Source organism: Odocoileus virginianus, chromosome 6, assembly GCF_023699985.2.
Source record: "Odocoileus virginianus isolate 20LAN1187 ecotype Illinois chromosome 6, Ovbor_1.2, whole genome shotgun sequence".
Lineage (NCBI taxonomy): Eukaryota > Metazoa > Chordata > Mammalia > Artiodactyla > Cervidae > Odocoileus > Odocoileus virginianus.
The window spans coordinates 23,340,231-23,412,319 of NC_069679.1; the positions used below are offsets into that span (position 1 = coordinate 23,340,231).

The 72,089-nt window shown below is 39.6% G+C and overlaps 1 protein-coding gene and 1 non-coding gene across 9 annotated transcripts; both read left to right on the forward strand.

Moving 5' to 3' along the window:
* The first annotated feature begins 16,565 nt into the window (after positions 1–16,565).
* TMCO5A (transmembrane and coiled-coil domains 5A) lies at positions 16,566–36,114 on the forward strand. 8 transcript variants are annotated; one of them, XM_020891439.2, is made up of 12 exons: positions 16,566–16,698; positions 17,191–17,236; positions 18,239–18,388; positions 18,778–18,901; positions 19,583–19,633; positions 20,352–20,423; positions 21,807–21,863; positions 22,279–22,338; positions 22,768–22,832; positions 24,258–24,315; positions 26,300–26,340; positions 35,875–36,114. In XM_020891439.2, the coding sequence occupies exons 2-12, from the start codon at positions 17,202–17,204 to the stop codon at positions 35,954–35,956; spliced, it is 795 nt and encodes a 264-aa protein (XP_020747098.1). In that variant the 5' UTR covers positions 16,566–16,698; positions 17,191–17,201; the 3' UTR covers positions 35,957–36,114. The 8 variants fall into 8 exon arrangements, 7 of the variants coding, with proteins under 7 accessions (XP_020747098.1, XP_020747095.1, XP_020747093.1 ...); XR_011488221.1 differs by lacking the exon at positions 35,875–36,114 and adding an exon at positions 23,830–23,973 and having other exon boundaries at positions 16,580–16,698; positions 26,300–26,329; XM_020891436.2 differs by lacking the exon at positions 35,875–36,114 and adding an exon at positions 29,887–30,274 and having other exon boundaries at positions 16,581–16,698; positions 18,232–18,388.
* Positions 26,682–26,786, forward strand: LOC139035803 (small nucleolar RNA U13). Its single transcript, XR_011488513.1, has one exon. It is a non-coding gene; the product is annotated as a small nucleolar RNA U13 (small nucleolar RNA).
* Positions 36,115–72,089: the final 35,975 nt, after the last annotated feature.

Below are 72,089 nucleotides of genomic sequence, written 5' to 3' on the forward strand. Positions count from 1 at the left end.
AACTTTACTTCTTCTCTTCCTCTCCCTCACCCCACTGTGACCCGAAGAAGTGAGTGGGACAAGATGGAATATACAAAGCAAAAATACAGCATATATCCTCTTCCCAGTGCAGGTTTCTAAGCCTGTTTCAGGCTGGGAGTTATGGGGTAGAGATGAGGAGAGGATCTTTAAACTGAATTAGAGATTGAATATTTGACATTCCAAATCCTGAGCTTCCCAGATGAGTATTCTTTCTGTGCATCAAGCTGTTTACTCATGGCAACTTCCTGTCTTCATATATCCATTGTTCCAAGTTCAAAAACTACTAACATTTATTTAATGTTTCATATGGAAATGCCAAGTTTAATATCTAAAAATACTAAATAAAGCAGCACTCAAAAAGAAAAATTTTAGTTATCAGCATTTATAACTCAACACACATGATTTTTACACTATCATGGAATGTTGGCTCAAGTTATCACCCAAAAATCATGCCTAGCTGAACCACACCTAGCCAAATACCTAAGCAGCATGTCCCTTTTGGTAGTAAGTTATTGCCACTTACATCTGCATCTGTGACTTTCAGCCTCACTGCACCTAAAATTCACCTGGGGAACTTAAAGTTTTCTGATGACTAAAAGTGAAAGTGTCAGTTGCTCAGTTGTGTCTGATTCTTTGCAACTCATGGACTGTAGCCCACCAGGCTCCTCTGTCCATGGAGTTCTCCAGGCAAGAATACTGGAGTGGGTTGCCATTTCCTTCTCCAGGGTATCTTCCCAACCCAGGGATCAAACCCTGGTCTCCTGCACTGCAGGCAAATTCTTTACTGTCTGAACCACAAGGGAAGCCCCTTTGATGACCAAATGCCACCCTAAATCGTTTCAGCCAGAATGTTTGCATGTGGGTTCTCTGGGTATCAGTGTTAATTTCCTTATTTCACCATATGTATGCTACAGTAGCTATGGAGAATCAAAACCAAACACAAATGCTATACAGGTGATTTTAAGCCAGGATTGAAAACCATTGCTCTATTCTAAATGAGTGTGAACTCCAGAAGGCATAGGTTAGTAAAATCAACCTCTCTCTCAATATTTTGAGAGTCCCCAACTTAACCCTGTTCTACTCCATGGAATCATTTTGTTCCAACATGAATATGAACCAAAATATGTACATTATATTAATTCTACCTGTATATAGACAGTCAAGTGATTTCAATGCTGGAAGGAAAAGTTCAGCTCTTGCTACCTTGGAAAATGCCCAACAATCTGTCCTACAAAAAGGGTGAAATGTCAAATGACGTTGCTTCCTACAAAACTGAATTAGAGCGTGACCTCAAATGTTAATATATTCAGATCTTTCCTCTGCCCTTAGAAGGTCAAATATTCACAACAGTCATAAAATCTACACTGCCCTATCCTCCCATGATTTTTGAAGCTGCAGTAACACATAAAATAAAGAAAAAGAAATCCCCTATTAAAGGAAAGTTATAACCTAAGAAAAAGTACAACTTCATGAAGTTGCAGCTAAACAGAGAAATGTATCATCAATTCCATGTTAATACTTAAGCCATGTTATACAACTTTCAAAACTCTTTTGTATCTGTCAATTGATTTGATCCTCATAACAGTTGTATTTATTGACCATTACTCATGTTTCTATTTTATATAAAATAGAAATTACAAGCAATTAAGTGACCTGTATGAAGTTAACAGCACAGACTAAATTTAGGTCTTATTCAGGAAACCTTGAGTCCTTTCAACTGTCTTTCTCTATATATGGGAATGTGTCAACATTTCTTAAACCCATTTTCCTGTTACACATGACCCAAAATAAAAACTTCCTTCCCAGAACAAGTAAATGCATAATCTGTTTTAAATTTTATTAATATATTATACCACTCAGCAGTCAGAAAGGATAAAATCATTCATTAAAATAGTATTTTTCATCAAAGATTACTGGAAATTTTTCAATTTCATATTCTCATTAACAATGATTTAAAACCAACAGTTTCATCATAGGGCCATTTTGGGGCAGAGTCCCTAAGTGCTAGATAGAAGACTTTTTCAAAACTATTTTTTTTTTCAGTATTTAACTCTCATGTAAGTTATATAAATTATAATAATTATGAAAAACCTAGCCAAACAGACATGAATGCAATTATCCCTAGGAGACAATTCTGAGTCAAATGAAAAGGCACAAGAGTTAAAGAAGAAAGAGCCCTCTACCATTTCACCTAAAAATCTGATCTGACAAATAATGCAGTAACGGTAACCCACATAAAAGACAGTACTGTGAGTCACAGTGATGAATTTGAAATCCAGTCAAGGCTCCATTTTAAATAACGTCTGTGGATCTTTGTAACCAATAATAGTAAAATGATTCTCTTTAGTTTGTGTTCTTATGTAAAGGTTTGGGGGGAAATAGTCCTCAGAGTAACAAGATGGCAGGGACACTCTCGCCTTTCATGTTATTCCCCCAAATACCAGCCAATCATTACAGAATCAAACAGCCAAATGAAGACTGGACAGAATAAGAAACCAAGGGCAAGAGAAAAACAGATGCTTTGGAGAGAAGGCAGACTATAAATGCTGGTTTCCCAGGATTTTGATAGCAGGAGTGTTTATCTTATTGAAAGCAGAGTCTAATTGAATAAAAGAGTTTTTAAAACACTGAGCCATTAATTAGGCGGCATGGGGTAAGGCCCAGATTCAGTAACGTATGAGGCTCCTGGGAGGCTTCAGGCTGCACTCATGGGTTCTGTCAGGGCGCCAGAGAAACAAGAGAGCCGAGTGTTTTGCCTCTCCTGGAAACCTACCTGATACATTTGGAAGTGGCTTCCCCATGCACTGCCTCTGCTCAAATCATCCCATAATTACCCTGGCACTGTACACTGCGAACTTGGCGGGCTCTGAGAGATATCAGATGTTTTTCTCATGCTTGCTGAACCTCTCTTAGACAAATTTTGCATTGTTTTTTGTGTCAGTTTTATCGTGAAACATCGTGTTGCCATCTGGGAAGAAAAACAACATGGTAGAGGAGCAGCTGGTGAATGGCAATGGCCAAATAAACATTGGCAGGCACCCGCCATTAGGTGAGATAAGAGGGATGGGCGGCTGCCAACACCGACGATCCCTCACCGCTGGAGCATCTTTCACACTCCCCTTCTCTCTTATCTTCACTCAAATTCATGGCAGTTTTTCATTCAGAGACTCAAGCTCTCCAAGAGTCAGCTGTTGGGTTTACCCTGCTCTGTCCTGGAGGAACTAGATAGATCTATAAGGTGCCCCACCAATTGAATATCTCTTCTGGGCAGGACAACAGACTTCTTGAAGCAATGGGTAAGTTTCTGATACCTTAACAGGAAGCCTCCCCTAAAGAATGAGAGGATACCAAGACCCTTACCAAGCTTTTCAACCAGTTTGATGGCCCTTATTTTGGCCATCACCCAAACAATGTCAGAATTTGTGGCTCTCAAACCCTTAAATAATTTAAAGGCCATATGTATGATAGTTCAGTTCAGTAGCTTAGTCATGTCCAACTCTTTGCAACCCCATGGACTGCGGTAGGCCAGGCTTCCCTGTCTATCACCAACTCTCGGAGCTTACTCAAATTCATGTCCATTGAGTCAGTGATGCCATCCAACCATCTCATCCTCTGTTGTCCCCTTCTCCTCCCACCTTCAATCTTTCCCAGCATCAGGGTCTTTTCCAATGAGTTAGTTCTTTGCATCAGGTGGCCAAAGTATTGGAGTTTCAGCTTTATGTATGACAAACCAACATAAATAATACCATCATGCCTTTGGAAGCAGGGAAGTGAGGGGAAGTAAGTTACACCTGATTTAAAAAGTTGTACCCTATACTTTCTGGTTTATAAGATAAAAATTTTCCATTGCAACACTTCTAAAACTGAGATTCATAAAATAGATTCTAAAAAAGTATCTGACAATCTCCAGGCAGCAGAATAAATTGTGAAGTGCCAATAGTCATCACTGCCTGCACATGTGCAAACTGGTGAATATTTGAAAGTAAACATTTATCCAATAACCTCAGTTGTGTTATTTCTACTGTAGCAGCCAACATGGCTGAATTTTTAACTGAAATTTGGATTCTGAGTTTTGGCTTAAAATACCCTCAAACTATTACATTGTAATGTAGCACTTTTTTCTTTGTTCAGTTTGCAAAAAACTCGTTTCACAGAGACAGTGTGATCAGAGGCAATAGAAATTGCTGAACCACTCAAAATAACTCAAAATTTTTTAAGCTAATAGAGGTTGGAATGATCAGCACATGTGTCATGGAGATTGATACTCAAGCTGGTACATCTACCTGGCAAAGCCCTCCAACTAACTTTCAATATACAATTCAATTATATATAGTCATTAAATATTATATTCACTAAATTATATATTCAATATATTATGTTCAATATATATTATAATCAATATATTATATATTCAACATGTTACATTAAGTATATATTCAATATATTTTACACTCAACATATAATTCAGTAAGGGAAATGTATGTATTAAAATATAATTGACATACATATAAAATTTCCCTTAATTGAATTATATATTTAATATAATCTATATTGAACATATATTACATATAATTTTTTCATATGTATGAATTTAACCAAAAATGAAATGGAAATACAAACTAAACCCTGGAACTCTTGACAAGATTTTGCTCTAGGCTCTAAAATGGATGAGGTTACAAGAAAAAAGCAGCACACCATGCCATGCTATTTACAAAGGCCAATGGCTAACTCCAAACTTTGAATGCTGGACTATAAAAGGCTTAAATACAAATATCACTTGTGAAAGTTATGAAAATGGCCTGAAATTTTATGCATCATGGATTATTAAAAAATCAAACATAAAACTTATGCACAGTTAATATATTGATAAATTAAATAAAAAAACAAAATTTAACATGATATAGGAAATATGCTAACTTTCAGAATCAACTAATTCATCCCTTTGTTTTAAAAAATAAAATCCTAAGGTCCCGCAGCTCACTTGCAACAGAATTCAAAATAAAATTGTGAACTAAGCAGGCAGACGTGAAAGAGAGAACAGGAGAGCATGAAACAACAGGCTTTGACCTAAAGGACACGTCAAATTAGGACCTGCCAGGAATTCTCCTTAAACAACCTTAGAACAAGTTCTCTGGAAAAATTCCTGCTCTTAGATCAATGGTCACTTATACAACTATGACTGAACACAATCAACAAGATTGCAGGGAAAATCTAAGAGAAACTAAAGCATAAGAAAAACTTCCTAAAAGTGTGTTTAGATTCATTTCAATATTATTCATGAAAACAGTCAGTCACTCTGAATGTTTCAATAATTTATGTGTAGCTACATTGTTTTGTCAATGTGCTATTCATTCTTTTGATATCTGTCGGGTAAGTATATGACAATTGCTGCTACCCTCATTTGAGCTCCAATGAAATTAACTGCATGAGTCTCTCATTATACTGTTAATTCAGAAATTTTGAAGCTGTAATTCATTAGCCCATAATCCTTAATCCATAAACTCAATAAAATTTTGCCTACAGACCACTCAATCAACATTTATAAGGAACTTGATCCTAAAATAGCAAGGAAATACTTTCTAAAATAAACCCATCATTGGAAAAAAAGAAACTGCAAATACTTTCTCCTCCTTTCTTAAGCATCTACTGTGAAACACTAGATGGACCCTGTAGCAATGTCAAGAAAGGTCATTCTTGGCCCCATTTCACAGATGAAGAAACAGAAGGCTACAAATGGTAAATAACTTAAATAACTTGCCCAAGTTAAAGCAGCTTGAAAATCCAGAAAATCTGCCTCTAAGGCCTGTAACAGTAACTGCTATGTTATGATGCATGGTGTTCAATAATTAAATACTAAACTAGGAGTGTATAACTGATACTGTGACTTTGAAGTAAGCTAAAGTAGTTCAGATGGCTGCAAAATAAATAGGGTCTTGAAGGATAAATAAGCTTGGTAAAGGTAGGTTTTGTCAGAATCAGCAAATAAACAAATACAACTGAAGAGCAACTACTGGACATGAAAGGGAAACTCCAAAGGGCATAGTTGGAATCTTGGAGAAGGCCTGCAGGAGAAGAAATTGAAATTGGAATTACACGTTGGCCAAGACAGGGCAAATCAATCTGTAAACGATGGATGTCCCTTTGGAAGGCTTCCAGGGAGACACAGCAGTATGGACAGGAAGTAGCCCCCTTGATGAGTAAGTCAGTGCCTTCCTGAGAAGGGTAATAGCCTCACCTTTCAGAGGGGCCCAGATGACAGAATGCAAGACGACGACAGAGCTAATATGATCACTGCATTATAAATTAAAGCATTTAACCACATGGATATTTTTCACCCCAGAAGACAGGATCTTGTCACTTAACAGGATCAATGAAGAAAGAAGCATGTTCCTGGCCACAGAGACGCACCCATAGCTGCTGTATCTCTGCCTTGTTGAGAGTAAGATGGTTTGGCACAGCTACAAGCTCATCTTCTGACCTACCAGAAGATCTTTGTTAACAAGAAAATTTCTTCTAGAAATAGAATAAAATGTAATCATTAAGTAAACCAAACTCTGAAATGCAACAATAAGGATATGTAAGTAAAAGCCCAGGGTTTGAAGAGCACAAATTTGTGATATCCAAGGTAGAAAAATCTTGTAACACTAACATTAGCCAAAGGGGCACACAGAGTTTTAAAAACTAAATAAAGTATCCTGTCACAAACAGAAAGCAAAAAATAAAACCCTCTAATACAGCACACTTAGAGATATTAGACAAAGCAAAGCCAGGCGTGGGGTGAGGGATGAGGTAAGTGTTGGGAGGAGAGGGGGAAGTCCTTGCCACAAAGTGGGCATAGGTGTAATCCTAAAACCTACAGAATCTGTTTAAATATGGAAGGCAATTTATTCTGACCTCTAAATGGACCACTTGGAACAACGTCAAGTACTTCAGGTTCTCAGAGTGGGAGCCTGAACTTTCGGGAAGTGAATGCCAAGAACTCAGAACTATTGGACCTGACAATGAGCTCCTTAAAGAAGGGGATATTATTTTATTTACATTAGAATTTCCAGTGCAAAGCACAATGCCTAGAAAATACTAAGAGTTTAACAAACATTTGATGGCTAAACAGAGGTATGATATCCCTCCTAAGATTCTGTGAACTGTAGATGATACAAAATAAGCCTCACCCTGGGATAAAATGGGTTATCTGAGAAGAGCAGAGGGCCCCTTCTTTCACTGAACATCTCCAACAGCCTTCATGGCAGGCTTAAATGTGACCATTAGAGGGGCAATTCTCAGTTAGACATTGCCCTCTCCCTTAGAAGAATGACCCTGGGAGCATCAAGCTCATGAAGAACAGTACTAACATCTAACTGATCTTGATCTCTGATGCACAGGCAGTATCAACAGCCTGACTGGGAGATACCAAAACCATGTCAAAAGACAGCTTTAGAATGTGTGGGAAAGAGAATTTTCCTCCACTGAGGTGACTGAAAGGACTGAAGCTCTGCAAGTTCACTTCATCACCAAGAGAAAACCAATCTGAATTAAGTCAACCCAGGGGAAATGTGAGCTGAGAGATGCAGAGGTTCTGAGTCTGGATGATGCTATTAAGTCCCTGGACTGAGCTCTACCCACAGGAAGTTCTCTGGAGCCTTCAGTAAGCCAGTACATTCCCATTTTTGCTAGGCTAATTTTACGTGGCTTTCTGTCTCTGGATTAAAGCAGGATATCAAGTGGAAATTTTCAATTTCCTCAGTATTACATGGAGATCAAAGCTGAAAACTAAGGTTTGCTAAGATCCTCATACTCTAGTATATGGGAATTTACTAACGGACTTCCTTGGTGGCTCAGATGGTAAAGAATCTGCCTGCAATTCAGGAGATGGTTCAGTTCGATCCCTGGGTCAGAAAGATCCCCTGGAGGAGAGCATGGCAACCCACTCTAGTATTCTTGCCTGGAGAATTCCATGGACAGAGGAGCCCAGTGGGCTATGGTCCATGGGGCCACAAAGAGTTGGACATGACTGAGAGAATTTCAGGCATCAGTTTAGAACAAGGCTTACTACCAATCATTACCATCTCTCCCTGGGCAATATAATAACTTAGAGGGCAGTGAGGAAGGGAGCGGTTTTAAGTGACACTATTCCATGAAGGAGAAAGAAAATGGGTTATCTTGCTACCAAAAATTAAGGGAAGAGGGTTCAAAGGGAATTCATGTTGAGAACAGGGAGTGATTACATGAAAGGAATATGGGCAGTTCATTTTCCAATTGTGGCAATCTGGCCAACACACCTCAGTTACCTAAGCCAAGGAAAAGAGAATTAAAGAACAAGGTAAGGCTGAGCAAAGAGGTAGCCAAGAAGCTATCTACTCCATTATTTGATATGTTATGGGTGGATGAATTTCCTGAGGGTTAATAAATGAGGAGACAATTTGCTGAATTCTGTCTTCCCAGACTTCACCAAGAGGACTAATCACTAGGAAAAGGGATCTCAGTTTTGGGGTGGGCGCCTTTTGGAGGGACTAAGGGAGTGGAAAATGTTAAGTCAGGAAATATGCATTAGGAAGGGAAGGACTTTGGGGATACTCAACAGAACTCACAGGTGACAGGACCAGCAACTACATCCCTGCCACACACAAGATATTAATGATTACTTTGAGCCAAACCAATGAGAACAGCTAGCCAAACAGAGAACTCAACCTCACCACAGGCAGTTAAATAAGGTGTTTGCTCCATCCCTCTTCTTCTATGTTGCATGAACATGATAAAAGATAGAGGAGGGAGGAGGGAGTCGGTTTTTTGTAGAATGAAGAGAGGGAAAGAACGTGAGTTTAATTTAAAACTTAAAACAACAACATAAGACTATTCTAATAATTAAAAATGAACAGAACATTCTGAAATCTAGCCAACACATAATTAAGGTACCTTTTATTAACTGCCTGCCTACAATGAGGTAGTATGGTACTTAACTGTGAAAGTGAAAGTGAAGTCCCTCAGTTGTGTCCTACTCTTTGCAACCCCATGGACTGCAGTCCACCAGGCTCCTCCATCTGTGGGATTTTCCAGGCAAAAGTACTGGAGTGGGGTGCCGTTTCCTTCTCCAGGGGATCTTCCTGACCCAGGGATCGAACCCAGGTCTCCTGTATTGTAGGCAGATGCTTTTACCATCTGAGCCACCAGGGAAGTCCAACTTAACTATACCATAGTTCAAAAAAAAAGAAAAAAGAGAGCAGTAATTGGAAGCTTAAACAACTCAAGGGAACTGAAACTCTTCAGCAAATGTATTTAGTTATATCGTTCCACACTCTCATGCTCCTTTAGAAAGAGGACAGCAGATTGCCATTTGCTATTCTCTCCATTTTGCTCTCTTGCCGGGATGACATTCTGGCTTGACATTTAGGATACTTATTCCTTTTGGTATCTCCTGTGTGTGTGCTCAGTTATGCCCGTCTCTCTGCGACCCCATGTACTGTAGCTCACCAGGCTCCTCTGTCTGTGGATTTCCCAGGCAAGAATATCGGAGTGGGTTGCCATTTCCTTCTCCATTTGGTATCTCTTACAAAGAGCAACAACAATGACTCAAAAAAAAAAATCTAAAATGAGAGTTCTCAAAGGGTCTCTATTCTACCGGTTCAATGCAAGAGTTCAAGTGGACTATGCCAGATGATCACAGAGCCTTTGTCAACGAGAAATGACCACATGGAGTGAAGGTGGTCACGTAAACCTTCTGCCAAAGGGCCTTGGAATTCCATGGCTGTGTGAAATATGGAGGAAATTAATCTCAATAAGAGATTCAAGATGCCTGTTTCTGTAGAGGACCAGTGGTTAGTTTTACAGGTCACCACAAGCAACATTATTTGTACTATCTCCCAACTCCACTCCCATAATAACTCACACCAGATTCCACTAGAAGAGGTGATGAAGTCAAAGGGGTGGGGAGGGGAACTAGTAAAGTAAAATGAATTATAATCAACAAGCATGTAAAGGAAATTAAACTCAAAATCAGATTATGGTACAAAAATGTCATAGTTGGCATCAACAGAATAACACTTACAGCCCAATAGGGTAACATGAATTTCAACAGTTGTGCCACCATAAGGCCATGACAAATCCTGTGGCCTGCATGAAAGTTCACCCACCTCACCAGGAATGCCAGCCTAAAAAAGAGAGCTAGAAGGAAAGAGCACAGATTGGCATCAAAAACATGTCTAATAAATAGTTACTAACATGAGAATAAATGATGAAATACAAGGACCTAGAGAATATGAACTACTTTGAAGATTCTGCCAATAAAAGGGATTTCGCAGATTATACTGATAAGGATTTGAAAAAAAAAAAAAGGGTACTTCCAAAATACTTCCCTTTAATCCCTACTAATCTTATCATTTTGCTTATATTGAATCCCCAGGCTAACTGTGATCTGGAAAATTTAAGAACCTAAAATGAAGATAAGTATCAATGGTTAAAAACTTAGCATTTGTATTTTAAGTGGGCCTTTCAATATCTTAGACCAAAGTCATATGCAACACGGAAATGTCAGGTAGCACTATAGGGAGAAGAGGACTCTTCTGAGGATAGACTTCAAATTTATAAAATTCCTAACAATACTGGCAGCCTGTAGCTATACCTTGATGTGCTAGTCTACAAAGCTGATGTTTCTGACCAATGTTATCAGGGAAATGTTTTGGCATTTTTCCTGTTTTTTAATAGTAACTGATGATGAACTTGAGCTGATCTAATACATGGATCAAACCTCCTTGTGACCATTGAGTCAAGGAAACTGTATCCTCATGATACTCATATTGTTCTGCTTCTTTTTTTGTACTACATGAAATTTCCTATAGCCAATGAATAAAACAAATTGGCAAGTGCTGTTTCTGACTAGACCAGCTAAATATTTCATATCCAACTATTTGTTATGAAGCCCTGAAGTGACAATGGAAACCTAAAATGATTACTTCTCCACTTTGAATGTTTTGCTTGGGGACAAAAGGAAAGTGCATCTGCTACTATAGGAGTAATAAGAAGTTGAAACTTACAGCATTCAAAACTCAGCATTACTTATTAGTTGAGAATTCAAAATATCTGAGTCATGGTATTTTTGGAAATTGAAGAAGCAATTGGACAGGGATGCCATATCTAGCTTGACTAGAAACAGCACAACTGCAAAGCAAATAATGCGCACTTTCACCCCCAATGACCTGGAAATAAGCACAAACAAAATATTCAAGGGCTTAAATTTTTGCTGTGGGAAACTTACTGCAGCTAAATAGAGAAGAAAATAGCTGATCCCAGGGGAAGCAAGTAGATGGCAATGTAGGATGTAATTAAGAGCAGTGACAAAGTCATTCACCATTACTATTTGCTTAATCCAGTCACTCTGAGCAAAGGTAGCCACAATGAGGAACTGTACTCTCTACTCAGTATCTGGGGAATCTAGAGGTTTCCAGCACAAAGACCCATCAGTTGAAGGGCGATGTGACAGAGGATTCAGGGAGATTGGTTGGCTAATGGACAGGGGAATAAATTCTCCCAGAACGCTCCATGTTCAAACAATTGGAAATGGAGTCACCCTTCAGATCATCTGTATGCCTGTTTCTTTTTTCCATTTTCAATTTATAATAACAATAACGACCTAGACATAGGACATTTCCTGGGCTTTAATGACTGTCTGAGGTTAATGGCCCTCAACTACACCTCAGGCCATCAACCCCTCCCAGTTGGTCATTAATCTCCAGGAAATATCCTGTTCCAGGGTCATTATTGTTTCAATATCAACTATACCTTAAAAGCTTTATGGATTCTGCAAATATACATCACTTGCCAATAGAGGTTATAAAACCTGTTTAGAATTCTGAAATTATCTGGAGTTTGACCTCTCAGAGATGTTTTGTTCAAAACTAAAATTGGCTTAAGAAAACATTCAACTTCAGACTGTGTTTCCAGTCTAAGACAGAAAGAACACAAAGTTAGAAGAATTAAGAAGGGATTATAAAACTACTCTTGCCTGAAAAATTCCATGGACAGAGGAGCCTGGCGGGCTGTCCACGAGGTCTCAAAGAGTCAGACATGACTGAGCCACTGAACATGCGCACACATGTAAATCTACATCAGGGAATTCTCCGGCCGTCCAATGGTTCCCTGGACTCTGTGCTTCCACTGCAAGGAGCGTGCGTCTGATCCCTGGTTGGGGAACTAAATCTGACAAGATGAGTGGCGTGGCTTAAAAAACAAAACAAAACAAAAAAACTACAACAAATTCCAGTGTAAATTTTTTATGAAAGTTTGAATGCTAGTTACCCTTTTTAGGAATCCTCCACTTAATGATCACTTTCTAATTGTAAACTTTTAATTAAAGCTAGAGAAGCAAATTTAAAATAAAATGCAGGGTGATCAGAGACCAAGCGTTGGTTACCTTAAAAGAAATGACTGCACTGAAAACAAAAATGATGTCACTAAGACATGGGTTACACTGGATCAATACTCCGTAACACCAGTTCCATAGTATAGCTGAGGAAATACTCTTCCTACTGTCCTTTCCCAGGCTCACTGCAGAATGAACCAGAAAATGCTGAGGGATGTGGGCACAGATATGCGAGGGTTTTTTTAATCTTTTAATCCCAGCAAGGTGTTTAATCCCTCTTGTCCTTGTCTTCTCATCTGTAGAATATAAAGCAGTTAACTCATATGCTAACAAATAGGAATTCAAAAAATGGTACAAAATAGAAGTATATATTTTTAATATTTTGCTTAGACCTGAAAAATATAATAACTACACAAATGTTCTTTGAATTGCTTTTTTATTGAAGGTGAGAAACAATCCGAATGTTTCATAAATTTGGTTACAAGTAAACATTTATTAAGTATCTCATACAAATTGTGTTCCCCCAAAACTCACATGTGGAAACCCTAATTCCTAGTATCTGAGAATGTGGTTTTGTTTACAGATAGGATCTTTAAAGAAGTAATTCATTTAAACTGAGGTCATTAGGGTGGGCCACAGTCCTCTATGAGTTGTGTCCTTATAAGAGGCAGTGAGGACACTGGCCCACAGAAGAATGACCATGTGAGGACACAGACAGCACAGCCTTCTGTAAGCCAAGGAAAGAGGCCTCAGGAGCAATCAGCTCTGCCGATACCTTGATCAGGACACAGCCTCCAGAACTGTGAGAGAATAAATTTCTCTTGTTTAAGCCACCCAGTCTGTACTACTTTGTTATATGGAAACCCTAGAAAATACAGGGGAAATACAGGCATTCTCCTGGCCCTCGAGAGAAGACAAATAAATAGCTTAGTGAAAAGGGTACAGTGAAGTAAATTTTGCATCTTTATCAACTCAGCAGAATTTTATGCAGTGATTGAAATGATAATTACAGAGAGTATGTAACAACCTGGGAAAATGTCTATAAAAAATATTAAATGAAAAGGCAAAACACCGCAATACAGCTATTCTATGATTACTATAAAAGATGGTTTACTAATAGACAAAAAAATAGAAGAAAACTTGGAAAACCAGAGTTTTTGTTGATGTGAAACCTTGATGAACTTTTCATTTTTTATTTCTATATTGCTGTTATAATAGCAATGATGCAATAGATTTTAAATATTTAATTTTAATGGTACATTCTCTGTCCTTTTTTTTTTCTTTGCCTTCACATTTGAGTTCAAGTTTCCACTTTTGAGAAAGTTATTCTGAAAGAAAATTCAAAAATATTTTAGGAACCTAAAGATTATACAGAACACAGAGTTGTATATATCTTTTTGAGTTCATATTTTTGTTTCCTTCAGATAAATATCCAGAAGTGGAATTGCTAGATCATATGATAGTTCTATTACGTTTCTGAGGAATCTCCATGCCATTTTCCATAGTGGCTGCACCAATTTACATTCTCACCAACAGTGCACTAGGGTTCCCTTTTCTCTACATCCTCACCGACACTTGTTACTTCTTGTCTTTTTGTTACTAGCCATCCTAACAGGTGTGAGATGGTATCTCATTATGGTTTTGATTTGCATTTCCCTGATGATTAATGATGTTGAGCATCTTTCCATGTGACTGTTGGGCATCTGTATGCCTCCTTCTTTGGAAAAAATGTTTATTCAGGTTATTCAGACCTTCTGCCCATTTTTTAATTGGATTGTTTGGGAAGGGGGTTGATACTGAGTTGTATAAGTTCTTTGTATATTTTGGATATTAGCCCTGTTAGTGGAAATAGCCACTAAAAGTAAGTAAGGACTTAAGGAAAATAGCATACTTGATTCTGTATTCAAAAAATAATGAATGATCTGAATGGGATTCTAGAGCCTTGTCTTGAGCTTCAAAACCAAGCTCATTTATAAAAAATATCCAAAGATTTTGCCACAGTAAAAGTGAAGACAAGTGAGGTGAACAGAAGGAAAAGCTCCCCATCCTCGTGAGGCAGCAGGAAGGGCCAGGGAGAGCCCGGGCAGCTCCATCCAGGACTGTCAGGCAGCAGGTCAGACTTCCTGTGGCAGAAGGCTGAGACCCAGCACACAGAGCCTGAGTGCCCAGCATGGAAAAGAGCACATGTTTTCACAACCGACTTCCACACAAAGGCCACTGCATTTCTGACAGCAATGCAGCAAACCTGACGTCTCTCAGCAGCTCTCCGCATGGGGCAGGGCACAGCACAGAAACGTTAGCAAGGTGATAACTGCTGCCCTAAAGCTGCACGAGGCATTAATCAAGCCACCTCCTGAAGAGCAAGAAGGATTATATCAAGGACCTTAATTTGCCCCCAAGGCCCTGTTTTTACCTTGATTTAGCAGTTCTCCCTATAGCAATCTGTTGTCCTCATCCCACACAGGCCCCAAGCTTGGGGTTCTGTTGCTCCTACAGGCTTGCCTTTGGTAACCCCTCAAGGAGAAAAGCTCCCCAAGAAAGAGATAGAGCTTTATTTTTATCTCAGTCAAAGTCCCTATCCAATCCATTAATAGTTACAATAACCTTGGTCCAGGGCATTTCCTGGAGAAGCCATAACTAGCTGGGGTTAATGAACTCTCTCTACCATTAATTCCTGGGAGAGGCCATTGGCCTGAATTGTTACTTAATTACTCTTCTGTGTACAGCTTCATAAAGCAAAGAAATGCCTTTTTTCAGGAAGAAGGGAGATGGTAATGGGGGTCATCAAAGGCCATTAATTTTACAAATAGTTTATTAGAAACTACAGTATGTTAAGAAGTCACTCTGGCCCACAAATCAACTCAATGCAGTCCTTATTAAGTCGAGATCCAAAACTTCCTAGGTTTCCATGATTCACACACACAAAGTCACAAATGGTGCAGAATCTGGTCAAAACGTACATACCTAGCTGTGCAGAAGTATATTCTTTATATTCTGCAAATGATCTTATCTTCCCCTTTAGCTCTGACTCCTTAAGTTGGCAGAAAGGATTCAATAGGACCAATTCAAGATACCATAGACTTTTCTTAGTTAAAAATCCTTCAGGTAATTTCTCAGTCTGGGGAGATTCTCCTTCTCTAGAGCTCTCCTCTTTCCCTGGAGAGTGGCAGGTGCAGGGGAAAGCTGTGTATTCTTGAGGTGGACTGAAGGAGGAGCTTTGGGTCTTCATACCTCTGCTTGTTGCTCCTAGGTCTGCTGGCCTTTCAGGATGCATGCTGGCCCATGCTCCGGATGACCATGACCTTTACTATTGCCCATGTGGGGTCTCTGGGTTCTGTGTCCACTCCAGCACAACCTCAGGTCTCCCATTCACTAGCCCTCTTAATGCAGCTACACCCACACCTCCAGGTTTGGAGGTGCTCAGCTGCACCACCCGGTTTCCAACTGTAACAGCTTCCCTCCCACACATATAAACACACTACATTTCGTCTCATCCCCGTCACCCATTTATGTTTCCTTCCAGCATTTTTCTCTTTTGTCATACCAAATAAAATTAATTTGCTCCTTTATTTTGTTGTTTGTGTTATTACTACCCCACACACACACCCCTCTTAGAACAGCAGTCCCCAAAACTTCTGACACCAGGAACCAGTTTCATGGAAGACAATTTTTCTATGGACAAGGGTGGGGCGAATGGTTTCAGGATGATTAAAGGCATTACATTTATTGTGCACTTTATTCCTATTATTATTACATCAGCTCTACCTCAGATCATCAGGCATTACATCCCAGAGGTTGGGGACCCCTGCCCTAGAATGTAAACTCCATGAGGGCAAGTGTCTTGACTATTTAGCATACTCTGTCTCTCTAATGCTTAGAACAGTGCTTGGACTACAAAGGGGTTCAGTTTGTCAAATGCATGAGCAGTTAGTTGGCTACATGATGGGATTAGACTGCTGGCCTTAGGACTCAGACTTTCTATATCAGCTACACTTGGGCAGTGAGAGAGCACAATCTGCCAGAGAAGTAAAAAACAGGGGCTGCCGCCTTCATACGGCCCAGAAATCAGATCCATTCAACTACTGCTGCCAAAGGGAAGACATGACCATGAAACACACACACCCAGCTAGGTTCTGCAGTCTCCAGAGGTGGTGAGAAACCGTTGCCACCCAACCCACTGTGACATGCTGCTCCGCCCTCCCCATGTCAACAGCAGAGTCATGAAGGTTCTGAGAATCTATTGCACAGTTCCACTGGGGAAAGATTTGACGCTTCAGCAGCTAACTGCCTAGGGCAGAATCAGGAAGACCATACACATCAGAAGGGAGGTGGGGTTTATGGAAGAAATGGAGATAAAGGGGAAATCAAGGAGGCACAGCAAGCCAAATTATTTACTTCTGCTTGGTTTTTCTGAGATCTATTTAATACTAAGATCTTAATATCTGGAGATTCCTGCAGACACTAGGCTAGAGAGCACAGAGATTACTTTTTGGAGAAGTTATACACCTACACCCATGTCCATGAGCTCTTTAGGAAAGCAGCTGGGCCTGGAGCAGAAAGGGACTTAACAATTTATAACTATTGATTCAAAGGATTTTGTGTAGGTGAACTATCTCCGAATATATCTGCTAGCAGGATATATGCTAAAATATCCAGTACATACTGTATCCTCACTGCATCCTTACTGAGGCATAATCAGATCATGAGCAGAAAACCAAAAGGCTGAATTTTGTCATGGCCAAAACATGAAGTTGGTGGGAAGAAACCAGTTAATTTTGTTTCTGTATTTGGGGGCTCTAAGCATTTCTATGATATTTTAGGGAAATCTACAATGGAAGAACAAAAGGAAGATCAGCTAGATTATGAGTAAGTAACCCTAATTACACAAAGCCACATCCAAGGACCAAGGTATGAAGAAGGCCCGCTGCTGATGTCTTGCTTCATGTCCTAGTTTTCCTCTCTCTCTCCCCATCTACTATCTATCCATCCCCCACTGCATTCCGCCCCAAGGACTTTGTGCCCTCCTGAAGGGACAGCTTTTATAAGTTTTCCTTTCTAAGTGATAGCTATTTTAAAGTCCTTCCAAGGTAGGACTTCCTTTTCCAAAATCATCCCTCATTCTTACTCAAAAATCTCTCTGCCTCACTAACTTATTTATGGCTAATTATTTAAAAAGCCAACTACTTAATTGATACAAGAAAAAGAAAAGTTTACTGAGAGCTTCCCATGTGCCAGGTACCCTTTCTAGACCACGCTAGTGTTAACCTTTATTTTATTCAAATTTTCTTCAAAAAGATGTTTGCATTCTTAAAAGCGTATGCATGGATCACATCCGTTAACTTAATGGAGTGACTGTCATTTTTCAAGCTTTGTAGTAGGCACTGGAGCAGAAGTTTTGAGATAAGGAGGAAGGGAAAGACTGAAGCTCTCCCTGCCAGTGAAAATCACTTGTGCCTCTGCATGAGGCCAGGCCCAATCATTAGGAATGTGCCAGCTACCTGGATAAAAGTACTTAAGAAAAGTGGATTGCATGAGCAGATTCTGTGAACAATTTGTCTGAGAAACCAGTGCAGAAGGCTGTTTAAGGAAGCAAGACTTCTGGAACCAAAGTAGAGGTGCACTAGTATATCAAGCACTTTGGCTGAGAAAGCCAAGAAAAACCTCCCTTGCTAACCAAGTTGAGACTTACTGAAACAAACTGTAGAGCATGATTAAGAAATATAATTTCCTAAGAATGAAAATGGAAAGCTATGTTCCCAGAAATAGCCAGGTTAATGAATTTAACGCCTTTTAGATATGCCCTTTAGTCCAAAGATTACTGACCTTAAAATAACTGGCCCTTGTTCATTTTGGGGACTGAGTCTATAGGCCAGAGAAAGTGGAAATCTTCAGATTGGCCCAGTCAAAGAAGAACATTAACAGTTTGAATATGGACCTTGAAAGGGATATGCAGAGAATAGATGAAGCAAATCAGGACCTTCTTGTCAAAATCCACGAGAAAGAAGATGAGATTCAGAGGTGAGTGCTGGGGTTCCATGTGGAAAGTACTCAGTCCAGAGGATGGGATGGGAAAAAAGGGACAAAACTGAATTTTCCAGTTTGTTCTAGATATCTAAATCTTGTACAGCAAAGTGTCTCCTTCATTCTTTGGCATTTCTCTACAGCTCAAACCCGAACTACAGCAAGTTTCAAGGAGATTCCTAAAAAATTGGGTGATATTTACCTGAGTTGAAAGAACACTGAGGTATTTGATTTGGAATTAGAGGAATCTTACTTTTCCTGCCTTGAAAGTGATTCTGAGTCTAAGAATCCAGGAAAGAAGGGGTTCCAACTTGAGATTCATATTTACGGTCACTGAGGTACCCTTGAAACTGCTGAGTTCCTCACAGTGTGTGCCTGTCATCCAGGTTGGAAAATGAGATCACTCAGACCAGGGACCTGGCAGAGGATGAGGAGTGGGAGAAGGAGAACAGTGCCACGATGGAAAGGGAAAGAGCCTTGCAAGAGGTGGAAGAAGAAACTGCCAGACTGGTAAGCAAGAAACTGGGAAGTGCTATTTGACAGGTTACATTCATTATCCTGTCTCTCATCAACCATGAGATAAGCTGCTGTTGTTGTTGAGTTGCTCAGTCATGTCTGATTCTTTTTAACTCCATGAACTGCAGCACACTGGGCTTCCCTGCCCTTCACTATCTCCAGGAGTTTGCTCAAACTCATGTCCATTGAGTTGGTGATGCCATCCAACCATCTCATTCTCTGTCGCCCCCTACTCCCCTTACCCTTAACCTTTCCCAGTGTCAAGGTCTTTTCCAATGAGTCAGTTCTTAACCTCAGGTGGCCACAGTGTTGGAGCTTCAGTTTCACCATCAGTCCTTCCAAAGAATGAGATAGTCTCCCCTTTTTACATACAATATGTAGTCAACTGAAAAGCTGTGGCAGGATGTGACCATCCACAGAAAGGAATGTGTGGAGGTTAGGGTTTCTTTGGTAATATTTAGTACTGGAAAGCCCTGTGTGTGGGCATCTCTGTCCCTGGTAAGTTGGCAGGTATGTATTGAGATCAAACCACAGATTCCTAACCTGACATTATGCAGTAAGATAGAATTCCTGCAGGAAAAATCACTAGAGTAAAATGGAGAACAATCAACTGAAAAAAAAAAAAGATGATGATATGCACATGCCCACTTACACTCTGCTTTTTTCTCTCAACAGGAAAGGAAGAATGAGACCCTGGTCCACAACATAGCAGAACTTGAAAGAAAGGTGGGATAGGATTCTTGTGTTCCCCAGTGTTCCCGCTGCATCCACAGTCATCAGAGAGGCAAGGGAACAAAAGTGATCATAGGGGATTCCACGTGTCAGACCAGCCTGTGCTGGGGTGGGAACTACTCTCCTGAAACTTAGCCCGATAACATAAATAAATTCCACCGATCTTCCCTACAAGTATCAGATGAAAGAAATGGGTGGGGTATTCAGGGTATTCAGTGATACAGTGGGTTCTTCATTGTGTTATAAGGATTCCAATAGACATTCTGGAAGTGATTGGCTGGAAACTTTGTAGTGAGAATTAATTTTACTTTCAACATAGACTTTTAAAAACACTTAATTCTTAAGGATTCCCTTTTCTTCATCGAGACATACCCTTTATCTTAACTGCTGCTCAGAATACAGTGGGCTTCCTATGTTTACCGCGCTTTCTGACCCAGGTCTGCAGCCCTGAGTAACCTAGCATGGATTAGGAGTTTGGAAAAGTACCCATGTCTTGAGCAGATCTAGCTTTGATGACCAAGACTAGTGAGAAGAAATTGGAGGTAGAATAAAAATGTTTTCAAGGGCACCAAGTGTCCACCAAGGGACCATCTCCTGACAGCTTTTGTCAAGGCCAAATTACCAGCCCACACACACCAGAGAATGTCTTTGTCTTTTTTTTTATTGGATGTATTTTTTATCTGCAATTGAATTTTTTTATTTGAAACTGTAGCTTACAAGGAAATCTCAAAAGGCAACAAAGTGTGAACAAGACAACCTAAAGGGAACCCCAGAAGAGTCAAAGGTAAATGGAAAAGCAATCTTGAATGGGTTTGGACTATGTGAACAGGAAACAAGCCTTTAAGTTGAAACAACTGTCAAAGTTGAGATAAATTCTTTGTAGTTTTACCCATGTCAGGCATAAGCCTGGACCATTTAGTGCTGAATTTTCCTCTGCTCTTAGTCAGGAATTTTGCTCTGAAGCCATATATTTTGTTCTTTCTTCCATGAGGAAGAGCAGAAACACAAATACATACGTTACACTGGAGGCAGCTGAAGTCTCTAATTTAAATCCTGGCCCCAGTACTTAGTGTGGTATATGAAGGGCAATTTAATCAGTCCCTCCCAACCACAGTTTGAAAATTGAGTGAAATTGTATATATAAACTAATCTTTCCCTTTTTTGGACAGCTAAAACCTGAAATCCCATAATTTTAAAGTGACTATTTAAGAGTCTGGCTAAGGTATGTGTATGAATTCATAGACAGAGCTAGGATCTGTAAATCTACTGTATGCTGGGAAATTTACATATCCTATCACGGGATCCAGTCTAGGAAAAGAAATCACTAAATTGGTCATACAAGTATCTAGTGAGTTTTACTTAAGTAAGGTGATTATATGCGTGCTAAGTCGCTTCAGTTGTGTCTGACTCTTTGCGACCCTATGGACAGCCATATAACTTCCTCATCCACACCAAAGTTCACGGTCTTGGCCCTTGTTATAACCTCTGCATGGAACATATTTCCTCCAGATCTCCATTTGGCTAATATTTTCATTTAGACTTCAACTCAAGTATCATGGGAGAGACCTTCATAAACCACCTATAATCGCTCTTACTCCATCACTTACTCTCAGCACTCTTGTTTTTATTTCTCTCACAGCACTTATCCTGATCATGTTGACTTGCTATGTCCCCCACCTAGAATGCCAACTCTGCGAAGCAGAGAGCCTTCAATCCTGCTCATCACTGTACCCTCAGTACTCCCCTCGCCCTTTCCCTGTCATTCCAGTGGAGTGGCTGATATAAAATGGCTTTCATCAAATATTCAAGGAAGGAAAAGAGGAATACGGGGGGGGGGGTGGGGGGGGGGGTGGGGAGAAAGGACTGAGTAATGAATACATAAATGCAAAGGGGACAGTGACATTTCCAAGAGTGAGTTTTTCTAAGAGAAATAGCTAAGGAAGAAGGAAGCTAAGAACTGAAGTTTAAGAGCGAAGGGAGCACTGATGGGTGCTCAGTGGATTCACCAGGCAGCCGCACAGGATGGTTTGACTGCTCTCCATCAAAGAGATATCTGAAATGTGCCTGACGCACTTCAACCACCTGTGAGATAAACTTTGTGATAACATTTCAGAATGAAATTCTGCTTTTGCCTTGCTGAGTTACCAGCCTCTTTTCCTGTCTATAGGTTAAGTTACAACAACTGGAAGCTTCCTGTGTGGACCAAGAGAAGAAGCTGGCCAAGGTAACCACAAACATCAATGTTACTTCTCCCATAGGAAGGGAAATGTGATTCTTGGTCCGGCAATCTAACACATTCTTCAAATGATTGAGTTATAATAATGTTCTACTTCCAAAACTACATGGGATGGATGAATATAGTATTCTAGGTTACCTTCTATTTAACATTTTTACAGGATACATTTCATAATGTCTATTTTCCACAAATTAGTATCTATTCTTCTCCCAACTATCCCCAAATAATCTCCATGGGACTATAAAGTATATCCTCAGAAAATTAGTTTTTATGTACAAAAAACATATTTAGAAAAACTAGAAGCCTACATTTAGGGTCTTGTACACAGGAGGAAACAAGTATACTATTGTTCTTACAGAAATTCCCTGAGAAAATTTAAGACTAATAAATTTTGGCTTCCCAGGTAATAGAAGACTATGCATTTGTGGCCCAGCTCTGTGAAGATCAAGCTTTCTGCATAAAGGTACAGCCTCTCAGTAAAGAGATAGCAAAGGGTTTGTTCGGGTACATGGTGAAATGGAAATAGGTTTTTCAGAGAAGACCATCTGGAATAATTTTAACTCTTCAAGGTGTCACTCCAAGGGGACTTTAGAGTTCTTGACACTCCATCACCAATATCATTCTTTTACTTCCCTGGTCTCCCAGCCCCTAGTGCCTTTAACTTAATGATGAGCACTTTTCCTACTTATAATCCCTATTATTCCCAGGGGCCTGTCCAATGGTGAAATGTGGTGAGAGATCAGTAATGATGGAGTGAAGGCTAGGAAGGAGGAAAAGTGGCAGTGGGAATACCAAACATCTATGTTACAGTGTAATAATGTGTGTTTATTATGATTAGGAAACGCACAGGGCTTTAATTAGTAACTGTGCTTTCCTTTATTTCTCTTTGAAGAAGTACCAGGAAACTTTGAAGAAAATACAAGAAGAACTAGAAACTCGATTCCTTGAGAGAGAAGTGTGAGCTTTGGCAAACAAAGGAACATCCTGGTTTTAGTGGTAACTCCATCTCAGCCTGGGTCAGAGCAAACATCTCTCTGACTAATTCCAATTTGGAATTGCATGAGCCCTGACACCACATATCTTCCCCCTCCATAGTGATCAGGTCAACTCCCCCTACACTACACCAACTTTATTTTTTTTTTTAAGGCAAGATAAACGAATTCATATAATGTTACTGTATAAATACACAATTTTTAAAAACAGCACCATTTTCAAGTGTATACACAATATGATTGCAATAAACCAAATTTAAAATACAGGTCCTTTTCCCAGCTTTCTTAAAAGAATCTAGAAATGCATCTCCCTTCCTAACTTTATCACATTACCAATTATTTGGGTTTATATTAAGGCCAGGAACATATGCCTTACAAAGGGCTAGTGGTCAGGCACCTTGATAAGCAGAGCATGTCTTATATTTCACAGAAAAGGCCTTATAATTAATACCATCCTCACTTACCTCAAATATACAGAAATTAAACCATATGGGACAGGTATGACACTAACCTCCAGACACCCGCTAAGGCTATCATATTATGAAAATCAAACTGTATACTATTATACTATATTAAACATAAATAAAAGCCTCCCCCCAAAAAAGACTCCTTAAGTTTGTCCAAAGAGTTTAACTCTTTGTTGTTTAGTTGTTAAGCTGTGTCCGACTCTTTTGAGATTCTATGGACTGTAGCCCTCCAGGTTCCTCTGTTCATGGGATTTCCCAGGCAAGAATACTGAAGTGGACTTCCATTTCCTCCTCCAGGGGATCTTCCCAGCCCAGGGATCGAATCTATGTCTTCTGCATTAGCAGGCAGATTCTTAACCACTGAGCTCCCTGGGAGACACTTAAATTCTTCAGTTTAAATCAAAAACTTCACTTCAATTTCTTGACCCTCTTTAGAAGTTAAATCCTAATTTAGTCAAGAAGTATCTCTATTTATTAAATATTTTGGAATCTTAGGGTGAAGAGAAAGAGACCCAAACTGCATAAAGCCTCTAAATAAGCAGGCACACATGGTGGCCTGGTGTCCAAGGCACTGGGACCCAGAGGCTCTCACCCTTAAAGGACACCTTCAAGTCTCCCAAAATCCTTCCTGAGCACTAGGTATGGCTTGACTGCTAAGTTTCTAAACTAAGACTATTCAACAAGAATTTATATGCTGTCTATTAAGTATCCACTAAGCCATTTACTGAGTACTTGAAAAACAGGTAATATGACTGAGGAAATTATTTTTTAATTAATTTGAATAGCTGCATGTAGCAAATGGCTACAATAGTGGACAACATAGTGTTAGAATATAAAACTATTTTTAAAATAACCGCCATATAGTATGAATCTCCGTGTGCACTTTATCCAATCTGTGTCTGTCTCGGTTCTTTTCCCCCTAGGTCAAAAGTTATGTGCATGAACTCCACAAGCAAAAAGTATAACAGCCAAAATAACAAGGTAAGTACCCACTCCATCTTCAGCTTCTTCAGCATCATTGCCTTTCAAAGGAGTTTCTAAAATTACTATAAGCCACCAAACATCTATCAATCTTCCCATGTGCATTTTCCAAGAACAGTACTAGATGTAACTTCAAAGCACTTCAACCTAAACCAAGAGGACATTAGAACAACTGTTTTCCCTCCTACAGCCATGCAAATGATGTGTTCTCAAAGAAACCGGTCCAAGAGCAGAGAGAGTTTAGAATGGAAGCGAGAAGGAACAGTAACTGAGGGTGCACTCTATGGAGAAAAGGTCAATATATTCGCCACTGCTCTGCACCAATCACAGCACTCTTTCCTGATGATCCCAGCATGGTCCTGAATCTTTCACCGCACAGAATGCTAAGGGCATCTATTACCACCTAACCAGAGTTGGCCTATGAGTTAAAACATAGGAAGCGATTGTCTCTTTATGATACAGCTTTCATGTTTGTACAGCTTTAACATCATGATGCTACCAGCACACATGCAAAGGTCTGAAGGAAACAGATATGGACACAAAGCACCAGACCTCTGGGCCTGCTTGGTATCTTATGGCAGCAAACATAGATAAATCTTACTGGACTTGAGTTGTAATTTATACTTCCCTAGAACCAAGGCTGACATTCATCAGGAATTTTATATTGTTGAGATATACAGTCTTTATAATCATAGAGAGGAGAAGTCATCTCTTCTTTAAAAGCAAATATCAACAATTGACTATTATCCTTGAAGTCCTCCAGATGTTTGAATATTTATTAGACTGTATGACTGTAGTCATACAGGTTTTTCTGGTCCCAAGCTTATGTACTCCATTCAGCAAGCCAAACTCCTGAAATAAATGAAGTCCACCTCTCTAGAACCAAGCTTGGCATGTTCCCCAATATGTCCCATCATCTAATCCCAGTGGTTCATTAAATTATTCCTTCTGGCCACCTATCAGAGAAACAATAGGGTTGTCTTCATTAGGATTATGAGAGTACCATGAGATGGTTCAATGACCTAAGAGGTTTGAGCAATCCCTGTGAAGAGGCTACCTGAGCAGGTGACCAGCTAGCAAGCCACTTAATCTCACTCAAACTGTAGAATCGACTTTGTAACCCAGAAAGCTACCTTCTAATTCCAATTCAGCAAGCCTATTTCCACAGTTTTAAAATGTGATCATAATTCCTCTTCCTTTTTATCTCACAAAGAAGTTAAAAGGAAAATAACTGAGAAAACATTTGGAAGAGAAATGTCATAGAAATCCAGAGTATATCTTAATCTTTACATTTTTATAGCTTTCAAATTTTATCTCTTAGACTATGTTTGTGTGGTTTGTATAGCCTATAACCTTCTCTAAGGGTCACTGGCTAATCCAAAGGTAAGGGTATAATTGAGACAGCCCAGAAAGTGGACTCAGAGGACCTGGGATCCAGGCCTGGTCCTGCCACTTACTAGCTGTATGACCTTCCCTTTCTATGTCTTCTTTCTTTACTATCAGAATATAAAAAGGTGATGCAGTTACATATATATGTGTATGTATATATATATGTGTATATATATATATATATATATATACATATATATATATGGGTTTCCCAGGTGGCTCAGTGTTAAAGAATCCGCCTGCCAATGCAGGAGACACGAATTCAATCCCTGGATCTGGAAGATCCCCTGGAGGAGGAAATGGCAACCCACTCCTGTATCCTTGCCTGAAAAATCCCATAGACAGAGAGACTGGCGGGCTGCAGTCTATGGGGTCGCAAACAGTCCGACATGACTGAAGGACTGAGCACACACACACACATCCATATATACCCACATATATTTGACTTTGAAAATTTCATCTCCTTATGCGTATGAAAAAAATCTGTTAAAATTTTATCTAAAATAACATTTAATTAACAGCTCAATGGCTATTATTTGGCAGTGATAATAGCCTTCAGAAATTGTTTATTTATCACTGTCCTTTCCTCTCCTAGGATAACTCTCTCCAAAAGAAGAAAGCAGGGTTCTATAAAAGGTAAGTAAATATCTTTGAGTAAACTTCCCAGAAAACTAGGAGTTCTACTTAGCTACTCTGGCAGAGAGCAAAGTCTAGACATACAACCACACATACACATAGAGTCAAGTCAACAATGACTGCATTTCTCAGTCAATGCTATGACTTCCTTGTCTGAAGGTGATTACTAATCTCAACTTTCCAGTATTAGAAGCTAGTGGCCTAGCAGTAATTAGAAACAGGAATCTTATCACCTAGAAGAGATGTGGTAAGTCTCTTCTTACTCCTTTTTCCCTTTAACACTTTCAACTAGTTTGATGCGTCTGGTTTTCCAGTAACATCAGTAGATTAGAAATGGGGAGATCCTTCTGTGGTTCATAATCATGATGATTGGGTTTTTACACTATTGCGTGAGATATGCTTCCCTTAAACTTTGCTATATCAGCATACTACCTCTTAATGTGAAAAATAAAAATAGGGAGAGAATTTCTAAATGCAAGGATACCACTGCCTAACAACAGATAAAAGGGAGAGAAAATGATTGTGAAAAAGAGATAGCACCTAATAGTATCCAGCACACAATAACTGCTCAAAAATCTTGTTAATACAAATAAGAACTCAAAATTCAAACAACTGAGTGGATATCAGCCCTTAGGGAATCACCGTGATTGCAAAGTAAAATTAGTATTGAAGCCCCTTCATTTTTAAGAAAAGGTCAAATTATGTTTAATATGTTTAAGAAGGCATAGAGAAACATAAATTTAAAGTGGTATGAAATGTGAGTTAGAAAGATTCCCATCAAAACGGTTAACATAAAATTATTAGTGCTTAAAGGCCAGCTCCAATTGTCTGGAAAATTTGCTTAAGAGGGATACTCCTTCATACCAGATAAGTGAAGTAATACATATTCCAATATTCCTAAATACATGTTCCCAGAACAACTAGAAGAATTTTCCCTAGAACTCCTAGGCCACCTTCACCGATAACTCAAAAACCAGTGCCCAGCATGGAATTGCCAATGTGAACTCCTAGGATAAAAATTATCTGCCTTTAAAAAAAAAAATTATCTGCCTTAAAGAGAGTAGCCTAAAGAAAATTTAGTAGCCTAAAGTCCAGCAGATTTACCTTATCACATCGAACTGCAAACGCCTTTCCCCTTGTCCTGATGCACATCCTTGGGACACTGGTATATGTGTGCTGATAAGAAAGCAAGGTCCCAGAGATGTCATCCCAGACCCTTCTCATGAATACGGTATCCAACATCAAGGAGAGTGGTGGGAAGAAGACTGTGAACAGCTTTTGATTCTCATTTTGACCAAGAGCCTGTACTAGAATGGATCTTGTCATCAAGATTAACTCTACAGGAAAACTTCAGAAAACTGGAGGGGCAGGGGCCGTTTGTGACTGGTGAGTGGAATTGGACAGTGCTTTTGTCCTGGGGCAGAATGCAGCCTGCCACAGCTTGATGAGGGTAATATAGCAAAGCAAACAGGGGAGGTTTGCTCATGTCAATCATATTAAAGCCACAAGTGCAGAACAGTTAATCAGTTAAAAAAGGAATCAAGACTACCATAAGGAAATTTACAGAAATGTATTAGGAAATATTAAAGGTAACACGAATGAAAGAAGAGAATACCAAAATCATGGATAGGAGGTCTTAATATCATAAATATATCAATGGTCTCCAAATAATGAATAAAATCAATTCAATTCCAATCAAACTCCCCAAAAGATTTTTCATGAAATTGAATAAAATGATAATAAAATATAGCATATATGGGAGAATAAAGGGTCAAAAAATGACCTGGGCAATTTTAAAGGAGAGTTAAGGAGTGAGAAACAAGTCCTTTGAGATATCAAGACTTACTCGGAAGCTACAGTAATTATGATGGCATGGTGTTATCACAGGAATAGAAAAGTTAACCAATGGAATAGAACAAAGAGCTCAGAAACAGTGTATGTACCGAAACTTGATATATGACAGTGATTATATGTCAGAGGGTAAAGAAAGGATTGATTGTTTGATAAATATGGTGGGGGAAAAAATGGTTATCTAAATGAGAAAAAATAAGATTGAATCACTACTATATGGTATAACAAAAATCAAGCCCAGATAAGTTAAAGATGTAAATATCAATTTTTAAAAGCTTATAAAACTCAGTATTAGTCATCTATTGCTACATAACAAATTGCCCCAAAATTCAGTGACTGCAAACAGCAAACATTTTATCAACTCACATTTTCTGTGCGTCAGAAATCTGTGAGCTACTCAGCTGGGTGGTTCTAGTTCAGGGTCTGTTATGAGGATGCAGTTAAGATGTTGGCTGAAAGTACAGTCATTAGAAGGCTTGGCTGAGGCCAGAGGATCTATTTCCAAAGGAGCTTACTCACACAGCTGGTTGTTGGCAGGAGGTCTCAGTTCCTCATAACAAGGCCCTCTCCAGCAGGCTGCTTGTGTGTCCTCACAAACTCACAGCTGGCTTTCTCCTGAAAGTAAGGAGGAAGCTGCAGTGCTTTTAGTACATAGCCTAGGAAATCACACACTGTCACTTCCACGATATGCTGTTCTTCAGAAGCAAGTCATTCAAGTCTATTCCATACTCCGATGGAAAGGAAGTTCTCAAAAGGAGGAATACCAGAGAATTTGTGGACACATTTTTAAACAACCATAAAGATTTAGTAGAAAATAGTATCTATATGCTATTCTTCAGAAGCAAGTCATTCAAGTCTATTCCATACTCCGATGGAAAGGAAGTTCTCAAAAGGAGGAGTACCAGAGAATTTGTGGACATATTTTTAAACAACCATAAAGATTTAGTAGAAAATAGTATCTTTTAGGCCAAGGGGTAGAGAATAACTCTTCAAACAAGATACAAAAAGCATTCATTCTAATTAAAGGAAAGGTTGATAAATTAGACTTTATTAAAAACAAATTTTGAAAAAAAACAACTTTTGTTCTTCAACACCTTAGAGCAGGTGAAAGTTATAAACTAGAGGGAAAATATTCAAAATAAACACAATGGAAAATGATTGATATCAAGAATATACAAAGTTTTCCTACAAATTAATAAGAAAGGCCCAAATAGCATAATAGATAAATGGGCAAGAGGAATCACATAAAACCAATAAACACATGGACAAATGTTCAGCACCATCATTCATCAGGGAAATGCAAGCTAAGACCATAGTGATATATTACTTTATACACGTTTGATTGGCAAAAGCTTTAAAATCTGATAATACCAGATGTTGAAGAGCTTGTGGAGCCGCAGAAACACACCCTGCTAATAGAGCATAAATTGGAGCAAAAAAAATTTTCCAAAATAAAAACAAACAAAACAAGACACCTTTAAATAGTGATAATGCTGAAAGAGAATTGTGATGGGAGATAATGGTGATGGGAGAGAGAGTAGCTGGCAGACCATATGGGAAGAGGTTGCCTTTAAAAGGGGTTGTTAGGAGTAGAGACATTTGAATATCAAAGAATCAGACATGCATTTAGGTATAACTGTTTTATTCCAGGTTTTCTAACCTCTAGCTAACAGTTCCTCGGCTTTCTCTTTCCAGGATTTTTCAATATTTCTTTTTCACCACCCTGTTTTTCATCAGACTGCTGGGCTACTTGTTGTTCCATATAAGTTTTATAAATCCAGATCTCTTTGTCAACATACTGCCCAAGATACTGAGCAGGAACATCTTGTGGAAGCTAAGATGTTTCCTCTTCCCATCTCTCACACTTGAGACAGAGGACATGTTACCCCACTGACCCCCAAGAAATATCCTTGAGCAAAAGAAGACAAGTAGCATCTGAGTCCATAGACTAGGAGACACGGAACTTGTGGAGGGAAGAGTTTTTCTTCAGTTTTTCCCTTGAGGTTTGCCTACTTCATTACCATACCTCCTTGCACTGTCTTTCCAAGATTAACCTTGTCCAGTAAAGAGCTCTGTCAATGGATTTCTGTGGCTATGCGGATAAGCTAAATAGAACCAGAGAGTAAACAAAGTAGATAATTTGGGGGAATAATATCATAAATGCTGAACAAAATTAGAGTTGATCAGTTCTGGTGAATCTTAAAAATTTAAGACACTGGATCCCTACAAAGCAGAAGATTGTTCATTACTTATATTAGAACTCTTTGGTTACACACTGCCTTAGTTTAAGTTAATGTATAAATCGATAGCACACAAAAAAAGTATTGCCTCACAGAACTAAAAATCTGGGACTCCAGGCATGGCTGGATCCAGAAGTCTGAAAACAATGTCACTGGAGCTTCACCTCTCTCTCTTCTCATTGAATGGGCATTTTCCATTGAGCAAGAAGATGGTATCAACAGCCTAAGGCTCATATTACCAGAGTTGCATCCTTAGCAGAATGAAACCATCTTTTCTAATAGCTCCAGCAGGAAAGTTCAGATAAATTGACTTAGTTGGGATCAACTGTCTACCCCTGTCACATAATCAGTGTGGCCAAATGGATGGGAATACTCTGATTAGTCGAACACGAATCCATGAACCATATGTCCAACCACTTGAAAGGAACAAGGTAGGCAAAGGGACAAGAAAGAGATAAGGAATCAGCCCCATGTAAGCTATATGGAATGTGTTTCCCAAAGGAAAAGGGGCACTGAATTTCAGAGAAGGGGAAAAGGATACTAGAGGCAAAGGCAGACGTTGACTTAATCACTAGTTTTAGCCTTACACATAAACATACAACTTTGGCAATTAAACTCAAAACTGTAGCTCACTTCATGTGTCTTCCTAACAGTAAAAACTATAGCTTTTCAAGATCATAATTTGAAATAAACTATTGGAAAGAGCTCAGTATAAATATGTGAAAACCAAGATCTCCAAGGCTGAAGTAAGCAAGTAAATAGCGCATGGTATATTTACTGCTTCACAAACTTGGGATAACCTAAATATGGTCAAGTCATGCTCAGTAGCTTCAGTCGTGTCTGACTCTTTGCAACCCTATGGACTGTAGCCCACCAGACTCCTCTGTCCATGGGATTTTTCCAGGCAAGAATACTGGAGTGGATTGCCGTTTCCTCCTCCAGGGGATCCTCCTAACCCCGGGATCAAACTCTTGTCTCCTGCATTGCAGGCAGATTCGTTACCACTGAGCCACCATTTCCAATTAATTGTTGAACCATGCACATGCCTTATTAACAGGATATACGCCAGCTTCCTTTTGAACTTTCCCACCCTCCTAAATGATCAGGAGCCTTGACAGTTCTGAAGTCCAAGAGCACAAAGGGGTCACTGACTTCCACATCAGCAGGAAATGAACTTTAACTTTTTGGTTCACTGTCATTGCTTCTTGAGGCCACATGATGTCACTGTTGGAAATGTGTCCTACACAGGTTGAATAAGCAATTAATCATCTCAATGGAGCCACATCTGATAATAGGAAAGGACACTCTTAAGAATTATGTCAGGACAAGAGAAATCAGACAGGACTGTCTCAGCAAACCAGGATGTATAGTTGTGTGCTTAGGCGCTCAGTCATGTCCAACTCTTGTAACCTGCCAGATTCCTTTGTCCATGGGATTCTCCAGGCAAGAATACCAGAGTGGGTTGCCATTTCCTTCTCCTGACCCAGGAACTGAACCCAGGTTTCCTGCCTTGCAGGCAGATTCTTTACTAACTAAGCTACAAGGGAAGCCTAGGCTGTATGGTTACATACATATATATAATCTAAAATCTTGTTGACGTGGTATATTTTGCTAATGCAGTTACGTCTCATTTTTTAGTGTCAAGGGTGACCATGCTTAGGACCTAGTGTCAGAGCTCAAGCTGTACCTCCTGTACCCTTCATACACTGTATCTTTCTTGTTCCTTTCAAGTACCCAGACATACTTCCAAGGTTAAGTTCCTAGAGGATTAAGATTGATCCAGTTTCTGCTACCATCAGCCCTACTTCCACAGGGATCCCCGCAGTCTGGGAAGTCAGCCTACTCTTGGAGAATCCATCTATCTGGAGGTCAGGAGGTTGTTCTGAAGGCTCAGCCCTCAAAACACAAGGGCTCAGTGACATGCTCCACAGGAGGCTTCAAGCTGCATACCTTCCCTTCCAGGCACTTTCCAGACTTCTCTGCGACTTCTGCCCCCTGAGAAGAGAAACATTCTACCACCAGCTTTAAAAGGTCTCAGCAGACTCAGAGTTTGTCATGACATTTACTCAGCCCCTTTATAACAGACATGATGTTCATGATCATGAATACCATTTATTAAGCACTTATTATGTACAAGGCCCCTTACTAAGTATTTCATGTACATCACTGTATTAAATGCAACCTACCTAGTTTACAAATAGCCAGTTCTGAGAGCAAACAGAACAATCAGAGTTTTGAGTTGAAAGAACCAGAATTTGGGCCTGCGTCTGGACCCAAAGTTTGGCCTCTAATACCTCTGTTGTTTCTAACAGCAGACATTGACCTGACAGCTGGCCAGTGAAAGGCTGAGGCATAGTCCAGTGTGCTGGGATGTTCACCCACCTGTGAAGTGGGAAATCCCAGCCATGGCTACATTTATGGAAGAATTTGGGAGACTCTCAGGCAAATTACAGATTTATAAAATTGGCAAGGAATTTAGGAATTAGTCATTCTGACTCAGTGAGGCACTTTCCCCAAATCACATAACTAGTTAGTGACAGAAGCAGGATTAAACTAGATCTCTTGAGCATTTTTCAGTGGCCCTTCTCGGAAACTAGCATTTCCCAACTCTTTACAGTCAGGCAATAATATAATGAAGATGCTGCTGCAATTGTTTAAAATCAAAATCAACTGTACCCTCCTGTCTTCCAAGGTAAAAGCATAATTCTTAGCTCTGGCAAAAAAATAAACTGCCATATTTCTCTCCCTGCTCCTATCAGGGGAAGTGGAGAGAAGAAAGGGTGACACTTGGTACGCATGAACCTTTTTTTAGCAGGGCACATTAATAAACCCTGAGTTATGCAAAGTGTGGATTGTGAGGGAGTGATAAGTGTTAAAACTGAAATGCTTTTCATAATAATGAAATACATGAATTTTTTTGTCACATCTGAGAGAAGCAGCAGCAAAGAGAGAAAGCTGAACAAAATGATGAGACACTGAAATCCAAGCTGGTAGAAATGGACCAAGGGACTATCAGAAAAGAAGAAAAGCTGATATTCAATTTTAGATGATTTTTCTAAAAAGTGTTGCTGCAATATTTGCTCTTACATGCTTACTTCACTGGTCAGTAAACTCTACCAGATATAGTTATAGATATTTGCCTGTACAAGTTGCCTTTTGTTAACCCTTACAAGTGAATTTTGGCAGAAAAGAAGCTGTTATCTCTTCAGTTTGAGTCAATGCTGAATCAGAAATAAACAGCCGTTAAGTTATAGAATAAAGAAGTAAGTAGGAGAAAACATTTGCAGAAATCCTCAGAAAAAGAACCAAAAAACAGTACATGAAATATGGAGGATGGTAAGAAAAGCAATCTAAGCCAGCATCAAAGATAGCAGTGGCTCCTGGTGACTTTTAGATTGTAGAAGAAACTTCTACCTCTCTTCTTTCCTCTTGGTTATCTCCAAAGAGATTAACATCAAGGAGATTTGCTCATATGTTTACTTCTTAGAGTTTTATAATTTCATGTTTTCTTCTACAAATTCAATAGTTTTACGTTTAGGTCTTTGAGCCATTTTGATTTAATTTTGTTTATGGTGTTAGGTAAGGGTCCACCTTCATTCTTTTCCATGTGGATAACTAGTTTTCACAGTACCATTTGTTGAAAAGACTGAACTTTCCCCATTGAATGGTTTTAATATCCATGTTGAAAATCATTTGAGTATATATGGAAGAGTTTATTCCAGGAATCTCTATTCTGGTACATTGGTATATATGTATGTCTTCATGCCAGTACCACACTGTTTTGAGTACCATAACTTTGTAGTAAGTCTTGACATCAGGAGGTGTGAGTCCTTCAACTACGTTGTTCTTTTTCAAAATTGTTCTGGCTATCCACTACCTTGAAATTCCACATGAATTTCAGGATAAGTCTTTAAATTTTTTTACCCCTAAAAGAAAATCATTCACAGGGGTTTTGTGAGGGGTATCAGCGAAATTATGAATGGCATTTTCTTATAATGCCTTTGTCTGGGCTTTTTGCTATCAGGGAAAAAGCTGGCCTCACAGAATGAGTTAGGACTTTTCTATCCTCTTCAATTTTTGGAAAAGTTTGAGAAGGATTAGCAGTCATTCTTCTTCAAGTATTTGTTAAAATTCAACAGTGAAGCCATCAGGTCCAGGCCTCTTCTTTTTGGGAGATTTTTGATTACTGATTCAGTCTCCTTACTTGTTAAAGATCTATTCTAAGAACAGGTTTTTTATTTCTTCATGATTCAGTCTTGATAGGTTTTATGTTTCTAGAATTTGCCCATTTCATCCAGGCTATCCAATTTGTTGATGTACAATTGTTAATAGTATCTTCTTATAATGCTTTTTACTTCTGTAGCTTCACTGGTAATATCAGTAGTTATCTGATTTCTTTTTTTTTTTTTTTTTTCAGTCATCTAACTAAAAGTTTGTCAATTTTGTTGACCTTCCTAAAGAACTAACTTTTAATTTCATTGATTTTTCTCTATTTTTCTATTCTCTAATTAATTTATTTCTGTTCTAATCTTAATCTGAACCTAAATCTGCACTTCACATATCAGCTGGCCCACCCAGCTTCCTGGTCATACTTAAGTTTGAGAAATGGCTTTCTACAGAGGAAAGTTCCATAACATGTCCCTTAAGAGCCCCCACCAGATTGGCATTAGTCCATACTTAGCCACAAGAAGCTGTTTTGATCTGAAATCCCAAATATATTCATGTTTCCATCTGTAGGAGCCAGGTCAGTTACGGAAAAGAGTAAAAGAGAGATATGGGTTTCCCAGGTGACTCAGTGGTAAAGAATCCACCGGCCAATGCCGGAGATGTAAGAAACTCAGGTTCGATCCCTGGGATGCAAACTACTCGATCCTCTGGAGTAGGAAATGGCAACCCACTCTAGTATTCCTGTCTGAGAAATCCTATGGACAGAGGAGCCTGGTGGGCTACAGGCCATGGGGTGGCAAAGAGTTGGACACAACTGTGCAACTGAGCATACATGCAGAGGGGATACATAAAGGCAGTAGTGAGTGGTGGGTGGCAAGGACTGTCCTATACATTTCCTATCACTTTAGTAGTTCATCAAAGAGAGGAAAGTTAGCATATCCTGATTTTTTTCTTGACTCTCTGAAATTTCTACAATCACAGCTCCCCATTTGAAGTGCTAGTAAAACTTTTTCTCTTTGGAGTTGGGAGACTACACAAAGAAAAAGACTGGATGGGTGATCTATTAGGAGTTAAATGGGGCTATTTCTTTATAAGCAACTGCTTTCCCTACCCTCACCTGTTAAGAGCCCAATCCCAACACACACACACAAGTCAATTTGGAAATGAAGAAACAACCCCTCAGGGAGAAGCAAGCTTGCCCTTCTCCAGGGATCTTGGTGCCATCACACAGGAAAGGCCACCATGGAGATACAAGTCTCTCTCCTCTCTTTGCCAGCACTGCCACCCTGCTTGCAGGACTTACAGCCACAGTCAGTAGAACTGCTCTGTATTCTTCTCTCCTCTTCATTCTACCCTAAGAGTCAGGAAAGGAGCTGCACCTCATGTTCTCACCAGGAGGCAAACCATCTGGTTTGGTAAAATTCTTATGTACCCCACCACCAAGTCTTATGTCTCCTCCTTTCCTCTGATTCAGTCTGCCCCTCTTGGGTAATAAAGGTCAAAAGTTGCCTCAGAACAGACCCTGGTGTTTTTTACAGAGTCCACATTGGCACCATCCACTTTAGAGTCCAGTGGCTAATCCCAGACTAGGGGTCTAATTTACACTCTGCCTGATACAAATTTGTTCTGTGAATCTTGCCTGTCACCTTCCTGCAAGTTCAGTCACTTTGTGGAAGCACAGGATCCTGAGAGCCCAGCACTGAATAACACTGCTGCAAAAAATATCCCTATGCTGTTCTGTGATGACTCAGAAGAGATGAAATAGGAGAGAAGATACCAAAATCATGTTGCCAGAGGCACAGTTCTGGCCTGTTACGCAAGCCAAAGATGTCTGTATCCACTTTAGCCACACGGTGGTGCTAGCCTCAAAAGAATTACCCCAAAAGGAAATGAAACAGTTCCCACTTCCCTCTCATTAATGATAGAGCTGTAAACAGTGCTCAAAACATTACTCGTGGAAGGAGACTATATATTAATGCTGCAAATAAGCATGTAAAATAAACGAGTTTGTCCTCATCCTTATCCTCAACCTACTTCCCAGGGGGAATAAAAGAAATCAAATCACTGTTCCATTTTTTTTTTCCCTCAACTCACTGATTCAATCTTAACCGACCCTGGGGCAAAAGAATGACTCATGCTGGGCTGTTGGATGTGTACAATCCTGGCATAGAACCTTATTATTCCTGAGAGGGAGCTGGGGTAGAGAGCTGGTCAACTAGCCATCTAAGGCGCTCGCTCATTGGATTCTTGTTAAATGCTGCTGGCAGTCTAAGAAGATGGGAACAGCAGACATTTCACTGGTTTCACTGAATAAAACTTGGTGGGTTTAATGTGGGTGCCTTCTAGGCCAATGGGCAGAGAAGAACAGAAAGTCTGGTTTGGGCTTCTAAACCTCAAAATATCCCCTCCACCTGTCATAAGACCAAGTCTCACCAGCTGCCTCTTCTATTTGTGCAAACTAAATCTTCCACCTAAATGTCTTAAAAGCTCAGGGGGATCTTATTAAGCATGCTAAATAGCACTTAGGCAATGTAGATGATGCCAAATGGGACCAATTACTAGGTGCATACACAAACAACCTTCAAAACCACAGTGCCTATCAACAGCAGAAGCACCCTTAACTTTAAGGGAGAACTGACAAAAGTTGGTTAATGGTCCTCTGTAAGTCAGCCCAAACCTGATACTGATAACAATGGCAACCACAGACACAGTGATGCAAATCCAGATTATTTTCAGACCTGGCCCTGGACACTGGCAGCTTGCTAATACCTGTGATTAGGGAGGTAACACAACGAACCACTTATCGTTGTGCCTGTATACCCTCCTCTGGCCAACTACAGACTTCCAACCCTTTTACATGTTTAAAATCCTCAATTATAGAAAAGAGCTACAAGAATATCATCTCTATAATTTCATTCATAAAATATACATCTTAATGGAGAAGGAAGGAAAGATCCTAGCAAAAGTGCCCATTAGAATGAATGAGGTCATTAGATTGCCAGATTTACCCTCGAAATAGCAAGGAGCTGGATCCTAGGATCACATGGCATATGAGACAAGTGTTAACAAAAGCCGAGAGTTCAGCAGTCATAGGTTCCGGGTCCAGTGACTTAGTCTACAAGCAAGAATGAGTCTGGAATGAGTCTGGAAGGATTTTCCCATTTATCACAGGTCAAACATAGCAAAGCAATGGCTCACAGTTGCTCATGAGTTGCCTTTCATTTGACTCAATTTTTTTTTCCTTCTCATTTTCACATATTGTAAATTCTAGAGATGCCATCTAAAATTCTAGATTTGGGACTTCTCTTTAAAAACTGAAAAGTTTTGTCACCACTGGACAGAATTCTCATGTGACAGTAATTGCTCAAAGCTGAGAAATAAGAGCTGAGTCAACAGCACATGGCCATTTGTTCACCGTTGTCCCCATCACCCCGACTGTGTCATACCTGGTCTAGTTTACTCATCTGTGCCACCTCACACCCCTGTAAGTCCTAACTGACCTGGATTTCTGAGGGCGATACAGAAGAAAGAATCTCTGAAAGAAAGATGACGATATCAACAGTGATAGGAGCTACCAAAAGACAAACAACTTTCTGGACAGAACAGAATCAGTCATACCTGATATAACTAAAGTAAACACTCAGAAAAAAATATATAGCACAGCTCATACCAGGCTAAGCAGGAAAGCACAGTGTTTCCAGGGCTCAGAGCAGTGTAAGGAGGAAAGACAAATGAAAAACCATATAATGTGATGAGAAAGTGTTTCTTAATCTCAGCTTTTGATTTATGAGGAGGCAAACCACAGACTTACCAATAAGTCATATGAACTTTAGAAACAGCCAAAGGCTCCCTGTGTGGCAAGGATGCTGCCTGTGTGCTCACTTTCCTAGAGCTCATGGATGAGAAGCAATGGAACTGAGCTGCAATAAAGGAAGACTGGCTTAGGCTGAGTATCAGGAACAAATCATGTTCTAGAATTACATATACATTAAACTCTGAGATAACCACACAGAATTATAAGTTATTTGTGCTTAGGCAATTTGTGCACAAGTCTTAATTTATAAAGGTGACTGAGTAATGATACAGAAAGGTCCGTGTTACTGAAAAGAGTTTCTTGTTACAATTCCCCAGAAATGAGAGGCACATGGGGAAACACCAGCGGGTACAAGCAGGAAGGAGAGGAAAACATGGCCTAGAGCCTTGATTGTGTTCTCTATGGGAAAGGAAAGGCAGGGAAGGGGGAAATGGTCTAAAATTGGCTAGTTTGCATAATATTGGTGCCCTTTGCTCTAGAGGGGTGGTCTCTAGTTGCCTGGTACCTGGCCTTAGGCAATATGGCAGGAGAATTATTGGATTTGTGTGAGATTTAGATAAAGGAGGTAGCTGGGGAATAGACTCAAGATTGACTGGAAAGTTTATAATATGATTTTTGCACACCTGTGAAAGCTGTGTCACAGGGGAGATGTCAACAACTGTGAGCGTGATTTTGGATCTGGAATAGACAAACTTAAGAGAAAATAGATTATTAGGGAATTTAAGAACTCTTTGGCCTAGTCCCTTCATTTCATAAATGAGGAAATTAATGTTTAAGTATGTGCTGCCATTTGTCCAAAATCCAACAAGGCTTTTTAAGAGCACTGCACAGAACAGGATTCTCACCCATAACTCACAACTCTGACATCTCCACTACGTTCTAGTAATTTATGCCTATATGCACGCTGACATCTGCAATTCTCTTCATCATGTCCTGAGAAGCTGAAACAGGAACTGGCAAATTTTTTCTGCAGAGAATCAGATAGTTAATATCTCAGGATTGTGGGTTAGACCATCTGTGTCACAACCACTCACCTCTGCCATTGTAGCAGTAAAACGGTTGTTGGTTTAGTGACATAAACCAATGGGTGTGCCTATATTCCAATAAAACTTTATAGATATTGAAGTTAGAATTTCATATTAATTTTCATTATCATGAAATAGTCTTTTCAAAAATTTTTCAACCACTTAAAAACATAATAACTGTTCTTAGCTTGTAGGCTGTACAAAAACAGGCTGCAGGCTGAGTTTTGCCCATAAGCCAGTTTACTAAACTTTGGGCTAGATAATTTGCACATGTCCTATGAAATTACAGATGACTGAGCCAAATGACAGCCCATCACTCTAGGTTTTAGTTTTTCTATTGATAAAATGAGGTAAATAGACTCTAAGGTCTCTTGCAGACCTGTGACCTTGAGGCTTCTGCCAAGGGGACTCAAGACAAAAATGAGCTGTAAAAAGGAATCTGTGGGCTCCTTCATGGGCCACTATTAAGCAATACCTCTCTCAGATATCTCCAGCAGCCAAATTCAGGAATGATACGGCAAAAAAAATTAGATACACAGAATTTTAGAGTTAAAAAAAAATCATGGAATGGCAAGTTTAGGGAACAGGACTAAAGACATTTCTCTACTCAAAAACCTCTCAAACCGGATATGTGTAGGACTATCCAGAGGTACAGCCTTCCAAAAACACTCTAAGATAAGGACTTGAGTGCAGCAGCTAGTTTGTGTCAGAGACAGAAATAGGAAACACAAATGAGACAGGGAAAAATGAAATAGGGAAATGGGAAACACCATGCAGCTTATGTTAATAGGTCACTGCTCTGAGCATTTGCTCTGTTTAGAGCTCAGTTCTGCTGGAAACTCTCTGAGAAACTATGATGTGGCTTCAGAATTATTCTGCGGAGGGTGGGGTGGTTGTGGGCATTTATCGAGTCCAACTTCCCAAAGATGGAGGGCTGAGGACGTGAAAACTCCCATGGCTTCTGAGTACCACCTGCAGAGAAGCCAGAGAAGCTCTCAGAGTGCTGAAAAATTACTTCAACCCAAGAGGAGAGGTGACTTAAGGGGAGAAGCTATCAGCACGCCAGAAACATCCACCATGGCTATACTCAGAGAGGTACAGAACAGAAGGTGTAGGTATCAATACGCTAGCTACAAAGGTGATGGGGGGAGGAAAGGAATCAACATTTCTAACAGCATTTGCCCTCTCTTCCACAATTTGACTCTAGAACTCCTTTTTTTCATGAAGCATCTGTCCTTGGAGAGAAAACCAGATGAAGGTAAATAGAATAGTGCTGGTGACTAGGTAATCTTGGTAAAACTAGAAGATCTTTTCAGGTTCTATTCTAAAAATCAATATGAAAGAGGATGCACTAAATACCAATAGGCCTCTATCCTCTGGGGCAGAATCTAGGCCAATACATTCCACACAGTGCCAGGTATGAGGTCAACTCACACACACACACAAACACACACACACAGCGAAGAACAATTCACCTCCAAATGAGGTTACCACCTGAAGTGATGCGTGTCAGAGGAGGGACAGAATGTTCAAAGTGTAGCTGGAACCACGACAAGGCATCACCATCTGCCACCTGAGTCCCATCCCCCTAGTCCTTTAACCATCTGCATGCCTGCTCAAGCATGTCACACAGGGGAAGGGATGGCCCTGCCATCATTAGTGCAGTGGCAATAAAAAAAAAAAGCTCAAGAAATAGCTTCAAACTCTCTGACAGCATTACTTCCTTAAATCTGGAAATCTCCTTCCAAGAAGAGCTCTGTAGAAAAGAGAGTCACAGCCTAAACTTTAAATCTACACAGAGCTGAAGTGCCTGTGTGATCTGAATTTTTAGACTAACAGGAAATAAAAAAAAAATAGTAAATTGTTAAAGGCATAGCATAGTAAATGCTAAGCAGAACCTAATTTGGTATACATCACACATTCTCATTCTGAACTTTGATCAACACAAGAATCACTTCTCTCTACCTTCATATAGATTTCATCTCTAGATGTACTTTTCCCAAGAAAGCTAAAATAAATCCATCCAAAACTGGTTATGAAGAAGTGCCTCTAAGCACTCAAAGCAATCAGTTCTCCTAGAGCCTGGCACATAGGGCTGTTGTTTGGTTGATAAGTCATGTCTGGCTTGAGACCCCATGGACTGTAACCTAGCAGGCCCCTCTGTCCATGGGATTCTCCAGGCAAGAACACTGTAGTGGCCTGCCATTTCCTTCTCCAGGGGATCTTCCTGACCCAGAATAGAACTCGTGTCTCCTGCATAGGCAGGCAGAGTCTTTACCATTGAGTCACCAGGGAATTCCCTGGCACACAGGGTACAGTTTGGCTATTCCAGCTCTTCAGAGCCCCCCCCCCCCCATATCAGAGACTGGGTTTATGTAAATGTGGGATACCAAAGAGGAACAGACCCCATCTGGACCCATTCTCTAAGGAAGGCTATTTGGTCTATATTCTCTAGGCAAAAGATCTCGATTCTAAATGTTAGATAAGGTCCTCCCAGTTCAAGTGTCTTTCCTTAAAAATAACTGAAATTTCCAAAATAACTAAAATTCTTTTATCTTGAGAATTAAAATGATATCACAAAACACACCATTAATAAGAACTCACTGAACATATTATACGCCATGAAATGAATATACCCTTTTCTAATTATTCAGGTTAAAGAAATGGCAACCCACTCCAGGATCCTTGCCTGGGAAATCCCATGGACACAGTCTGAGTCTGGTGGGCTACAGTCCACAGAGTCACAAAGAGTCAGATATGATAGCAACTGAGCACACACAGATACATATGAAACTATGGAGAGGTAATATACAACATAGCAGTTAGACAGATGAGCTCAGAGGTCAGACTGCATGGGTTCACTCTGGCTTCATCACTTGCTGGCTGTGTGACCTGAGACAAGTCATCTAAACTCTCTGAGACTCAGTTTCTTTGTATATAAAAAGAGTAGTGATAATTAATATAAATGAAAATACACATAAAGTGTTTACCATAGTACCTAGAGCAAAATAAGTGTTTTAAAATGTTAGCTATTTGTGGCAGGCTGAAAATGTTCCCCCAGGCAGGAAAGGGTGAGACAAATTGAGAAAGTAGCATTGAAATATGTACATTATCATATGTAAAATATTAATAGATAGCTAATGGGAAGTTGCTGTATAATGCAGGGAGTTCAACCTGGTGCTCTATGACAACCTAGAGGGGTGGGATGGCGTGGGAGGTGAGAAAGAGTTTCAAGAGGGAGGGAACGTACGTATACCTGTGGCTGATCCATGTTGATGTACGGCAGAAACCAACACAACATTGTAAAGCAATCATCCTCCAAGTTAAAATGAATAAATTTTTAAAAAATATTCCCTCAAAAGATAGCCACATCTGAAAACCTGGAGCCTGTAAATATTATCCTTCTGTGGTAAATCTTGAGATGGGGAGCTTATCTAGATTATCTAAATGCAATCAAAGGTATCAAGGAGGCAGAGAGAAAATTCACACACACACATACACACTTACAGAGTGGGGACAAGGAAAAGCCAGTATGAAGATGGAACAAAGAGACTTACAGGTGCTGGCCTTGAAGACTGGAGTGATGTGGTCACAAGGCAAAGAATGTCAGCAGCTATCAGAAGCCGGAAGAGGCAGGAAAGGATTCTCTAGAGCCTCCAGAGAGAGTGCAGCCCTACTAACACCTTGAGTTCAGCCCAGGGATAAAGACTTTGACTCTGGACCTCCAGAATTTTGAGAGAACAAATTTCAATTGTTTTAAGCCAACAAGTTGGTGGTAACTTAGCGCAGCCATAGGAATGTAACACTTGTTATCTATTTATGTTGGTTCCCCACTGCTATGTAACAAAACTAGGGGGCTTATTTATTTATTAAAAAACATTCACTAAATAATATATTAATAACAAATTAATAATCAATTAAATGCCATTTAATAAACATTATTACTTCACAGTTTCTGTGAGTGTGGAATATGGGAACAGCTTAACTAGGTATCTGCCACAGTCTATGCTTCGAGGCTATGATCAAGGTGCGGGCTATGGTCTCATCTTAAGACTTGAAGGAAACATCCAAGTGGAATTCAGTCCTTGGTGAGGTACTAGATTGAGGGCCTTAGGTTCTCACTGAATGATGAGAGGCTGCCTTCAGTTCTTTTCACGTGTGCCTCTCCATAACGCAGCTCACAACACGCAGCTGACTTCATCAGAGTAAGCAAGAGAGAGCTGCAGAGGGAGGGAGCTGAAGCTGACATCCTTGGTAACCCAATATCAGAAGTGATATCCCGTCACTTTTGCTGCATCCTTTTTCTTAAACCTGATTCACTAGGTCTAAGACCTTTCACTGCTCAGAATGATTACTGCACATGGTGAATACATGCATGTGCCAGGAAGCTGACACACGACAACTGCGTGGAACAGAAGCTCCCGTGCTGGGGATCCTTCCAGACCTTGCTCTGGGTACCTCTTTGTCTGGCTGTTCATGTGTATGTGTTACAATGTCCCCTGTAATAAATAACAGTGGTAGTAAAGTGCTTTCTTGAGTTCTGTGAGCCATTCCATCAAATTATTGAACCTGGCAAGGGAGTCACGGGAATCCGCAATTTATAGGCAGCTTGTCTGAGGTACTGGTGGCTCAGACTTGAGACGGGTGTCTGGAGTTGGGGTAGTCTGTGGGTGTGAACCCTTACCCTGCGGGGTCTGTGCTAACTACGGCTAGTGTCAGAATTGAACTAAACTCTGGGACACCCAGTTGGTGTCCACAGAAAATTGGAGAATTGCTCGGCTTAGAAAACCCACACATTTGGTGACAAATGTTGTGGGTAAAAACAGCCCATTACTGGCTGTAACAAATTACCACAAACTTAGTGGTTTAAAATAATATAAATTTTTTCACTTACAGTTTTGGTGGCCAAAAGTCTAAAAGGAATCTTCCGGGCTGCATTCATTCTCTGTGCTCTGTGGGAGAATCCATTCTTTTTTCTAGCTTCTAGAGGTGAGCTGCATTCCTTGGCTGCTGACCCCTTCCTCTACCTTCAAAGCCAGTAGTGTTATTTTCTTGCTGACCTTGCTCTTGTCCTCACATCTTCTGTCTGATATGTCCTACCTGCCTCCCTTTTACAAGGACCCTGTGATTACACTGGACCCACAAGAATAGTCTAGGCTATCTCCCTACCCGGATATCCTTGATTTAATCACATCCACAAAGTCTCTTGCCATGAAAAGTAATATATTCACAAGTTCTAGAGATTAAAGTAGGTATCTATGGGAGGCCATTATTTTTTCAATCATACAATCCTTCCTAAAAGTAAAGTCTCTTGACTATTATCTGGTTTTTGCTTCATGTGTATTTTCTTATACAAAAGGATCTCAAAACCTACCTAACCAGTTTCCAAGATGTCCAAATGAGCCACCAGATTACCCTTGGGTTTTTCTTAAGTCCCATAATTTTAATTCATTTTCACCCTTAAATAATAAAGGGAGACAATAATTCTTAGTACGTGGCAGTAGAGAAAGTGGAGTACATAATTAATTCTAGGGCATTTAAAGATTCTCAAGGCAAAGATAGCTTTCAACTAGAATGCAGAGTATCAAAACAGAACCAGGGAACAACAGTGAGCTATCACCACACAGCTATTAGAATGGTCAAAATCTAAAACACTGACGTGGATGTGAAACAACAGGTGCTCTAGTTCACTGTTGGCGGAAATGCAAAATGGTACAGTCATTTCAGAAGACGGTTTGGGAGTTTCTTACAAAATTAAACTACTATCAAATTATAGGATTATCAACCTAGAAAACCCAAAGCACTAATTAGGGTAGGTCAAAGTGCTGTAATCACCCCACTTCAGTACTCTTGCCTGGTGGATCCCATGCATGGATGACCCTGGTAGGCTGTGGTCCATGGGGTCGCTAAGAGTTGGACACGACTGAGCGACCTCACTTTCATGTCTCACTTTCACACACTGGAGAAGGAAATGGCAACCCACTCCAGTGTTCTTGCCTGGAGAATCCCAGGGACAGGGGAGCCTGGTGGGCTGCCGTCTATGGGATCACACAGAATCGGACACGACTGAAGTGACTTAGCAGCAGCAGCAGCAAAGTGCTGTAATGAACACCAAAATGTTAGTTACTTAAAGGATAAGTTTATTTTTAGTTCAGAGGAAGTGCTATAGGCTCGCAGACAGCTCTTCATGATGTAATAAAGGAACCTAAGATACTTTCACCCTAGGGTCCCACCATCACCTGGGGACTTAATACTATATGCATGGCAATGCTTGCAACATGTATAAAAGGTGTTGGTTTCCAAAGTGGCACCAAATCAATAAAGCCTTTCTGATAGGTAAATGAACCCTCCTTGGAAAAAACTCAAAAATGACCTATTTTATCTAAAGTAGGTTCCTTTGGAGGTACCTTCTCCACCTTAATGATCTTACCAAGTATTTTTCCATCAAAATAGTTTTTCTAGGGTCTTGGCAAGGGTTTGGGCAAGAATCACTCTAAGACACAGTAGACAAATGTATAAGTTAATTACATTAGTCACATTCAAAATGCTCCTGGCCTTAGACACAGGTATAACATATTTAGTAATCTATAGAAATATCAGCTCAGGAACATTTAAAAAAAAAAACCACTGATGGATTGACTGAAACCCTCTGCTTGAAACACATTCTTTCCGGGTACCTGCTTCCTCTGTCCCCTCACTCCTTCTGTCTTTGCTCTGACCTCATCTTTTCAGGAAGATTCTCCTAGACCAGCAGTCCTCAACCTTCTTGGCTCCAGGGACCAGTCTCGTGAAAGACAATTTTTCCATAGAAGGGGGTGGGAGGGAGGACACACACTGACCAGGACACAAACAACAAATGTCATTCTGTCTCAGACACCACCAGGGCCTAATGGTTCTGCCAGTCTAATACACGTTTGACGACAGAAATCCAGTCAGCATCTTGAGGCCAGTTAATTCACCCAGGCCTGTCACTGACCATCATCCTTCACCACTACACAACATGCAAACCCCTCTGATCACATGTCCTTCTATGCTCACCTCGGTTCAGTTCCTCAATGCTCGGCCCCAATATCCACCTATTATCCTCCCATTATTGACATATCAATCAGCTCTTCTCAAGTTACTCTCTGGGATTCCCACTCTTTATAAACTATCCTTGATTATATCTACCTTTCTCCCAAACACTCCATCTACTTGCTTGTCCCCACCTCCCAGTCCTAGGTTGCTCACTGTCTCACTGCTCACATAGAGAAGGGACACACATCATACTTTTCTTGCTTTCCATTGCCACCTTCAGAATAACTACCCCTCCTCCTTTATATAAATATACTTCCATTGAGGGTTGTGTCATCTGCTATAACCTCCCCTCTTTCGCTTGTTATTTTTATTGTTGACTTTCTAGGTGCTACTCACATTTATTACAGAACAGAGCACCTAGAACATACTTATCACCTTCCACTCTTCTCTAGTGCTGTCACCATTCTAGGTCCTAGGTGAATCTAATGTTCATGTGCACAATGTATCTGACATCACAGTTCCTCAATGTTCCACTCTATTGCAGCAATTTACCCTTCTTCCAAATCCAGTTCTTTGCCATTTGCTAAAATCATTCCACTTCTTGGACTAAAATCTTGATAGCTACCCCCAAATCGCATCTTCCCACATTTTCTTACTTTTCTTCTTCAGTATCCCTATTCTTACACCTCATCAATATCTCTAAAATTTTAATTCCATATTTTTCCCAGCCTACTTGCCCCTTTCTATTGATCCAACTTCCTGTAATCCAGGGATCTCCAACCTCCGAGATCTAATGCCTGATGATCTGAGGTGAAGCTGATGTAATAATAATAATAGAAAATAAAGTGCACAATAAATGTATGCACTTGAATCACCCTGAAACCATCCCCCCACCCTCTAGTTTGTGGAAAACTATCTTCCACGAAACTGATCCCTAGTGCCAAAATGGTTGGGAACTACCGCTTAATCCTCTAGTCATCACTAAACAAAATCCTGACTCTGTGCTCTCCTACTTAAAATTCTTCAAAGACTCTTTGTAAGGTTCAGAAATTTCAGATTCCTTAAATGATGTCTTTTATACCTTGGCCTTGACTGACCACTCCAGCCTTATTCACCACCCAACACTCATCCTGAACTCGTTTTATTTGGCTGAGTTTCAGTTCCATTTGTTCATCTACCTAGAATGCCCTTCTCTACTATTGCCTCTCAACTAACTCAATCTTAAAAACAGTTTAATTTTTAAACTAAACTTTTTACTTTAAGATAATTACAGATTCACATGCAGTTGTATGACATAATACAGAGAGAACCCACGTACCCTTTACCCAGTTTCCCCCAATGCTAACATCTTGAATAACTATTGTATAATATCAGAACCAAGACATTAATGTTGATACAATCAAGACAGTAAATAGAGAAGAGTTCCATCACCACAAAGATCCGTCATATAGCCCCATAATAATCACACTCACTTTCTTCTCATCCCTTTGCCTTTCTTAACCCCTTCAATCACTAAGCTACTCCCTTTCTGTAATTTTGTCACGTCAAGAATACACCATAATGATGTTAATATTTACAGTTTGTAACCTTTAGAGATTGGCTTATTTCACTCACTGTATTTTTGGAGAATCATCCACATTGTTGCATGTATCAGTCAGTGTGTGTGTGTGTTTGCATGTGTGTGTGCGTGTGTGTGTGTGTGCGCGCTTAGTCGCTCAGTTGCATCCAATTCTTTGTGATCCCATGGGCTGTAGTCTGCCAGGCTCCTCTGTCCATGGGGATTCTCCAGGCTAGAATACTGGAGTGGGTAGCCATTTCCCTCTCCAGGAGATCTTCCCGACCCAGGGATTGAGCCCAGGTCGTCCGCCTTGCAGGCAGAGTCCCTGCAGTCTGAGCCACCAGGGAAGCCTTCACATATCAGTGGTTCACTCCCAACTATTGTTGAATAGTATTACATGGAGTGGATGTACCTATTTATCCATCAATCCATTTAACCATTAATCCATTTAATCTTAAACTGGCTTGTTTAAAGTTTTTTTTTTTTTCCTATTACAAATAAAACTGCTAAAAAATATTTACGTAAAGGTTTTTGTGTGACTGTAAGTTTTCATTTCTTTGGGATAAATATCCAGGAGTGTAATTGCTGGATCACAGGTCATTACATGTTTAGTTTGTTTTTGTTTTTTAAGAAACTGCCAAAATGTTTTCCAGAGAGGCTATGACATTTCACATTCCAGCAAGTTATGAGTTATCCAGCTCCTCTACATCCTCACCAGCATTTAGTGGTGTTATTTTTTTCTTTTAATTTTAGTCATTCTGACACATGTAAGTGATAACTCTGTGATTATAGCTTGCATTTCCCTGTGGCTAATTTTGCTGAACATCTTTTCATGTGTTTATTTACCTGAAAATTCTCTTTAGTAAAATGTCTCTTCATGGATTTTTCCAATTGTTTTTAACTGTTGAGTTTTAAGAGTTCTTAAAACTCTTAATTCTATATATATTCTAGATATGTGCTTTGCAACTATTTTCTCCCAGTCTCAAACTTGGCTATTCATTGTATTAACTGAGTCTTCCATGGAGGAAAAGATTTCAATTTCGATTAATTTTCAAACTTCCTTTTATGGACCACACATTTAAAATCAAGTCTAAGAAGTTTTTATCTCATCTTAAATCCAAAGATGTTTCTCTTAAAGTTTTTTTTTCTTAAAGTTCTATAGTTTTACATTTTCTATTTAACTCCATGATCCATTTTGAGGCGATTTTTGTAAAACGTAAGTTTCCTCCATTGAATTGATTTTTCACAATAGTCAAAAATAAGCTGGACACATATGTGAATATTTATTTCTGGGTTCTCAATTCTCTTCCATTGATTTTGTGCTTATCCCTCCATCAATACTGCACAATATTGATTACTATAGCTAAACAATGTCTTGAAATCAAGAAGACTAATTTCTCCAACTTATTTTGCCTTTATCAAAATCATTTTATCTATTCTGGTCCTTCTGCCTTCTTGTATAAATTTTAGAATAATCTTGTCTATATCTACAAAACATCTTGCTAGGATTTTGATAGGGAGTACATTAAATCTTCATATCAACTTATAGAGAATGACATTTTTATTTTTGTTGAGTCTGCTAATCCATAAAGATAGTATGTCACCCCATACAGTTAATTTCTGTGATTACTTCCATCAGCATAAGTTTTAGCAAACAAGTACTAAATAAGTTTTGTTAGATTTGCACCTTCAGTTTTTATTTTTTGAGTGATTATAAATAGCACAGTATTTTTAATTTAGTGTTCACATGTTCATGGTTAGTATATAGGAATACAATTGATTTTTATATGTTGATCTTGTACCTACTACCATGCTGAACTCACTTATTAGTTCTAGCAGATACTTTTTCATAGATTCCTTGAAATTTTCTACATAGAAAATCATGTCATCTGTAAATAGGTGACATGACTTTATTTCTTCCTTTTTGATCTGTATGCCTTCTTTTTTCTTGCCCCATTACACTGGTTAAAACTTCAATCACTATGTTGAATAAGAGAAGTGAGAGCAGACATCTTTGTCTTATTCCTGATCTTTGAAGAAAGCATTCAGCCTTCCACCATTAAGTATAATGTTAGCTATAAGTTTCTTTACAGATGTTCTTTAACAAGTTGAGGAAATTACCTCCAGTCCTATTTTTCTGAGAATTTTTATCCTTAGTGAGTGCTGAATTTTGTCAAATGACTTTTCTGCATTTGTTGATATAAGATTTTTCTCCTTTATCTTGTTGACATGATGAATACTGCTTGATTTTTTAAAGTACTGAGCACAATTTTGCATGCCTGGAATAGACACAACCTGGAAATGGTATGTAATTCTTTTCTACTTGGGCTCAAAAATGACTGCAGATGGTGACTTCAGCCAGGAAATTAAAAGATGCTTGCTCCTTGGGAGAAAAGCTATGACAAACCTAGACAGTGTATTAAAAGGCAGAGACATCACTTTGCCAACAAAGGTCCATATAGTCAAAGCTATCTATGTTTTTCCAGTAGTCATGTACAGATGTGAGTGTTGGACCATAAAGAAGGCTGAGCACTGAAGAACTGATGCCTTCAAACTGTGGTGCTGGAGAAGACTCTTGAGAGTCCCTTGGACAGCAAGGAGATCAAACCAGTTAATCCTAAAAGAAGGCAACCCTGAATATTCATTGGAAGGACTGATGCTGAAGCTGAGCTCCAATCCTTTAGCCACTTGATGCAAAGAGCCAACTTAATTGGAAAAGATCCTGATGCTGGGAAAGACTGAGGGCAGGAGAAGGGGATGACAGAGGATGAAACAGTTGGATGGCATCATCGACCCAACGGACATGAGTTTGAGCAGACTCCCAGAGATAGTGAAGGATAGGGAAGCCTGGCGTGCTTCAGTCCCTGGGGTCACAAAGAGTTGGGCAACAACAACTTGTCAATATATTGTTAAGAATTTTTGCATCTATATTCTTTCCATATTCTTAAGGGACATTCATCTGTAGCTTTCTTTTTTTTTCACCATCTTTGTCCAGTTTTAGAATCAGGGTAATTCTAGCTTCCTAAAATGAATTAAGAAACACTCCTTCCCCTACTTTTTCTTTTTTCAAACTTTAAACTTTTTATTTTGTATTAGGATATAGCCAGTTAATAACATTGTGGTAGTTTCAGGTGAACAGAGAAGGAATTCAGCCATACTCCTGTTTTTTGGAAAAGATAATATAGAATATATTATCTTTAGATATCTATAGAATTTATCTATAGAATATAATATTCTATAATATTATAAAATATATTATTATAATATATAGAATATAGAATATCATATAGAATATTATCTATAGAATATGATGCTAATTCTTCTTTTAAAAGTAAAATTCTCTACTGAAAACATCTGGGTCTGGAAATTTTTGTATGGAGAGTCTGCTCATTACAAATTCAACTTCCTTAATAATTATAAGCCAATGTAATTAACTATTCCGTATTGGATGGAAGTTTTTGTTTTTGAGGATTTGGTCCATTTTGTATAAGTAGTCAGTTTATATTTGTTCAGTTTTCCTTTATTATCCTTTTGATATTTGCAGGATCTGTAGTGATATTGCCTGTCTCATTTCTGATATTGGTAATTTATTCTTCTCTCATTATTTCTTAAGCAGTTTTGATGGAGGCTTGTCAATTTTATGGATCTTTTCAAAGAACTAGCCTCTTTATTAAAATGGTTTTCTCCATTGTTTTATGTTTTCAGTTTCATTGAAGTTGAACTCATTTCTGCTCTTATTTTTATTATTTTCTTTGTTTTGCTTGTTTTGGGTTCATTTTGTTCTTTTTCTCCAGTTCTTCAGCTGAAATCTTGAGTAATTTCTTTGAGACCTATCTTCCTTTTCTAATGTAAGCATTTAATGATATAAATTTCCCTCAGCACTGCTTTGGCTGTACTTCATAAATTTTTATTTTATTAATATTGCCATTTTCATTTAGTTCTATATTTACTTTTATTCAGCTCAATTTTTCTGTTTTTCCCCTATTATCTGCCATTTAATTGATGCATTTGCATTTATATTTAGTGTAATTATTGATATTGTTGTTGTTGTTTAGTTGCTAAGTTGTGTCTGACTCTTTGCAGCCCCATGTACTGTAGCCCACCAGGTTCCTCTGTCCATGGGACTTCCCAGGCAAGAATTCTGGAGTGGGTTGCCATTTCCTTCTCCAGGGGATCTTTCTGACCCAGAGATCAAACCTGCATCTCCTGCATTGGCAGGCAGGTTCTTTATCACTAAGCCAAGAGGGAAGCCCTGTTATTGATATATTAGGGCTTAAATCTGTTAACATCATGACATTTTTTGTTTTCTGTTTGTTCTGTTTTTTCATTTCTGTTTTCTTTTTCTTACATTCCTATGGATTGTTTGAACATTTTTTTAAGAATTCCATTCTGATTTTTCTATAATATTTTTGAGTATATCTCTTTTCATATAGATTTTTTTATTTTTTGCTCCTTGTATTATATATATATATATATATATATATACACACACACACATATATATATAATGTGTCATAGTCCACTTAGTCCTTTTACTGTTTAAGTAAGGTGTATAGTCCTTTCCACATTTACATACTTTTACCTCCTTTGTTTATAATTACCTTTAATAACTCCTATATGTACACTGAGAATGATACCGTCAGTGTTACAATTTTTGCTTCAGCCATCAAATATAACTTAGAAAACTCCAGAGAAAGAGGGAAGGCTATTGTGTTTACCTATATTTTTGCTTACTGTGTTTTTTCTTCCTTCCCGATATTCAAAGATTCCTTCTTTTACCATTTCTGTGACAGGAAGAAAGAAAAGATGGCTAAAACATCAAATTCCCTTAGCTTTTCTTAATCCAAAAACATCTTGATTTCCCCTTCATTCCTGAAGGCTATTTTGCTGGTTATGGGATTCTGGGCTGACAGTTCTTTTCATTCAGCACGTCAAAAAACTGTTATATCAGTTCCTTCTGTCTACATGGTTTCTGATAAATAATTGCTATCATTCAAATAATTCTTCCCCATAGGTCAGGTGTAATTTCCCTTTCACTGCTTTCAAGTTTTCTCTTTGTCTTTAGTTTTCACATTTGATAATGATGAATCTTAGCATGTTTTTTGGTTTAGGGTTAGCTCAGCTTCTTGGATCTATAACTTTTTTTTTTTTTTAACCATATTTAGAAAGTTTTCAGCCCTTTTTTCTTCAGGTAATTTTTATACATGTCCCTCTTTCTCCTTCCCTTCCAGGACCCTGATGACACATTTGTTACAGTCCCACATGTTCCTGAGGCCCTGTTAATTTTTTTCAATCTATATTTTCTCTGTTGTTCAGATTAGGTAGCTTCTATTGCTCTGTGTTCCAGTTCCCTGATTGTTTCTCTGTCCTCCCCCTTCATATATTGAGTCCATTACCTGAGCTTTTTATTTCAATGACTATATTTTTTAGTTGTATAATTTTCATTTGGTTCATCTTTATATCTTCTATTTCTCTGTCCTGAGAGGCTTATTTTTTTTCATTTATTTCATGCACATTCATAATTGCTCATTGAGGGATTTTTATGATGATTCCTTTAAAGCTTTTAGTGGATCATTCTAATATTTGTGCCATCTCATTGTTTATCTTTTTCCTATTCAAGATGTTAGTGCACAGTTATCTATTGATAGTCTTTTTCATTCAGTAAGAGATCTTCCTGGTTGTTGATATGACAGGTGGTTTTTCAATTAAAATCTGAATATCTGAGGTATAGTCTTGAGACTCTGAACCTCAAACTTTCTGTTTTACCTGGTTTCTTCTGACAACACCCCAACAGGAGAAGCTGGAGAGGGCAGGAGTAGGTATCACCAGCTCCTTACTGCTAGCTGTACAACTTCGCTGTTGTCTTGGCAATAGTTGATGATAAAATATGTACTACTTTTTCAGTCAGAGAAAGTAAAATAAACATTTTGAAAGACTTAGTTCTTTCTTCCAGAAACTTACCATCAGTCTCAGGTAGGGGGTGCTCCCTCTACCTGTTCCCAGGTCTACGTATACTGGTCTCATTATAGAATTGTCATACTATTTTGTAGATGCCTGTCTACTTGTCTGTCTCCATTAAGCTGCAAGCTTGGTAATGGTACAGATACTGTCTTATCTGATATTTGATCCCTACACTAGAATAGTGTCTGATATGTAATTCTCACTCAATATTTTGGGATGCTATCATTTTGCTGTCCAAAATCTTCAGAACCTTACTAGTAACTTTAAAAGGAAAGTTCACACTCAGTTGGTTATTGAAGGCTTTGCAGTCAGGCTCTACTTACCTTCAGAAAGGAAGCTCCCACCATTACCCTAAATAAGTTATTTCTTTGACCAAAATGCTCACCTGTCTCCAGAACCCTCTTACCAGGCTCATTTCTACCTATCAGTCTGGAAGATAGTGTAGTTGAAGGATCTTATCTGATGTCTTATCACCTTTTTCTTTTGCTAACCACACTGACAAACATCTTCATAGTATTTGTGCATTGGAACTATCTTTGACATATTCTGATTTATTTTATTTCTTTCTATCATTATTCCCAAGAACTTCACATTACAAGGTCCACGCAAGTAAGATCTTGTCTTTTGACTTTAACATATGGTATAGTATTTTGCATCTCCAGAAAATAAATACTCAATATTTCTTGTTGAAGAAAGAGAAAAATTAAAATTTACAGTACTTTAAGAGGATCTAATATTAAGCCACAATTTAAGAAAATTGTGTTAGATGGCTTCTCCATCTAACTCAGTTCCTTACTCAGTGTAGCATAGTTCCTAGATCCAATCACTTAACCCCCTATTCATTTTCTTTATCAGTAAAATGGGAATAAAACTTGATAATATATAGACACTTTGAAAGATATTTGAAGTTTGAGACCAAGTAGTGTTCAACACAATTGTTTTGTCTGTGTATTTGTTAAAGATAGTTCCAACAATCAGTTTTATAGGTAACAGGCTGAGCAAGTGAGTTCAAGAGTTCAGAAGTGAATTGCTAGCTCCACATTAATTCAGCCTGTTTCAAGTCTCATTATGTGACAGCAGCAGCATGGGGAAAGCCTCTGACTTGAGTGACTGGCTCAGGCAGTGCTGATGTTCCATTCAATATTCTCAGAAAATGCCATCTTCCTGTGCAAACACACTTTTGCTCACGGGTTAACTTCTCTATGAATTGTCTCAAACACAAATATTTTGGAAGAGGGTACAACACAGGATCTGTTTGCAGAATCACTTTTGGGGTGAAAATACTCAAGATAATTGTGGTTGCATAAATGGTTTCTTTCAAAGGGACAGAAAATCAAGCATTAACAATCAGTGGGGGATGGAGTGTACAGAAGAGCAATGAGAGGTGAGAGGCAAGGGACAGGGCAGTAAACATCTTGAGAAAACGGCTTATGCTGCTTGGAAAGGGTCTTGAGCTCATTTGGTACGAAATGATGAGTCCTACTGGACTCCAAAATTTCTTCCATAAGCTCACAGAGTGGACCACAAAGGAATTCTTTGACACAAACAGAAAGTAAAACAAGAAAGTCAGAAAAATCGTCCAAAATGGAAGATTTATCTTTGAGACTATACTCCCTGGAACTTAAAAGTAGAACTTAGGATTCCAGAGAAAGACTGTTATACTGTTCAATAGAAAATAATTTTAGCAGTTTCTGTAGGAGGAAAGGAGGAAAGAGAAGCAGATGAATCAGACTAGCTTGGGTGTATAAAAGGACCGGTGGGAGTAGTAATGATCTAGAATAAAGTGGAGAGAAGAGGGAGCCAAACGGAGAGTCATTTGGCTCTCCGTGTTCCACGTAATTTTAACTCTTGACCCCCGATGCCAATTAGGTCTCAATTAGGAGTGCTGTGTTTTATATATATATATAATCTACATATACACACACAGAGTGGTTCTCTGCTGATTGCTCACTATTCTAAGAAGTGGAATTCAGGAAGTTGGTATGGTAAAGCAGATTTCATCACTAATTCAATTCTCTCAGAACTGAGAAGCTTAAAGAGAAAAGTACTGAATAACTGATGTGTATTTATAAACACGAGGCTTTTATACCAGTTGGGGGCAGGGGGAATGTAGTTTCCTAGCGGAGGCAAATTTGCTGCTACAGAATATTTTGAGTTAAAATATCTCAGGTAAGAATTGACTTTTCCTTTGCCGCCATATAAAACCTCCTGGAATTCACTCCATTGTCTCCTGGAGCATATAAGAGCTTATTACTGGTTTGCCCTTGAGTTAAAGGGAATCTTTATAAATCTTAGGACTTGTTTTATTTCCTGTTCTCCAACCTCCACAGTAAAAAGGAGCTATACTACATTTCCAGACTCCCCTCTCCCCAGGGTCTGTGACTTAATTTTTAGATTTAGAACAAAGTCGACCTTTAAAAAAGAGTGTACTTCTACCCCTATAGTGGAATCCCAGTAACTGGATCAGGGAGACCCAACCCAGAACTTTTACCTCACTTCTGGTCATCACATCCCTTCCTGCCTTCTTTCGTGACTGTCAGTCACAGATGATCAAGTCATAATCTTGGGCATCACTCTAAATTGCTCTTCCTTACCTTCTAACTAATAATTATCAGATTCTATTAGTAGCAACTTTAGCTCTTAAATATCTCTTGAGTTCAATTCTCAATGACCACAGTTTGTGCCACCATCAATTTGCACCTGTATTATTATCATGGCCTCTCAATTTCTTTCTCAGCTTCCACATTTGCTGATTTCAAATTATTTCCCAAGTGGCAGCCAGAGTGATCATTCCTAAGTGTGCGTTCTCTCCTTAAAGCCCTTGAGTAACTTCCTCTTGCTCCCCAAGTAAAGGTCAAACTTCTTAACAAGAAAACAGGGCTCATCCTGACACTGGACTGACTGTGTTGCTCACCCCTCCACTCACGCCCACCTCCAAGCTAGACAGACTCCAGACACACTGAATCATTTTCAGTTCCCCAAACACACCGTTCTCTTCATCATTTCCCAGCCTGTGTTCATGCTCGAATCATTACCCTTTATCTACTCATTCTTTAGGTTCCCTGCTTAGATGGCAAGTCCCCCAGAAGTCCTGTCCTGACTCTTCCAGATGAGTTATGTACCCTCCTAATGTTCTCATAGAAACCTCTACTTTGCCCTATTGTAGAAGTCATTATGCTAGAGTGTAACTGCCCACTTACTAATTTCTATGTCCCCTTGAACTGTAAGCTGCAGGAGGTTAGACTATAGTAGGTCTTCTTACCTTTGCATTCTCCCATCTGGTACATATCATAGTACGTCCGAGCTCCCCAGTAAACAATGGCTGAATGAACTAATGCACACCTAGGCCCTAGGAATGATGTCATGCCTCCAGTAGTCTTGTGGCCCGACTGCTTGAAACCTTTCCAAGTCTTCTTATTGTTCTTACAATAAAGTTTAAAACCCTTGATATGAACTGAAAACTCTATTCCATCTAGCCTTGTGGTAAGCGACTTCCAAGATGGCCTCAGTGACCTCCTGGTATTCACACTCTTGTGTAGTCTACCCTACATTGTATCAGTATTGGTTTGTGTGAACAATAGCATACAGTAGATATGATGAATACAACTTCTTAGGCTAGATCATAAAAGTCATTGCATCTTCTGCCTCTCTCTATTTCTCCTGTGAATTGCTTACTCTGGAGAAAGTTGCTGCCATGTTGTGAGAAATCCTATGGAGAGACCCACATGGTGAAGAACCGAGTTCTCTGGTCTAAAGTTAGGGAAGAACTGAAGACTCCATCCAATAGCCAAAGATTAGAGTCTCTTGGAAGCAAATGTGCCAACTCCAGTCAGTTCTTCACATTACTATACTTCCAACCAATATCTTGATTACAACTCCATGACAGAGACTGAGCCAAAACCACCATCTAAGCCACTCCTCAATACCTGACCCACAGAAACTATGAGATCATTAGATTTGTTGTTTTGAGGCCCTAAGTTTGATATCCAGAGTCATTTGTTACACAGCAATAGACAACTAGTATAACACTCTTGCCCCACCACTGCCCTCTGCCGCATGCTAGACTTCCATCCCTTCCAGAACCATGACGGGCTCCCTCCTGCCTGTAGGTCTTTACACATGCTGTTCCTTTGTCTTTTGTCACCATGACAACTCTTTTTTATATCAACCTAAATAGCATTTCCCCTGGAGCTTTTCCCATCCCCTAGACCAGGTTAGGTCATCTTACATGCTTTCAGAAGAGCAGGGATTATCCCTTTTTAGCCCTTTTAACATATATCATATCATTCAGTAACTATTTGGGAATCATCAACTATTTGCCAAATGCTATACTATGTAAGAAACAAAACAAGCATTATCCTGCCCTCATAGAGTTCATAATCTAGAATAATTCTTCACTTAATTATTCACACAATTATGTATTTAATTCTATAAATATGGTATTTACAGTTACTTGTTAGTTTCTGTCTTTCCGCTGGCATACAATCCCACGGGGGATTATGCTCTGCTGTTTTCCAGGAGTGCCCCAGCATCTAGCCACACTTTCATTCATTCAAATCCTGGTCAGAGCACTGCACAGCAAACCAAGAGTAGAACTGTTAGGAAACCACATCAAAAAATTCACTCTCCCTTACTTTTCTAACAGATTTCTTTGTCACACTTTCATATGCTTATTGAACCCATATCTCCTGTGTCTCCTGCATTGGCAGGCAACTTCTTTACCACCAGTGCCACCTGGGAAGCCCTTTCATTTACATACATATGTTCTATCAGCCTATCATGTAACTATTCTGTTTTAGGACTTCCACTATCCCCCACTGCTATAAAACAAGTCAGGTGCAACATCTGTCTCTCTCCTCAAGCTTCCCCATGCCCAGCTCATCTCCCAGAGCCTCTCTCTTTCTCTCTCTCCCTACCCCTAACACCCCCAAAGTACCTCTCTCTCTCTCTCTCTCTCTCTCTCTCTCTCACACACACACACACCCACACACACACACACACACACACATAGCCTACATTCCAGTCACTCTCCACCTCTGGAAGTCTTTCCAGGTCAGGGAATAACATTGTCTCTTTATATTCTTAGTTCCCATCACAGTGGTTGGCACACAACCAAGTGATATGATTGTCCGATGAGTGCCTCTGAGTAAAACAACAACTGGGGCAGTACTGCCTTAGTACTTGCTTCTAAGTAGAAACTAGAAACTACATGCTTCCAGTTTAAAAGGCACTTGAGCAGAGACACTTAAGAGGGGAATTCAGAAGGAAAACAGTGCTAAGCAGAATCTGACGCCTGCAGAGGCTTGACAGTGGAAGGAGACTGAAAACCAACTAAGTCACTGGCATTTTTTACGGAAGCAGCAAGGAGGTGTTAATGTGGCATTTAACATGAGCAACAAGTAATAACACAGAATGAATGGGAGTAGGCAGGGCTAATGCTGTGAAAATTACCTAGCAAAGTTTCTATTTAGGAGAAAGAGAAAAACAACAAACGTTCAGAATCAGCTCTATCTCATATTAATCCTCATGTATGCCCTTTACACTTATTTATCTAGAACCTTGCTTTTCAATTTGTAATTGCAATGTAAAATTAGCTAATTTCTGTTTGGGTCCAAGTTAACAAGTATATGCCTTTATTAAACGGATCTGTGAAACATTAGGAATTACAGTTGCAGAGCCTGGGGGTTGGCAGCGTAATATACCCAACTCAAGAGGGCCAAGGATGCAGACACTAGCTAGAAAAGGCAACCAAGATAGTACTTGTCATCCAGAAAATTTCCACCAGCCGCCAAGAGGACTAAGTGTAGAACAGCAAGTAGAGACTCAAGGACTTCTATCGTGGGACTGGAGAGACGAGCAATGGAATGGAGAACTAGGGCAACGTGACATAAGGTCCCAGAAAATTGTCCAAAGTCAATGGAATCAGCTTTGTTAATATAAACATCATCCCTATTGTTCTGCAAGCACTTTTTAAAAATCAATATAGAAAATGAAAACAAGAAAAATGGTGAGAACCTATTCATGGAAGGAGTTACCCCCCATCCTGTCCAAGTAATCTTGTTTCCTAGAAAACTTGTTCTATGATGTACATCACCTAAAAAGTGATTCCGTTCGTCCTATCTCTACTGCCTATGACCAGAATATGGATGGCACTATTGTGAACATAAGGAGAAACACAGTTGATTCCACTCCTAGCAAAATAATGTGTTACTTTTTGTTTTTTAATGTGACAATTCGTATGAGACATGGAGAGACAGAAATGCTACTCTGCTGAGTTATCAGACATTCATTTTCCATTAGTTTCAACAGCTCTTTTCCCCTAACTAGGAAACTTCCAAGTCATCTGAGGTAAGTCAGTGTAGTTATAAGCTGTATGACTTTTCATTTCAGTTACTGCACATTGAGTCATCTAGATAGTGCTTGAAATTAAAATCAGATCACAGTGGAAGTAAAAAAGGTATTCCACATGGGTCTCTGTGCTACAGGATAAAATCCAGCTCACTCTCCTCACTTAAGTCCATCAAGAATTAAATGTAACAAACCAAAATGGTATGACAAAGGCAGTCAAAAAGAGTCACATCATCAGCTGTCCCCTTCTATTTGGGGGCAGGTATGAAAGAACACAGGCTTTCACTAAAGAGTAAGGGATTTATGTGAGCTATAAGGTAAAATTTCTGAGTGTAAGAGTTGTTAAATATAGAAATGGATGACTAAGAAAAATGTAATAGTTCTATGTGGTTTCTAAAAATAGAAGTGCTGTTCACCATGCTGGGACTGTTTGGTTATTAAGTGGCTAATGAAGTGCAAGGGAAAGCTAGTATCAAGTTCAAGCTTATGTCTGCAAGGAGGACCAGGCAAATTAGAACTATTCCATGGCTCTGTCAGGGCATGGCATCAAGTTCATGCCTACTCTCTCATCCCTATGATCCCTAATAAATACTAGTACTCATTATATAAAGTACTATTACTCTGATTATTGTTTCTTCCTGGAACAGAGTTTGTAGAGATCCATGTGTTCCCCATAAGTCAAGCAGGCAGAGCACTTGACTTCTTACTTCTGCCATTCTTTTCCCCATACTAGAAATTATAGCCCAGGTATGGATTACTTCACAGTCACCAAGCACATAACTGAGCTTATATGACAGTTTAACCTTTATGATAATCACACTGATAAAGAGGACATTTGCCTTGACAAGTTAGCTCAGAGGTACCCAGCTCAGATTATACAATGGAACCAAATTCTAGACTTCTGAATTAATGTTCTAATGCTGCCTACAAATTATGACACACGTAGCTGCATGAAACACCACATAATTACGATCTTGGTTTCCAGGTATCAGGTCTAGGCCCATCTTAGCCGGATCCTCTGTTCAGCATTTCACAGGCTGCCATCAGCCTGAGTGGTGTTCTCATCAAAGGCTTAACTGGGGAAGAATTTACTTCCGAGTTCACTCAGCTTGTTGGCAGAATTCATATCCTTGCAGATGAATTCATTTCATTTTGCTAACTGTGGCTCTCAGGTCCTAGGGCCACCAATAGTTCCTTGATACATGGGTGTCTTAAACCTAGTTACTTACTTCATCAAGTCCTCAAAGAGAGTCTCCAGTCTGCTAAAATGAACTTTTCCATAATACAATATTTCACCAAAATGACATCTCATCACCACTGTCATATTCTATTGATTAAAAGCAAGTTACAGGTCCCACCAAACTCAAAGGAAATTACACAAAGACGTGAACACCAGAAGGCAAGGATAACTAGGGGTCACCTTAGGGTCTGTCTGCCACAACTTCTGTAACGGTGTCTTAAGGACCTGTTCATGCATGCTCAGTTGTGTCCAACTCTCTGTGACCTCATGGACTGTAGCCCACCAGGCTCTCCTATGTCCATGGGATTCTCCAGGCAAGAATAATGGAGTGGGTTACCACTTCCTCCTTCAGGGGATTTTCCTGACCCAGGGATCGAACCCGTGTCTCTTGTGTCTCCTGCATTGGCAAGTGGGTTCTTTACCTCTGTGGCACCTGGGACAGGGGCTACATAACCACTGAAGAGCTCACCAGGCTACAGCTTCTGGCATTCTCTAGGAATCACAATCCTACTCCCTCCGAACAAACGGAGTTACCATATGGCCAGCAAGTCCACGTCTAGGTGTATTCCCAAGAGAAATAAAACACGTCCACACAAAACCTTACACGTGATTATTCATAGCAGCATTTTCATAATACCAAAAAGTGGAAACAACACAAATATCCTTCAACTGACAAATGCAAAAATAAAATGTGGGACAGCCATACAATGGAATACTATTCAGAAATAAAAAGGAATGAAGTATTGAGACATGCTATAACATGGATGAACCTCAAAAACATTGTTTAGAGAAAGAAGCCAGGCACAAAAGACCACATACTGTATGATTCCATGCATATGAAACAGGCAAATCTATAGAGAAGTAGACCCATGTTTACCAGCAGCTGGAGGGAAGACAGCATGGTATATGACTGCTAAAGGGTTTCTTTACAGGATAATAAAATGTTTTAAATTAAGGTTGCAATAATGGTTGCACAACTCTGTGAATATACAAAACACTTTATGTGGGTAAGTAATATAGTATGTGAATTATATCTCAATAAAGCCACTTTTTAAAAAAGGCCCAGAAGAGTATTATTTAAAAAAAAAAAAATCCAAGCTATATTAGATTCTAAACATGGAATATTAGCATTTCTCTGGCATTTAAATGATTTATTGGCATTATAAATATTCAAAATTGGGCCCATCTCAGAAAAATGCTGTCATAAGATCTTTCCACAGTATCAACATAGAAAGGTAAAAGCAAGGCATATGGTTTTCCCAACAGCCCTGCAAAAGTAAGTTAGATTTCCAGAGCTCATGCCAGAACTCATTTCCACATTATTTGTTGAAAATCTCCGTTCTCCTTTGTTAACTCAAATATTAAATAAACTCTCATATAGTTTAAGAAAAATAATAACTTCCCAAAATATATTTTTCTGTGTTTCAAAATACAGAAATTCAAGTATATATATCAAAACATCAAGTTTTACAAGAATGGGGAGAAGGAAGGGGGCTGGGTAGGATAAGATAAGGATAGGGGTTTAAGAGATACACACTAATAAATAAGCCACAAGGCTATATTGTACAACACAGGGAATAAAGCTAAGATTTTATAACTTTAAATTGAGTATGACTTTTTAAAATTGTGAATCACTATGCTAATACATCCCAAACATACAACACTGTACATCACCTATATCTCAATAGAAAAATAATACTAATTTTAAAAAAACCACATCTTTCTCTCAGGCTTGTTGAGAGGGTTAAGTGAGGCTTTAAAAAAAGAAACACAAAAAATCAAGCTTTACATCTTAAATACACACAATTTTTATTTGTTAATAATACACAATAAAAGAAAATTCATGAGAACATTCAAGCAATAGTACTAAGGTTATCCCCTCCTCATCTGTAATAACAAAATCTCCAGAGAGTCCCTTTAAGGATAAAGTGTAACTAGTTTTCAAGATGACACTTTCAGCAAGGCTACAGAGAACTAACAGCCTGCTATTGTTTAGTGGGTAAGTTGTGTCCGACTCTTGTCTGACCCCATGGACTGTAGCCCTCCAGGCTCCTCTGTCCATGGGATAGTCCCAGGTAAGAATACTGGAGTGGGTTGCCATTTCCTTCTTCAGAGACTTTTCCTGACCTAGGGATCAAACCCATGTCTCCTGCTTGGCAGCAAATTCTTTACCATTGAGCCACCTGGCCTTCAGATGGGTGGAAAGTGAAAGCCTATTCTTTCCAGATTTCATGAAACATTCACTTGGAATTTTGACAATCTTCAAGTGTTTTTAAAATTCCTAAAGATAAAACCAAATTTGTATAGGATCCTCTTCATAATCCTTCAGCATAACCTTCTTATTTAATCACACACACACATTCTCCTGGTATAGAGCACACCCTCATTAGAAGGGCCTAGATTTGACACACAGGAAGAAGCAGTGAGGAGGAGGGGTGCAGGAGAGGATCTGGGGCCCAGAGAAGGCATCTACCAGAGCCTAGAAATCAGAATTGCAAAACACAGTTCATCAAAGCCCCCTGAAGGGACCACTGCAACCCCCTGAAGCTCTAAAAGCACCCGCATTCCCACTCCTCAGTAGCCGCAAACTCTGGGGATGATTGCATTACACAGTCTCAGGGAATCTCAGCCCCGACATGCTGTCTCCTGTTCCGCTTTATTGTTCCTCTCAGGCCAGCTGCTTACAAAATTATGTTTGTCCTCCCACTTCCTTTGTCACTACTTCCTCCAGGAGCCAAAACAAACATGCAGCCTTACAGAAACACACCAACCCCTGCACCAGAAAAAAAAGACACAGAAAAAAAACATCACAGCACACAAGAGGCACAGGAACACAAAACTTCAGTTTTGGGGCAAAAAGAGACAACAGCTATCCTCTATATCTCCCCTTCTACCCCACCCTCATCTTCCTTCCCCGTACCACATGGACAAACCCAGAGGGTTTCTTCAGCTGGGATCCTGGCCAGAGGGTCAAGGACACTAGATGTTCCAGGCTCACAGTCCTTCCGGCCCTGCTCCATTAGTCACTTATGTTCCGGTGGGGCTAGGCGGTTGGGAGGTGGGCTCAAGGTCGGCCACACCAGAGCCTGCGTATGTCCTGGTGTTGGAAGCATTGCAGTGAGGCTTCCAGGAGCCTCACTTATCCAAGGTTTGATCTTTCCTCACAATGGCTCCACTGACTGGACTTAAGAAATGATGATATGCTGCTTCCAAAGGAACACCCTGTGCTAGGAAAAGGCCCTTCACTGTGAGGGAGTTGACCTCAATTCTGACCAGTCTCCTCCATCACTGGTTCCCTCTTCAGCCCAGCTTGGGTGAAGTTGGGCCGATCATTTAAGCCAGCAAGCCTTTGTAGAATGGGGAAAGCAAATACTGACCGAATGAAAAGGAAAACCAGGGATCCATGACATCTTGAGGTCCTTCTGGCTCCAGCATCAATGACTCCTTCATAGCCTAACCTAGGGATAGCAAATTCAATCGCCAAGAACAGGTGACACAAATAGCTGACACCAGCTGGAGAATGAGCCTGTGTCTAAAGGGGCAGCCACCATTGAGCTCCAGCTGAATTTTGGCATTTAAGAACATAGGCTTGGTTTCACCAGAAATTCTGTTTTTCAAGAGGAGGCAGAAATATTTTTTTTTCCCTATGAAATATTCTGAAACACCTACTTTAAAACTCACAATTCTGTGAAAGCCCAACAAAACATATGTTCCACACTTTCTACTCCCTACCAGTTTGTAACCACCTATGTAGAAAGTGGGGCTTCCCAGGTGGCTCAGTGGGTAGAGAATCTACTTGCAATGCAGAAAACGTAGGCAGACACAAGTTCAATCCTCAGGTTAGGAATGATGCATTGGAGGAAGGCATGGCAACCACTCCAGTATTCTTGCCTGGAGAATCCCATGGACAGAGGATCCTGGTAGGCTACAGTCCACAGGGTCGCAAAGAGTCAGACACGACTGAAGCAATTGAACACACATGCACATGTAGAAAGTGATTCTCAATTAGGTATGATCCAGTTGGGGGTGATATGGTGGAGCTTTGTATCAAAATCTCCATGAGGGGCTTTTTCAACTAACCACTCACAATCTATTTTGAGACTTCTAACTCCTCTCCCCAATGCTTGCTTTTGCCCTTGAAATTTATTGAATGACATGATGGGAGTATATTATGCATGTAAATATTGTGGAAACAGAAAAATACTGACAATTATTAGAAAGAAAGTGCTTATGTGCATTTGGACCATACAGCTTTACAAAGTGTTTTCATGTACCTTTGCTCATTGTCATCCCTTTAAAAAAAAAATTGAGGGAGAGAAAAGGGGGAAAAAAGGAAATTATAGCCCATGGTAATTAAGTCACTTGCCCAAGGTCACAGGGTTGATAAATCATAAACATGGAATTCAATCCAAGGTCTTCCAACTTGGAACTCTTGAGCAGCCCTTTGTACCTGCCTATGAACCTCTAAGTGACAGTCCTGATCCATGCTCCCTTCTTCTAGACCTTGGTCTGGCCTTACTACACTCATATTCTTCCCAACCCTGATGTAACTCCTTATTTTCCAGAATGTTTGGTGCTCATAACACTACCACCTTGACCACAGTTGATTGAAAGAATATGTACCATGGCCAGACCATTACATGTTGAGAGGATAATAGTTTGTCAAATGAAATTAATGTTCCCACGAATGATCATTCTGAGAATGAAAGGGGTAAAGGAGAGAAGAATCAGATTTTGGACATGCAGTTCAGTTCAGTCACTCAGTGTGTCCAACTCTTTGCAACCCCATGAACTGCAGCACGCCAGGCCTCCCTGTCCATCACCAACTCACGGAGTCCACCCAAACTCACGTTCATTGAGTTGGTGATGCCATCCAACCATCTCATCCTCTATCATCCCCTTCTCCTCCTGCCCTCAATCTTTCCCAGCATCAGGGTCTTTTCCAATGAGTCAGCTCTTCACATCAGGTGGCCAAAATATTGGAGTTTCAGCTTCAACATCAGTCCTTCCAATGAACACCCAGGACTGATCTCCTTTAGGATGGACTGGCTGGATCTCCTTGGACTGGCAGTCCAAGGGAGTCTCAAGAGTCTTCTCCAACACCACAGTTCAAAAGCATCAATTCTTCAGTGCTCAGCTTTCTTTATAGTACAACTCTCACATCCATACATGACCACTGGAAAATCCATAGCCTTGACTAGATGGACCTTTGTGGCAAACTAATGTCTCTGCTATTTAATATGCAGTCTAGGTTGGTCATAACTTTCCTTCCAAGGAGTAAGTGTCATTTAATTTCATGGCTGCAATCACCATCTGCAGTGATTTTGGAGCCCAAAAAATAAAGTCTGACACTGTTTCCACTGTTTCCCCATCTATTTCCCATGAAGTGATGGGACTGGATGCCATGATCTTAGTTTTCTGAATGTTGTGCTTTAAGCCAACTTTTTCACTCTCCTCTTTGACTTTCATCAAGAGGCTCTTTAGTTCTTCTTCACTTTCTGCCATAAGGGTGGTGTCATCTGCATATCTGAGATTACTGATATTTCTCCCAGCAATCTTGATTCCAGCTTGTGCTTCATCCAGCCCAGCATTCTCATGATGTACTCTGCATATAAGTTAAATAAGCAGGGTGACAACAGACAGCCTTGACATACTCCTTTTCCTATTGGGAACCAGTCTGTTGGTCCATGTCCAGTTCTAACTGTTGCTTCCTGACCTGCATACACAGGAAGGGATCAAAGAAACTACCACTAGGATGAGGTAGACTGGTCCTTTCAGCATGATGCTGCCAGTGCAGAGGCTGAAGGAAGACAATGAGAAACCACCTGCAAAACGCATAGTCAATGGGCTCAGGATTTGGGGAGGTGGGGGACAGCAGACAGTTGAGTGACTATTCTAAGGTTGTTTAACATTTGCATTTTTCTCATTGTAAATCCCTGTTATCCTCAGACTTTCAGTAAAATATTTTAAATGACATGTTGTTCAGCCACTAAGTGGTGCCTGACTCTTTCCAATCCCATAGACTGCAGCATGCCAGGCTCCCATGCCCTTCACTATCTCCAGGAGTTTGCTCAAACTTATGCCCATTGAGTCAGTGATGTTATCTGTCTATCTCATTCTCTGCTGCTCCCTTCTCCTGCCCTCAATCTTTCCCAGCATCAGGGTCTTTTCCAGTGAGTTGGCTCTTTCCATCAGGTGGCCAAAGTATTGGAGCTTCAGTTTCAGTATCAGTCCTTCCAATGAATATTCAGGGTTGATTTCCTTTAGAATTGACTGGTTTGATCTCCATGCAATCCAAATGACTTTCAAGAGTCTTCTCCAACACCATAGATGGAAAGAATCAATTCTTAAGCACTCAGACTTCTTTATGGTCCAACTCACATGACTACTGGAAACACCATAGCTTTGACTATATGGACCTTTGTCTGGAAAGTGATATCTCTGGTCTTCAAGACACCATCTAGGTTTTTCATGGCTACAGTCACCATGTGCAGTGATTTTGGATCCCCCAAAAATAAAATCTGTCACTGCTTCCACTTTAAATGTCATCATCTGGCCTTAATTACATAATTTACATTTTTAGAAATTACATGAAGGATACTGTCCACACTTAAAATGAAGTAATTCAAGGAAAATGAAAAACTTAATGCTGGGTATCTTCTGATTGACCTTCCAGATTTCATCTCCATCCTCCTCTACCCTCTGTGCCCTGTGAGACTGAGCTGCATAGACTGTATACATGGGCCTTCTTACTCCCAGGCTTCTGGTTGGGTTTTCCAAGTAGGAGATCAGAGAGAGGGGAAGATGAATCTGAGATTAGAGCATTTGTTCCTCAAGTTCTCTCATCATGGGGTTGAGACGTACCAGCTACATCACTTGACCAAAGATCCCAGCTTCTGACAAAATCTTCTCCATTTGGCACATTTGGATCCATCACATCTGGTAACCACTCTCTTCCTTTGCCTCTTCAAGGAACTCAGGATACAGTGCTAGGGTACTACACCCTACTGACCCTTTAAACTGACCTTTAATTAAACTCTCTTCATATCACCAAAATGAGTGTAAACCTGTTTCCTGTTAGGACCCTGACTGTCACAATCACTTTGTTGCTGTTGTTTTACTGTTGATGCTTACCAATCACATTTAGGAATAAATTCCGTAGATAAAAACACACAGATTTTGAGTCCACTTCAACACAGACAGTGTAACCAACACTCCAGTGAAGATAAATGAAACTTCCATCACTCAGAAAGTACCCTCATGTTCCTATCAGGGCTACCTCCTCTGACTCTAAAGAGGCAATCACTGGATGAAACCACTTTTCAAAAAATGGAATGAGAAAGAGCAAGAACAAATTTTGGCAGATTAAAATAGATATGTAACAAATAGAAAGGATTCATATCTGAAGAGTAAGTATTCTTCAGATGGGACCACAAAAACTAGAGAAGAGAAGCTCATGATTTGACTTTCTAAGATCATCCAGAACACAAGGCTCAGACTTCTTTCCAGTTGGGCTTAACAGGTTAGGGTAAACTCGAAGGCTGAAAACCTTTAGGTTACTTGACTGATACACGGAACATATGTTGTTTATCACAGGACTCTGTCATTATGAAAACAGATGATTGAATTAGAGAAAGGAGCCTACGACAAAGTGTGCATCTATAATGATTAGCGATCTATAATGCTGGTCTGACCTGGGGCCTCTAGCCAATGAAGGCTCCTAATCATGGACTCCTATTTCTAAGAAAATGAAATTCAGAAATCACTGCAGAATCACCCCAGCTATTGTTTTATTATCAGAATTACTGCTACTAATTTGTCCAGAACAACACTTCCATTCTCTGTGAGGCCTGGGGAGGTGGGGAGACAAAGTTTTTTTTTTCTTATCATTACAGTAAACTCCCAGCAATTTATGAAACTTGGTTTATCTCTCTTCCATACCAACTGAAAAAGTCTAGAAAATTATAAGCAAGGTTTATAACACAGATAGATCATAAGACAGAGGATAGGAGTCATCAACTCTGTGTGGAAGGAACTGGGTTTATTTCCCTAAGGTCTTCAAGTAAGTCTGGGTAGCGAGGAAACTCCAATGAAAAGATTATTGAATATTGGTTAGTCATGGTTTCTAGCCTTGACTCCCTCCCAAATGAGAACGCTTGGGAGTCTTGGAAGGTGTTGCAGGAAGTTCACAGTTAGGGCCAGGATCTATGCCTAAGATTGGAGTGTGGGTAGTCATATCAGTAATTTAAAGAGGGAAACATACTGGATTTTGAAGAGAGAAGGTGACACAGGTCAGAAACAAGATTTGAAAGGCAGACAAATTATCTTAAGCAAATAAAAGAAGTCATTCATTCAACAAACACAGTTGACCCTTGAATAACACAGGCTTGAACAATGCAGGTCTACTTACATGCAAACTTTTGCAATAAATATAGTCAGCCATCATTATCTGTGGAGGTAGAATCCATGGATATGGGGAACAACTGTGGGACTTTTGCACTCATGGGTTTTGGTATCCTTGGTGAGTCTGGATCCAATCCCCCAAGAATACTGAGAGACAACTGTACTGACAAATACTGTATTATGTTTGTCAAACCAAAAAAAAAGAGAAGAGGGACACATGGTTCTGCTCTTGGGGAGCTCACAAGGTAATCTGACAATTCTACACTGATTTTACTATTAGTAATGATTGCAGTAATAGATAACCTGTGTGTGTGTCTATGTGTGAATTAGATAATCTATTAAACATACATGGCACATAAGTACTTAGTGCATGCTTTCATGCTAAGTCACTTCAGTTGTGTCCAACTCTTTTCAATCCCGTGGACTGAAATCCATCAGGCTCCTCTGTCCATGGGCTTCTCCATGCAAGAACATTGGAGTGGGTTGCCATGCTCTCCTCCAGGGTATCTTCCTGATGCAGGGATTGAACTTCTGTCTCTTATGCCTCCTGCTTTGACAGGAGAGTACTTTACTACTACCACCACTTGGGAAGCAAGTACTTAGTAAATGGTTCAGTTCAATTCAGTCACTCACTCATGTCTGACTCTTTACGACCCCATGGACTGCAGTACACCAGGCCTCCCTGTCCATCACCAACTCCCGAGTTTACTCAAACTCATGTCCATTGAGTTAGTGATGCCACCGAACCATCTCATCCTCTATCATCCCCTTCTCCTCCTGCCCTCAATCTTTCCCAGCATCAGGGTCTTTTCAAATGAGTCAGTTCTTCACATCAGGGGGCCAAGTATTGGAGTTTCAGCTTCATCATCAGTCCTTCCAATGAATATTCAGGACTGATTTCCTTTAGGAAGGACTGGTTGGATCTCTTTGCAGTCCAAGGGACTCTCAAGAGTCTTCTCCAACACCACAGTTCAAAAGCATCAACTCTTTGGCACACAGTTTTCTTTACAGTCCAACTCTCACATCCATACATGACTACTGGAAAAACCATAGCTTTGACCAGATGGACCTTTGTTTGTTTGTAAATGGTAGAAATTATTAATATAGTTACTATTTTATTATAGGACAATTTTGGTTTTTGCTGTTCTTCTGTCCCTGTCACCTGGAGAGAATGCCCCTGTGACAAACATCACTGGCTGCCTGCACAGTAGCCATCCCCTTCTCCTTTCTGAGCTAACAGAAGCCTGATTTTGTCTGGGACAGCAATATATTAAGACTGATCTTCCAAAGCAAAGCCCTCATAGCCATTCTTTTCTCTGCAACTTTTCCATTTCCCAAGATACTCTGCAGCTAGGAGTTACCATGTGACCCAAATCTGGCCAATGAGATATCAAGGCATGTCTGTCAGAGGAAATTGAGAGACTTGAGACAAAGAGACTTGAGAGAACAGCATTTGCTCTTTCCCCTTCCAGGTATTAGGGTTTGATATCAGAAGCTACCATAGGACATGAGTTAGTGCCTGAACAAAAATAAATAGACATTTTATGATTCTGAGATGACAAACACAAAGAAGGGAAGTCAGAATGCTGAGGAAGACCCATGAGGTAAATTCATTACCAAGTCCAAGCTTGCGCTGCTCACTATATGACAGGCCAATGAATTGGAGATGAAGTGTTGAGGCAAGGAAAACAACTTTATTCAGAAAGTCAGCTGACGGAGAAGATGGCAGACTAACACCTCAAAACAACCATCTTATCTGTGTCTGGATGCCAGGTTCTTTTATAGAACAGAGTGGTGGAGGAGATGAAGAATCAAAGTAAAAAGTCCATTAATCTTGCAAATATCTCCGGGAATGGCAAGCCTTGGAGAAGGAATTGTGTTAATTTCTTCCTTCCTATAGTCATCCACAGGTGGCCAAGGTCCAAAAAAAGGCACTTTGGTTTAATATTCAGGCAGAGGGGCAGGGTTCCCCAAGGCACATTATGTATAAACAGTATCCTTTTAGTGAATAATAGCAATGGGAAGCAAGGTTAAAGTAAAAGAGATCTAACATGGAGTCATTTCTTTCCTATAACAAAACGCTGGAAAGATCTGGATCCCTGATGACATTTTTAGTTCTGTCAAC

What these genes read in the sequence shown, in the direction of transcription:
- TMCO5A (XM_020891434.2), top strand. Translation starts at nt 17,202, where the DNA reads ATGGAAGAACAAAAGGAAGATCAGCTAGATTATGA. An exon ending in AAGAAGAAACTGCCAGACTG is followed by an intron (nt 18,902 to 19,582) that starts GTAAGCAAGAAA and finishes TTCTCTCAACAG; the next exon opens with GAAAGGAAGAATGAGACCCT. An exon ending in TAGCAGAACTTGAAAGAAAG is followed by an intron (nt 19,634 to 20,351) that starts GTGGGATAGGAT and finishes TTGAAACTGTAG; the next exon opens with CTTACAAGGAAATCTCAAAA.